The 71,852-nt window shown below is 38.2% G+C and overlaps 4 protein-coding genes, 3 long non-coding RNA genes and 1 pseudogene across 13 annotated transcripts; 7 read left to right on the forward strand and 1 right to left on the reverse strand.

Moving 5' to 3' along the window:
- The first annotated feature begins 2,245 nt into the window (after positions 1-2,245).
- Positions 2,246-5,536, forward strand: LOC130990327 (uncharacterized). The gene is made up of 4 exons (XR_009090932.1): positions 2,246-2,621; positions 2,703-2,766; positions 4,899-4,958; positions 5,464-5,536. It is a non-coding gene; the product is annotated as an uncharacterized LOC130990327 (long non-coding RNA).
- A 2,666-nt stretch (positions 5,537-8,202) lies between these two features.
- On the forward strand, positions 8,203-11,078 carry LOC130990328 (uncharacterized). Its single transcript, XR_009090933.1, has 3 exons — positions 8,203-8,327; positions 10,183-10,249; positions 10,853-11,078. It is a non-coding gene; the product is annotated as an uncharacterized LOC130990328 (long non-coding RNA).
- Positions 11,079-17,678: 6,600 nt separating this feature from the next.
- LOC130990329 (uncharacterized) lies at positions 17,679-20,464 on the forward strand. The gene is made up of 3 exons (XR_009090934.1): positions 17,679-17,803; positions 19,650-19,716; positions 20,320-20,464. It is a non-coding gene; the product is annotated as an uncharacterized LOC130990329 (long non-coding RNA).
- A 12,802-nt stretch (positions 20,465-33,266) lies between these two features.
- LOC130990330 (zinc finger BED domain-containing protein DAYSLEEPER-like) lies at positions 33,267-35,164 on the reverse strand. Its single transcript, XM_057914540.1, has 2 exons — positions 33,566-35,164; positions 33,267-33,483 (listed from the first exon to the last, which is right to left on the reverse strand). The coding sequence occupies exons 1-2, from the start codon at positions 34,494-34,496 to the stop codon at positions 33,425-33,427; spliced, it is 990 nt and encodes a 329-aa protein (XP_057770523.1). The 5' UTR covers positions 34,497-35,164; the 3' UTR covers positions 33,267-33,424.
- A 3,233-nt stretch (positions 35,165-38,397) lies between these two features.
- Positions 38,398-45,993, forward strand: LOC130990332 (uncharacterized). 7 transcript variants are annotated; one of them, XM_057914542.1, is made up of 12 exons: positions 38,398-38,792; positions 39,958-40,091; positions 40,237-40,381; positions 40,447-40,574; positions 41,006-41,077; positions 41,565-41,798; positions 41,890-41,931; positions 42,004-42,216; positions 42,292-42,440; positions 42,869-44,160; positions 44,263-44,376; positions 44,782-45,993. In XM_057914542.1, exons 1-9 carry the CDS (start codon positions 38,774-38,776, stop codon positions 42,358-42,360), a joined length of 1,056 nt encoding a protein of 351 aa, XP_057770525.1. In that variant the 5' UTR covers positions 38,398-38,773; the 3' UTR covers positions 42,361-42,440; positions 42,869-44,160; positions 44,263-44,376; positions 44,782-45,993. The 7 variants fall into 7 exon arrangements, with proteins under 7 accessions (XP_057770525.1, XP_057770527.1, XP_057770524.1 ...); XM_057914544.1 differs by having other exon boundaries at positions 38,407-39,081; positions 39,953-40,091; XM_057914541.1 differs by having other exon boundaries at positions 38,407-38,797.
- On the forward strand, positions 44,788-45,993 carry LOC130990333 (uncharacterized). The gene is made up of 2 exons (XM_057914549.1): positions 44,788-44,890; positions 45,471-45,993. Exons 1-2 carry the CDS (start codon positions 44,797-44,799, stop codon positions 45,695-45,697), a joined length of 321 nt encoding a protein of 106 aa, XP_057770532.1. The 5' UTR covers positions 44,788-44,796; the 3' UTR covers positions 45,698-45,993.
- Positions 45,994-46,926: 933 nt separating this feature from the next.
- LOC130990608 (protein disulfide isomerase-like 5-2) lies at positions 46,927-59,578 on the forward strand (annotated as a pseudogene).
- Positions 59,579-65,918: 6,340 nt separating this feature from the next.
- LOC130990334 (E3 ubiquitin-protein ligase RDUF2-like) lies at positions 65,919-70,590 on the forward strand. The gene is made up of 5 exons (XM_057914550.1): positions 65,919-66,827; positions 67,594-67,746; positions 69,593-69,691; positions 69,779-69,934; positions 70,225-70,590. The coding sequence occupies exons 1-5, from the start codon at positions 66,297-66,299 to the stop codon at positions 70,369-70,371; spliced, it is 1,086 nt and encodes a 361-aa protein (XP_057770533.1). The 5' UTR covers positions 65,919-66,296; the 3' UTR covers positions 70,372-70,590.
- The last annotated feature ends 1,262 nt before the right edge of the window (positions 70,591-71,852 follow it).

A 71,852-nucleotide genomic window follows, 5' to 3' on the forward strand; every position in this document is an offset into this window, starting at 1 on the left:
CGTCCAAAAATGGACTTGGTTGCGTGCTGATGCAAGAAGGAAGAGTGATAGCATATGCGTCACGACAGCTTAGGCCACATGAACTGAATTACCCGACTCATGATCTGGAGTTAGCTGCAGTGGTGCATGCGCTGAAGATTTGGAGGCACCACCTATATGGAGTTAGGTGTGAAATATTCACAGATCATAAAAGCCTGAAATACTTTTTCGAGCAAAAGGACCTCAACATGAGACAGAGGAGATGGCTCGAACTAGTGAAAGACTATGACTGCGGTATTAACTACCACCCAGGCAAGGCCAACGTAGTGGCTGATGCATTGAGTCGTAAGACCCAATCTAAATTGGGAGCTCTCATCACTCGAGAGACGGTGCTCATAAGGGAATTTAGCAAAATGAGCATAGAAGTGGTTAAACCACCAGGGACGATAGCAAGCGTTGTGGCAACAGTACCTAACTTGAGGAAGATGATCGTAGAAGCACAAAGAAAAGACGGGAAGATGGAAAAACTACGGGAAGCAGTAAGGAAAGGAGGCGTCAAGAATTATCAAGAAGCATCAGATAATGTTATCCTTTTTGAAGGAAGAATATGCATCCCCCACGATGATGAGCTTAAGGATAAAATCATGAGTGAGGCTCACGATACCCCTTATACTGCCCACCCAGGCAGTACTAAGATGTATCAGGACCTAAAGAAACACTTTTGGTGGGAAGGAATGAAGAGAGACATAGCGTCATTTGTGGAGAAATGCCTAGCATGCCAACAGGTGAAGGCCTTACATCAAAGGCCATATGGAAAACTACAACCGTTGGAAATTCCAGAATGGAAGTGGGAGCACATCGCAATGGATTTTGTGACCAGTTTGCCCAAAACGAAGAGAGGAAACACTGCCATTTGGGTAATAGTGGATCGACTCACAAAATGTGCTCATTTTATACCAATACCGATCACACATGGGTCAGACAAGCTAGCTCAGTTGTATGTTCGAGAGATTGTACGCTTACACGGTGTACCCGTGTCGATCACTTCAGACCGAGACTCAAAATTTACTTCTAGATTTTGGATAAGCTTACAGAAGGAGTTAGGCACGAGGTTAAATTTCAGCACCGCCTTCCACCCGCAGACAGATGGGCAGTCTGAAAGAACAATTCAGACCCTCGAAGATATGTTGAGAACAGTGGTCCTAGACAGGGGTGGAAGTTGGGAAGCAGTGCTGCCGTTGATTGAATTTGCCTATAATAACAGTTATCAGGCGACTATTGATATGGCACCATATGAGGCATTATATGGAAGAAAATGTAGATCACCGCTTTATTGGGATGAAGTGGGTGAGAGAAAAGTTTTAGGACCAGACATGGTAAACGAGATGGTTGAGATAGTCCGCCAGATCAGAGGGCGAATAAAAGAGGCACAAGATAGACAGAAATCTTACGCTGATGCACGTCGAACTGAGTTATGTTTTGAAATAGGAGACAAGGTCTTCCTAAAGGTATCTCCTACCAAGGGGATAACTAGGTTTGGTGTCAAGGGAAAACTTAGGCCCCGATTCGTAGGACCTTATGAGATTTTGGAGAGAATAGGCCCAGTAGCCTATAGGTTGGCGTTACCGCCAAGCTTTGGAAACGTTCACAATGTTTTCCACGTATCACAACTCAGAAAATACGTTTTCGATCCAAAGCACATAATCCACCAAGAAGAGATGATCCTTTGCCCAGACTTAAGTTATGAAGAGAGACCAGAAGCCATTCTAGATCGAAAAGTACAACAACTCAGGAATAAGGCAATCACATCAGTGAAAGTCTTATGGAGACACCACGGACAAGAGGAAGCCACGTGGGAGCTTGAAGACAAAATGAAGGATAAATACCCCGAACTGTTTTAGAAGAAATATGCAAATTTCGGGACGAAATTTTTGTTAAGAGGGGTAGTATGTAATGACCCACTCTTTTATATATTTTGAATCCAGTTATGAGTGTTTATTTTTATTCATCAGTGAATGAAAACGGTTATTATCCTGATATGAATTCAGCTTATGATCCTGAATTTATATTGTTAAAACAATCAATGATATTATTTCAGAGTTATAACTGACTTAGCAAAGTCACGTTATTTATTTAAGTGAGATGGAATTAGAATTTATTTTTACTCAAGTCGTGGATTATTTCCGACTCGTGAGTTAATTAAATCTGCGGATTTAATTTAAATATCAAGACAACGAACAAATTAAATCTACGGATTTAATTTAGATTCATTTTATAACTTATCGATTTTAGCGAGATATCACATGTCGAAATCGAGATTTATTTAAATAAACAGTACAAGCAAATATGAGCACGTGATTCACTTTACAGTTACAGAATCACCGAGTCAGAGAAAATACATCAATAATTCTCCTCTACAATTTTTTTTCCTTTCTTTTTCTTCTCTTTTTCTTTCCATTAAACTTTGTTCCCACACCACTATCATTATGTTTTTCTTTCTTTTTCCCCCACCACTACACTCAATTCTTCACCAATGAATTATTAGTATCAACCCCAGCCAACAAACAGCTCTCAATCTCACTTCATTTCACCGAAAAAAAATATTGAAGAGCAGCCCCAATTCATTCTGCTAAGATCTCAAGGTAAGGCTGAGCTTCAATGATTTCATTCCATTTGATTAGCACCTGCATTAAAACAAGAATCATTCATTTCCTCTTTGCCAGGAACCTTAAGTTCAGTTACTCCAGTTCAACAAACAACAATATTTAACCAACAACACATTTCAAGGTATTGCTTAGCCCATATATTGTTTTCCATCACACATTACTGCATTCAAGCATGATAGGCGACATAACCAAAGCATGATCAGCTTATGCATATGAAATCAGACTCCACAGACAAAAAGAAAGAGAATACCTTAGCTCATGAATCGAATATAGGCTTGCTACAGTATGCTTACACATAGAATGCTAAGTACTAGATTCTTACTCGAGGAAATTTATGTTCGTATCGAAACTCAATCACGCAACGAAAAGAAAGAAACGGAGATTTGGAACTTAGCTTTAGGAAGTGAGGATGGCTGCCTGTTCGGTCGAGCCAAGACGATGGCGACGACGGCGACAGCTCTTACTGCCTCGGCGAGAATCGTGTTACAGCAACTGCAGCATCGCGAATGGAGCAACGACGCTGAACCGCCGATTGAAATGGACGGGGGAGATGGCGGCAGAACCACAGACGGCAGCGGCGGCGGCACCCGCTTCGGCTGAGGCCGGATCGAGAGGGAGAGATAGGAAGAAGGCTGGCCAACAGCAGCGGCAGGCGGCGGCGCTCCTCCAGCAAGCCGCGACTCCGGTGAAACAGCAGCAGCTCCAGACAACGGCGATAGCTCAAGGCGGTGGCGGATCGAAGCAGCGACACGGCGAATCTCCCGACCTTCCAGTTGCAGCGACGACGGGCTGCTTTGCCGGAGTTGAGTCGGAGGGCCGAAAGAGAGGACAGCGCCGGGGCTTTGACGCGTCGACAGTCGACGCCGCTCGGAGCAGGCGGCAGCGGTGTAACCGGAGAAGGAAGACAGATCGGATTTGAGGGAGAAAACCGATCTGAAATTTCAGGGGATATTTAGAGCTTTCGATCCCCTTCACGTTAGAGACGGGGAGAAAGAGAGGCAGGTGCAACCGGCGCCGACTGAGTCGCCGGTTCCGCGGCGGCGGCGGTGGACCTTGGAGACGGAAAAGAGTTTCAAACGGCGACCTTGGCAGTTTGGCGGCTGCTTCGATCGAAGTCTCGGTTGGCGGCAGCTTAGCTGCTGCAGTCGCCGGAGCAATTCGCAGCGAAGCTCGCGAAGAGAAAGGACGGGCGAGAGAGAGGGAGAAGTCTTGTGCGGCGAGGGAGAGTATCGGCTCCAACCGAGAGAGAGAGAGATGAGTGTATTATTGCTGAGAGAGAGAACCGAGTCAATTTGGAGTTGGGCTCTTCAATTTGTTTTGGGCTTTAATTTAATTAAGTTGGGCCTAATTCAATTATTTCCTTGGGCTTTAGTTTAATGGGCTTGTTATTTAATTGATTTGGGCCGAAAATTTGGGCCTTTATTTTCTTTGGGCTTCATAATTATCTATTTTTGGGCCTTGTTGTATTTATTGTAATTGGGCCGATTTTAATTATGAATTGGGCCTCTGATTTTATTTATATGGGCCGATTATAATTACTGATTGGGCCTCTTAATTTATTTATATGGGCCTTTAATTATTCACATATTTGGGCTGCTGTATCATTTCAGTTGGGCCTTATTTATTTTACTCAGATGGGCCTTTATTATTTCTCTTTGGGCCGAATTTATTTAAATTGAAGCCCATTTATTTTATTTTATTGGGCTGTTATATTATCTTCGTTGGACCTCGTTTGATTTATTTAATTGAGCCCAGCTAATCAAATTATTTATTTATTGAGACAAGATTTATTTAATTACTTGAGCCGATGAATTATTTCAATTGGGCCTCTCATGTTAATTATTCAAGCCAATTCTATTTAATTAATTATTAGGCTGCCTTATGTTGAGCCTTTTAATTATTTAATTTTATAACATTACTTGTTCCTATTTTTTTTTAGCCCGATTAATTATGAGGTTATAAAGCGAATAAGTCGAAGTTTTTATTTATATCTTTTCTATCGATTACCTCGAGTAAGATTATTTAATCAGTGGAGTATAACATCCTGAAGAGAATAGATTAATTTTAGTTAATTATCCGGTTCCATGAGACGAGACTTAGTTTTATCCGATAGCCTGGATTTATAATAGAACCTTCCAGATTATTATCTCAGAATAATAATTCATGCATATAGATCATGCATAGTTAATTCTGTATTCTCATTATTTGAGGATTTTACTTGAGCAGTATCTTATTTATATTCTCGTAATAAAGGTCAAGCACGAGATTAATAATCAGTCAAGGAACTACTGTACCACAGAAAGTTTATATCAGGTGGGCATTACTTTCATATATATCAAATGAGTTTAAATGTTACGTTCAAGCAAGTTATCTCATGATTAAATTAATTGAAGTTATTTCAAATATTGTCTTGCCATAAAATATTTAAATTTCAGTATGATATCTATCTGATGTGACTTTTATTATGCAATCGAATTCGGGTCCTGAGCAGTTGATAGCTATCCTGCCAGGACTAGTGTACACCAGTGACCGTGAGTCATCTAGCGGGTTGGCCGGTCAAGTGACCGTGAGAGGTGGCCACCTCTCCGGCACAAAGTTCCAGATATGATAGATTACAAGAGAACTTAGACTGCAGTCGAACTTTAAGAATCACAAATGAATTTAGTAAGCTTGGGCCTTTTAGCGAAAAACTCCCTTGCTGTACTGTTTAATTATGGCATGACAATTTACAGTTTTGAAGCATGTATTTTATACTTAGGCATACGTGCCCACTGAGTACTTTTGTACTCAAGCCCTGCATATATTTCTAAATGTGCAGGTTGAGCAGCTGCCGATGGTGATGAAGTGACGAGCGGGATTCTTTTGTCTTATTATGTATTAATGAACTCTAGGGTTACATGTCTTCATACATGTAATCAGAATCATATTCCGCTGCGCACTCAGAAGTTTTATGTTTATTTGGCTAAGTCAGAGATATCTGAACTTACTAGTTATTTGAGTCTATACGACTAAACTTCTGTTATATTATAAATATTCCTTTTGTTAAATTATGAAATGTGATTCTTCTTTGTTTAATTATTCCCTTTCTACCCCGTTTCTAATCTCCCTCCATTAGTCACGGTTTCCCCGGCTTAATTATCCTTAATTAGGACCGGTCGTGACATATATATATATATATATATATATATATATATATATATATATATAGGGAGTGGATCATGTAGATCCACCCCTTCTTTTTTATCACAATATACATCTAAGAGAAAGCTTTAAGATCAAGAGAGGAAGATTCAAGAGAGATTGAAAAATAAGAGTTCTTGGAGAGATTTTTCAGTTTTGATTTCTTGAGTGACTCTTGTATCTTAGTGTTGTTTTCGTAATCAATAAACGATCGATTGACCCTCCATGGACGTAGATTCGATAGAATCGAACCACGTAATTCTCCGGTGTTCATTTCATATTTCTTTGTTGTTTGTTTGCTCGATTTGTTCTTGTTCGATAGCTGCCGAAGTCAATTTAATTATCACAGTGTATAATTGGCATTTATATAGTGTGGGTAATTTGATGTGGGAGCTTTTTTTGCTATTGAAATAGGCTCATTTGGAATTATGTTTTGGTACATAACTTTTCTTGCTTTCTTTTTTGGGTTATTTGCGTGTAAATACATGAACTTTCAATATTTTTTAATTTTTCCTACGAATTTTATTTTTCGAATCTAAATATAAGAATTTAGTATTTTTCTGATTTTTTTCATAATTTTTATTTTCCCTAAATTGATGCTAACGTGGTTGTCGGAACTGCTGACGTGAAATGATCGTCATAGTTATAAGTGGTGATTAACGACCTACCTGTTCGCCATTACTCCAGCCGAGCTTGACGCCCTCGGACCACGAACAATACTGTAGGGGAGGGTTTATCGAAGACTAACCCCCAATTAGAGACATAAATTAGAGAGTTGAGAGAATTGACATAGATTAGCAGAGAATGTCAACGAGAATTGATAGAATAATGCGTTTACCCTTTTTTTTGAAGAATTTGTGTTGTTTACGTAAAGAATGTGATGAATTCAATGACTTTATTCTTTTTTAAGGGTTTTTGTTGTTTTACGCAATGGGTGGGGAAGGGTACTTCTTTTAATTTTATTTAATCTTTTGTCAAAAATTTTTTATAGAAATTAAAATATTGATATGTATATAACACTTAAATAATAGGCATATAGACACCTACTGAAATGGAAATTTTATTGAAAAAAGAAGTTTGGAAAAAACCCTGAAAGCACAGGCGCAAACAAGGAGAAGAGCCTCCAAAAAGAAAGCCCAAGAAAAAGGAAAAAAAACATCAAAACCCTCGCAAAAAGGGAGCAAACAACGAAGCAACAACCAAACAACGTAGGGAAGAGAGCAGAACCAACTCTGGAGAGCAGAGCATCAGAGCCAGAGCAGACTACACCAGAGCAAAAAAGCCAGAGCATCCAAACCTTAGAGCTGCAGAGCCAGAGCAAACATCACCAGAGCAGACATCGCCAAAGCAGCAGAGCCAGAGCACATCGCCAGAGCAGACATCGCCAGAGCAACAAACACCATAGCAGCCAACAGCATAGCAGCCAACACCAGATCGCCAGAGCCAGAGCAGACCAGCAGCAGCTCGGCAGATCCAGAGCAGACCAGCATCAGCTTGGAAAATTCAGAGCAAACCAGATCGGCAGAGCAGAGTAGCGAGCTCAGTTTCTTAAGCCGATGCAAGGCTAAGAAAATATTTGATCGTCCATCATATCTCCCCATCTTTTAGAAACCACAACTGACATAGCTCGACCTGCGTGTAATACCCGGGCTTTTGATGACGTGTTAATTGCTTGAGTTTGAGTAATTAGGGTTTAGATCCCTTGTTTGATATACTTTGTAAAGAGATGAGGAGTTATATGAAGTTTTCTTGTTATTTTTTTTAAGATGTTGAGATGTTCTTTCGATGATGTGAGAATGATGTGGGATTTTATATCCGTATTTGAGTTTGAGTATTTGAATAATTCGAGATAATTATTTGAATGAGAACGATGAACTCGGAAGTGAGATCTGAGTCCGTTAAGACGTTTTTCAAAATTTTGATTTTTTGACGATGAATAGTAAAATACTGCTATTTCGTCTTTTTGTCGACTTTCAAAATCTTACGTGCACGTCGTCGAGAAATATTCTTAGTTTTTCGATACGAGTCCAATAATGAAAGTTTTTATTTTTGGACGACGAGTGAATAGTAAATCGGGATTTCTCGATAAACGAAATGAGCTCGTTTATCAGAATTTCGAGAACGAGCTTGTGTTTTCTATATTTATATAGAATTACGAGTGCAATGAAAGTGAGTAGAGGTTGAGAGGGCGAGTAACAAAGAGTATGGGTTGTTAGTTGTTAAAATGAGACGAGACGAGATATTTAACGACTAACGGGTTAATATCTTAAATATCTAACCTACCCTACCCCTAACCACCCCCAAACCTCCCAAAGCCCCTTTCCCTATTAAAGTGTTGGCTGCTACAACCAAACACTCTAAACTCACGCACAACACTCAAACTCACACACACAACACCCAAAACACACACTATATTCAACGTTAATACCATTTAAGCTTTTGACCTCCGATTTGAGCACCGAGACGAGCGCCGATCATCTTTTCGATCACGTATCTAAGTAGGTAAGATCTCTACCTACGTTTTGATGGTTTTCTTTTCGATTTTCGTCGACGTCGAAAAACGTCGATTCTCGACTTTATTTTGAAACGACGTCGGATCGTCGTGAAATTTTAGTATGTTGTTCTTGGGTAGATGTTGAGCATGTTTAATGAAGGGAGTAAGAACGGAACGAACCGTAGCTATGAAACCCATGAGGGCAGCCCCGTTTTTCACATATTAGCTTGTCTTTCGATTTTTGTTTGATCGTTTTGACTTGATATTTGTGCTTAAGGGTATGCTAGAATCGATATATATTAAATTCGTATTTTTTTTCAAGCACGAAAATTGTATAAGTTTTTAGAGTATGATTATTTAAATTCGTGAAGTTTGGGACGTTGCATAATGAATATTATTGCGTATATGTGTTCTACGATATCACATGAGCATGCTAATTGATTTACAATTTATGGATGATAATTGTTGAACGAAATTAAAACTGGAATTCTGTCAAAATTTTACAGCAGTTTCAAGCTTATGTTTCGATGAGTTTTCATTGCTTGATGGCTCTGAAATTTTAGTATGTTTATCTATGATATGTGTATTTCGTCTCTGCAAAATTTCATGTCTTTTGGATGATGTTTGGTATTTTAAAGATATTTTGAAAAAATCCTTGACAGAATCTGTCAACTGTTGGTAGACTTCACAAAAACGTTTATATCTATTAATCCATGAAGGATTTTGCATCACCGTTTTTTTTAAACGAAACTAGACTTCAATACTTTTCTAAAAACATAAGATTTCGATTTTTATGACCTCTGAAACAGAGCAGTTTATTATTTCAAAAATGCCCTGTTCTGCTGTCATATTTTTCCAACAGTAAAAGTGTATGAGTTTCATTGTTTATTTGGCAGATCATATGAACGTTTTCTCTTGTGAAATTTTAACCAAATCTTCAAGGATACCTTTAGTTTTGGCTGATTAAATTTGATGGAATTTTATTAAGGTTTGCCTTGGTTTCTAATGGCCTAAACAAAATTGGCAGAAACTGTCAATCTTTGACAGCCTGCACTAAAAGAGCAATATCTCCAAAAACCTTTAACCTTTTTGGTTAACTACCATTTTTAGAGTGAACTACACTTCATGGAGTTTTTGAGATCAATTGGTATGAGAGTTTATGATGATTGAGTTGGTTGTTATGAATTTTTAAAGATGACACAAAAACAGCAAAACTTTCTAGAAAACAACTTGATTATATTTGTTTTGATGGATGATACGATATGACTAAATGGTGTGAGTTGTGAGAGTTATGATTAACGCACATAAATGTTGGTATCTGACACTCGAACAATTGGTGTCGAGTATAAATGATAGTTTACTGATAAAGAGTTTTGATGATTTGAATTGTTTGGTTTGCGTTGAAAAGATGTCAAGATGTTAAGTTTTGAGTCGAGAGACGAGTTCACGTAGTGAGATTCACGCGTTGAAATCTCGTGGCTGACATTATATATGAATAGGTCATGTCGAAATTTTTAGTGAAATTAGAATTTGAGCATAGTCAATTCTTGTTGACCTGTGACTCAAATACATACCTAATGGAAAGTTTAACTTTCTAATTGGTTAATTAGACGAGATGAGAGCGAATAGATCTGCTAAGAAAGTGGACTTTTCGATGTGTTAAATATTTCTTTTAATTGAAGCGCTGCTAATTATAACATAAGGATGTTATAATTAATGAGTAATGACGAGAGATAATAATTGTTATATTGATTAACAATCAAGAGAGATGAACATTAGAGATACTAATGTTTCATAAAAGAGATTAGATTATTAATCGAGGTTTCTTTTATAACTTCTCACCAATTCTTCATAACGATGAAGGTCCTTTTGGGAAGTAACGACTTGAGGGAGAGAGTGACGTTACTCATTGATACAGAGACACAACGAGGTGGGCATTACTTTTACTATACGTATATAGAGATCCCCTGCGTGTCGTAGGCCTCTTATACGAATGAATGCATGAGATGATTTAACTGTTAATTTCAGTTTTATATATCTATCAAACGAGTTTAATGCTACCTTTGAACAAGTTATTTCGTTACAAATCTTTGAACTGGAAAATATTACAACTGTTGTCTTGCCATAAAATGTTTAAATTTTAGTATGATATCTATCTGCTTTGGCTTTGCCAATGATGCAATCGAATTCGGGTCCTGAGCAGTTGATAGCTATCCTGCCAGGGCTAGTGTACACCAGTGACCGTGAGTCATCTAGCGGGTTGGCCGGTCAAGTGACCGTGAGAGGTGGCCACCTCTCCGGCACACAGTTTCAGATATGATAGATTACAAAAGAACTTAGTCTGATCAGACGAACTTTAAGAATCACAAATGAACTTAGTAAGCTTGGGCCTTTTTAGCGAAAAACTCCCTTGCTGTACTGTTTATGATGGCATGACAATTTACAGTTTTGAAGCATGTATTTTTATACCTAGGCATACGTGCCCACTGAGTGCTTTTGTACTCAGCCCTGCATATGTTTTCTAAATGTGCAGGTTGAGCTGATGTGATGATGGTGCTGCAATGAGCGGAGTCTCCAGGGTTGTTAATAAATAGTTAACCTGTCTAGAATATGTCTTCATACATATGTCTAGCTACTTTCCGCTGCAAGATGTTGTTGATGTTATAGTATGTTATGTCATACTTTGAGTCTTAAGAGAATGGTTTCATACGATGTATAACTTGATTAATGATATTAATTAAGTTTTATGCTGTCTTTCATAGACTGTTTTCAATTGAGTATTAATGAATAAAAATGACGAGTTTTATTAAGATGAGTAAGTTTTACGGCTATAAATGACGCCCCTTTTCTTCCCCTTCTTCTTTAACCCCATCCCTAGTCGTGGATCACTCGGCCTAACTATCCATAGTTAGGGCGGGCTGTGACAGAGTGGTATCAGAGCGAAGGTTAAGCTCTGAATTAGAAGTCTTGAGTTTAGTCTAGAATGAGTCACTAGACTAATAGTTATTAACAACCGTGAGCTCAGCGCACCATCACACCAGGCTCAACGAGGTATGTAAAATTTCAAAGTTTATTTGACGTTAAATTTTGAAGAGCACGATGTTGAGGTTATATGATGAGTTATGATGTTATGCTTTGAAGATGCATAGTTTGAGTTTGAGGATGACAACATGATTAATAATGAGTTATTATGTTGTAAGAGCATATGTTGACGTTACATGATGAATCATGAGAGCGTTTATATCATATGATGTTATATGATTGAAGATGCATAATTATGAGTTATGATGTGATGTATTTGAGATGTTTTGTGATGAGAATTGTTTGAGCAGTTGTGATAAGTCACGATGATTTAGATGAAGGAATCTAATGTCATTGTTAAGAGAGATTTTCTACTAAGTAGAAGGATGAAATGAGAACTTAGAGCTAAAGCTTGAGAGAATTAGCAATTGCTTTAAGTACTTGTTGGTTTGAGTTATGAGTTTGAGTTATGAGCTTGAGTATAATAGCATGATTAATGATGAGTTATTAGCATGCTGCAATGAGATATTGTACGATATGTTGAGTTGTTTGGTGACGCGAGTTTTGCTCACGCAACCTTAATGGTACTTGAGGAGGTATCATGAGCCATAGTCTTTGGAGATGGCTTTGAGAGAGAATTGTTGAGTTGTCTTACTGAGTCACGATGATTTAGATTAAGGGATCTAATATCATTGTTTAGAGAGATTCCCTACTAAGTAAAGATGGGACGAGATGAGAATTTAGATATTTTGAGCTTGAGTTTTAAGATAACAGTACTACTTAGTAGGAGTTTTGCTAAGTTATGTTTTGTTTATTTCTGTTGCTGGAGCCAAGTAGAGTTAGTTCCTAGAGTCACCTTTAAGTTCTCCTTATAGGTTGGCCAGGACTGTTGTGAGATCGAACTCAGGGAAGATCAGATACGAGGACGAGGCGTACAGTATGTGGTACAGAGATACCCTAGCAGATTTTCAAACACATGTTCATAAACTATGAAAGGATGAGAAAGAGCCAAGGAAGGCTAGGGTTGAAAGGATGAGAAGTAGCCGAGGAGGGCTAGAGTTGATGAGGATGAGAAGAGAATCCGATGTAGGCTAGAGCTAAGGATGATCTTGAGAGTATGAGCAGTACACCTTTGTTTTTGATTAGTTTCAATTACATTGCGATGTATATAACTTACTTAGGAGATACTGATACTTGAGCTTTTGACATGCTGATAGATAAGCATGCGAATATAGTACCCTACTGATGTTAAATAGATGGATGTTCCTAGTGTGCTAAAGTAGCAACTAGATGAGTTAACTGGTAGCAATTACTGTAAGAGGTCCAGACCGAGACATAGTACTATTAATGGTGTCGGTTTAGAAGGGACATTACGATAGATACTATGGTTTTTGTAGGGTTTATATAACCCCTTTATGTAAGTCCTCTAAAAAGAGGCATTCTACTGATGGATATATTAGGTTGACCAGAGTGGTCTTTTTGTTAGCATTTCGTGAGTGCTTATTGCCTTACAGATGAATGTTAAAGTGACCGTGAGGGTTTCCTTAAAGTTGAGTTAGTAAATTGAACTTGAGTTTCGAGGATGCTTAGAGCGTTGGTCGAGTTGAGTTTTCCTTTTGTGATTTCAAAAATGCCTCAAAGATGTCATCAAGAGTGTGATGTGAAGGATAGGCGGGATAATACTCCGCCACCACCACCGCAACATGAGAGGAGAGTCGAAAAATATTGAACTTTCGAAACAAGAGTCTAGAACATAGGACCCTGAGTTTAAGCTTTTAGCTTGCTGGTGTGAACTTAAGTTTTGTTATGTATAGTATGTTGAGGGTTTAGAAGACACAGAATTTCCAAGTTCGGGATAGTATATCCCGTGTGACTGGGGAGTGATTATGTTGGACCTGGCCAGTCCGCATGATCCAAATCTCAGTAGACGTGTTTTGGGTTTATAAACCCATGTGTTTCAACTTTCGGTTGAAAAGCCAGATGGGTTCTTACTCTAGGTCATTTTTGTTCGACCTGGTAGTTACTTCATTCCACCCTCTGGTCATTCATTTGAGTCTCTTGAACAATTTGTTTTGATGTCATTCTAGGGTTGAACCCTTACAACTTTTGAGTTATCCTAGTAGATTCTTTTGATGTATAAGACCAGTGAGAGGCACGTCAGAGGACTTTAACACCCGAGCAACTGGTAAACTACACCTGAGAACAATTGAAGACTACTCTTGAGAAGTATGTACCGAGGAGTACAGTAAGCAGCGAGAGGCTGATTATCGAAGTTTGATGCAAGGAAAGAAATCGATTGTAGAGTATAATTGAGAATTCTGTGAGCTATCACGTTCGCTCATCAGAAGATGGATAATGATGAAGAGATGTCTGAGTTTTAAGTGCTGGTTTAAGGCAGGACTTTAAGGTAGTATGGGCAAGTTATTGGATGCACCAGTTAGAATCCTGTTTAATACAGGAGCTTCGCATTCTTTAATTGGTTGAAGCATGTTACCTTCAAACTCGAACCAAAACAAGCTAGTCCCGAGTTGAGAGTAATCACTCCTGTAGGAAGAGCTACTACAGTTTCTCACATGATTTCTAACTTAGAGCTTGAGTTATGATCACTAAAGATGAAAACAAGAACCTTGCACTTAATGCCTATGTGGAACGTAGACATTATTCTAAGGATGGACTGGTTAGAAGAGAACTTTGCCCCGATTGATTGTAAGAAGAGACAGATAACTTTCCAACCACCTGGGAAGGAACAGACATGTTTTCACGGCATTGATAGAAAGAAGAGAGTTCCAATCGTTTCGGCACTTCAGGCGTCGAAATTGGTAAAGAAGAAAGGAGCACAAGCTTACCTAGTTTACTTGAATGATGAAGGAGAATCAAGTAAAAAAAAAAAAAACTTTGAGGATGTAGCAGTGGTAAGGGAACATAGAGATGTATTTCCCGAGGTCTTACCAGGATTGCCACCAACAAGATAGTTGGAGTTCACTATCGACCTAGAACCTGGATCAGCACCAGTGTCGAAGGCACCCTATAGAATGGCGCCTAAGGAGCTACAAGAGCTGAAGATTCAGCTACAAGAATTGCTCGAGTTAGGTTTTATTAGACATAGTGTATCCCTGTGGGGAGCACCAGTCCTTTTTGTCAAAAAGAAGGATGGCACGTTGAGAATGTGCATAGATTATCGAGAGCTGAATAAATTGACACTCAAGAACAAATATCCTTTGCCGAGGATAGATGACTTGTTTGATCAATTACGAGGAGCGCATTTTTCTTGAAAGTTGACTTGAGATCATATTACCACCAGTTCAAATTTTGACAGAATGATATACCTAAGACAGCTTTTCAAATGAGGTATGAGCACTATGAGTTCATAGTTATGCCATTCGGTTTGACGAAGGCACCAGTAGTTTTCATGGATCACATGAATTGAGTTTTCATCAATAACTGGATAAATTTGTCCTAGTTTTCATAGATGATATTCTCATCTATTCGAAGAATGAGCAGGAGCTCCAAAACATTTGAAAACGATGTTGGAAACACTAAGAGTTGAGAAGCTTTTTGCCAAATTCACCAAGTGCGAGTTTTGGTTGAACAAAGTAACTTTACTAGGACATGTTATATCATCTGAAGGAATTAAAGTTGACCCCGTCAAGGTACAAGCTGTACATGAGTGGAGATCACCAACTACGCCTAACAAGATTCTCAACTTTTTAGGCTTAGCAGGATACTATCAGAGGTTTATTGAAGGATTTTCCACGATAGCAAGACCGATGACACAATTACTTAGAAAATAAGCTAAATACAATTGGAAAGAGGAGTGTGAAAAGAGTTTTTAAGAGCTTAAAGGAAATTGACTACAGCACCAGTGCTGATAGTCCTAGAAATGGATAAAGAGTATACCATCTACGCAGATGCGTTAGAGAGTGGGCTAGGATGTGTTTTGATGCAAGAAGAAAGAGTTATAGTCTATGCATCACGATAACTTAGACCCCACGAGATAAATTATCCAACGCATGATTTAGAGCTTGCAGCCGTTGTGCATGCCCTGAAAATTTGGAGACATCATCTCTACGGAGTTAGATGTGAGATTTTCACGAACCACAAAACTTTGAAATACTTTTTCGAGCATAAGGATATTAACATGAGGCAAAGGAGATGGCTCGAATTAGTAAAGGATGTTAACTGCGACATTAATTATCACCCTGGCAAGGCCAATGTAGTAGCCGATGCATTGAGCCGAAAGGTCTCGTCAAAGTTAGGATGTCTTCTCACGAGAGAGGATGAGCTTATAAAGGACTTTGACAAGATGAGGATAGAGATGATAAAACCACCAGAGACGATAGCGAGTATTGTTGCGACGATGCCTAGTTTGAGGAAAATGGTGATTGAAGCACAAGGAAAGATGAGACAATGAACAAGTTACGAGAAAGGATAAGAGCAGGAGATCTCAAGAGTTACAAAAAAAAAAAACATCAGACAATGCTATCTTATTTGAGGGGAGAAGATGCATTCCCCGCGATGATGAACTTAAGAATACGATCATGAGTGAGACTCATGACACGCCTTACACCGCCCACCCAGGAGGCACAAAGATGTATCAGGTTGTGAAAAATAGATTTTTGTGGGACGGAATGAAATGAGACATAGCTTCGTTTGTAGAGCGATGCTTAGCTTGTCAGCAAGTGAAAGCATTACACCAACGACCCTATGGGAAGTTAAAACCGTTGGAGATTCCCAAGTGGAAATGGGATCACATAGAGATGGATTTTGTGACAGCTTTACCCAAAAGTCAAAGAGGAAATACAACAATTTGGGTGATTGTAGATCGACTAACAAAATCTGCCCATTTCATACCGATCCTAATCGTGTATGGACCAGATAAGTTAGCACAATTGTACGTTCGTGAGATTATAAGATTGCATTGAGTACCGGTGTAGATCACCTGAGAGAATAATTTTTTTTTATTACATCACGTTTTTGGATGAGTTACAGAAAGAGTTGGGTACAAGGATGAATTTTAGCATAGCAGACGATAGAAGATATGATAAGAACTACTATCCTTGATAGAGGAGTACATCGGGAGAATGTGTTGCCACTACTTGAGTTTGCCTATAAGATGTGAGACAAAGTTTCGAGATAGGAGACAAAGTTTTCTTAAAGGTTTTACCCTCAAAGGGGATGAATAGATTTGGAGTTAAAGGACAGGTTAGACCCAGAGTTATAAGTCCTTACGAGATATTGCAAAAGATAGGTTCAATAGCGTATAGGTTGGCTTTGCCACTTAGCTTTGGAAATGTGCATAACGTGTTTCACGTGTCACAATTGAGAGGATATATATTTTCGACCCAAACCATGTGGTTTACTAAGAAGAAATGATCTTAGAACCAGACTTGAGTTATGAAGAGAGACCTCAGATGATGCTAGATCATAAAATTCGGCAATTGAGTAATAAGTCGATTGCATTGGATAAGGTCCAATGGAGATATGATAGTTAGAAAGAAGTGGAAAGAGAGCTTGAGGATAAGATGTGAGAGAAGTACCTTGAAACATTTACAAGAGGTACAAATTTCGGGACGAAATTTATTTTTAAGGGGGAGGGTATGTAATACCCGGGCTTTTGATGACGTGTTAATTGCTTGAGTTTGAGTAATTAGGGTTTAGATCCCTTGTTTGATTTACTTTGTAAAGAGATGAGGAGTTATATGAAGTTTTCTTGTTATTTTTTTTAAGATGTTGAGATGTTCTTTCGATGATGTGAGAATGATGTGGGATTTTATATCCGTATTTGAGTTTGAGTATTTGAATAATTCGAGATAATTATTTGAATGAGAACGATGAACTCGGAAGTGAGATCTGAGTCCGTTAAGACGTTTTTCAAAATTTTGACTTTTTGACGATGAATAGTAAAATACTGCTATTTCGTCTTTTTGTCGACTTTCAAAATCTTACGTGCACGTCGTCGAGAAATATTCTTAGTTTTTCGATACGAGTCCAATAATGAAAGTTTTTATTTTTGGACGACGAGTGAATAGTAAATCGGGATTTCTCGATAAACGAAATGAGCTCGTTTATCAGAATTTCGAGAACGAGCTTGTGTTTTCTATATTTATATAGAATTACGAGTGCAATGAAAGTGAGTAGAGGTTGAGAGGGCGAGTAACAAAGAGTATGGGTTGTTAGTTGTTAAAATGAGACGAGACGAGATATTTAACGACTAACGGGTTAATATCTTAAATATCTAACCTACCCTACCCCTAACCACCCCCAAACCTCCCAAAGCCCCTTTCCCTATTAAAGTGTTGGCTGCTACAACCAAACACTCTAAACTCACGCACAACACTCAAACTCACACACACAACACCCAAAACACACACTATATTCAACGTTAATACCATTTAAGCTTTTGACCTCCGATTTGAGCACCGAGACGAGCGCCGATCATCTTTTCGATCACGTATCTAAGTAGGTAAGATCTCTACCTACGTTTTGATGGTTTTCTTTTCGATTTTCGTCGACGTCGAAAAACGTCGATTCTCGACTTTATTTTGAAACGACGTCGGATCGTCGTGAAATTTTAGTATGTTGTTCTTGGGTAGATGTTGAGCATGTTTAATGAAGGGAGTAAGAACGGAACGAACCGTAGATATGAAACCCATGAGGGCAGCCCCGTTTTTCACATATTAGCTTGTCTTTCGATTTTTGTTTGATCGTTTTGACTTGATATTTGTGCTTAAGGGTATGCTAGAATCGATATATATTAAATTCGTATTTTTTCCAAGCACGAAAATTGTATAAGTTTTTAGAGTATGATTATTTAAATTCGTGAAGTTTGGGACGTTGCATAATGAATATTATTGCGTATATGTGTTCTACGATATCACATGAGCATGCTAATTGATTTACAATTTATGGATGATAATTGTTGAACGAAATTAAAACTGGAATTCTGTCAAAATTTTACAGCAGTTTCAAGCTTATGTTTCGATGAGTTTTCATTGCTTGATGGCTCTGAAATTTTAGTATGTTTATCTATGATATGTGTATTTCGTCGCTGCAAAATTTCATGTCTTTTGGATGATGTTTGGTATTTTAAAGATATTTTGAAAAAATCCTTGACAGAATCTGTCAACTGTTGGTAGACTTCACAAAAACGTTTATATCTATTAATCCATGAAGGATTTTGCATCACCGTTTTTTTTAAACGAAACTAGACTTCAATACTTTTCTAAAAACATAAGATTTCGATTTTTATGACCTCTGAAACAGAGCAGTTTATTATTTCAAAAATGCCCTGTTCTGCTGTCATATTTTTCCAACAGTAAAAGTGTATGAGTTTCATTGTTTATTTGGCAGATCATATGAACGTTTTCTCTTGTGAAATTTTAACCAAATCTTCAAGGATACCTTTAGTTTTGGCTGATTAAATTTGATGGAATTTTATTAAGGTTTGCCTTGGTTTCTAATGGCCTAAACAAAATTGGCAGAAACTGTCAATCTTTGACAGCCTGCACTAAAAGAGCAATATCTCCAAAAACCTTTAACCTTTTTGGTTAACTACCATTTTTAGAGTGAACTACACTTCATGGAGTTTTTGAGATCAATTGGTATGAGAGTTTATGATGATTGAGTTGGTTGTTATGAATTTTTAAAGATGACACAAAAACAGCAAAACTTTCTAGAAAACAACTTGATTATATTTGTTTTGATGGATGATACGATATGACTAAATGGTGTGAGTTGTGAGAGTTATGATTAACGCACATAAATGTTGGTATCTGACACTCGAACAATTGGTGTCGAGTATAAATGATAGTTTACTGATAAAGAGTTTTGATGATTTTGGTTTGCGTTGAAAAGATGTCAAGATGTTAAGTTTTGAGTCGAGAGACGAGTTCACGTAGTGAGATTCACGCGTTGAAATCTCGTGGCTGACATTATATATGAATAGGTCATGTCGAAATTTTTAGTGAAATTAGAATTTGAGCATAGTCAATTCTTGTTGACCTGTGACTCAAATACATACCTAATGGAAAGTTTAACTTTCTAATTGGTTAATTAGACGAGATGAGAGCGAATAGATCTGCTAAGAAAGTGGACTTTTCGATGTGTTAAATATTTCTTTTAATTGAAGCGCTGCTAATTATAACATAAGGATGTTATAATTAATGAGTAATGACGAGAGATAATAATTGTTATATTGATTAACAATCAAGAGAGATGAACATTAGAGATACTAATGTTTCATAAAAGAGATTAGATTATTAATCGAGGTTTCTTTTATAACTTCTCACCAATTCTTCATAACGATGAAGGTCCTTTTGGGAAGTAACGACTTGAGGGAGAGAGTGACGTTACTCATTGATACAGAGACACAACGAGGTGGGCATTACTTTTACTATACGTATATAGAGATCCCCTGCGTGTCGTAGGCCTCTTATACGAATGAATGCATGAGATGATTTAACTGTTAATTTCAGTTTTATATATCTATCAAACGAGTTTAATGCTACCTTTGAACAAGTTATTTCGTTACAAATCTTTGAACTGGAAAATATTACAACTGTTGTCTTGCCATAAAATGTTTAAATTTTAGTATGATATCTATCTGCTTTGGCTTTGCCAATGATGCAATCGAATTCGGGTCCTGAGCAGTTGATAGCTATCCTGCCAGGGCTAGTGTACACCAGTGACCGTGAGTCATCTAGCGGGTTGGCCGGTCAAGTGACCGTGAGAGGTGGCCACCTCTCCGGCACACAGTTTCAGATATGATAGATTACAAAAGAACTTAGTCTGATCAGACGAACTTTAAGAATCACAAATGAACTTAGTAAGCTTGGGCCTTTTTAGCGAAAAACTCCCTTGCTGTACTGTTTATAATGGCATGACAATTTACAGTTTTGAAGCATGTATTTTTATACCTAGGCATACGTGCCCACTGAGTGCTTTTGTACTCAGCCCTGCATATGTTTTCTAAATGTGCAGGTTGAGCTGATGTGATGATGGTGCTGCAATGAGCGGAGTCTCCAGGGTTGTTAATAAATAGTTAACCTGTCTAGAATATGTCTTCATACATATGTCTAGCTACTTTCCGCTGCAAGATGTTGTTGATGTTATATTATGTTATGTCATACTTTGAGTCTTAAGAGAATGGTTTCATACGATGTATAACTTGATTAATGATATTAATTAAGTTTTATGCTGTCTTTCATAGACAGTTTTCAATTGAGTATTAATGAATAAAAATGACGAGTTTTATTAAGATGAGTAAGTTTTACGGCTATAAATGACGCCCCTTTTCTTCCCCTTCTTCTTTAACCCCATCCCTAGTCGTGGATCACTCGGCCTAACTATCCATAGTTAGGGCGGGCTGTGACACTGCGTCTGAAGAAAATGAGTGAACCACAAAATTTTGCAAAAGCGCTCCTCCAGACTGAGCATTGTGCACTTTATTCAAGAACTCCACCGGCGTCGGAGAGTCAAGAATGGTGCCTTTATTCATAACCCGCATGCTTGGACCCTCAGCATTCCTGAGCCGACTTTTTATACTGGCAATCGGATTCGGTGGAGCTTGTGGACGTTCCATACCCTTTTTAGGTCGACCCGATCGACGTTAGGATTGTCAACGAGCATTTGCATCCCCTGACTAACCTGCTAATACAACTAGCCAACTCCTCCGGAGCAGAATGTGTGGGCTCAAAGACCAACCGAGAAGCCGAATCATCTGCCATGTCCGTGGACGGAACCACAACAGGCTGTATTATGACCTCACCCTCAGACCCGGCCACTTCCTCCCGTGCTGCCGGGCTTGCGGCCTCGCGATCGTCTGCAGTGATCCCCTCATCCACGGAGCTGTCAGAATCCTCCATAACAGCCGTGTCCACCTTGCTATCTTGAGCATCCGAGCTAGCTTCAATGGGCCGATCTAGTACAGAATTCTGAACCGGTCTCATTAAGGACTCCAGTAAATCTGGTCCCGAAAGCGAGTCATCTCTACACGCTGTCATATTCTCTAACTCCATACCCTCCAGCACCTCAAACCGATTGCTTTTTTCCACAGAATTCTTTCCAACAGGAACATATTGAAGGAACCATATTTTGACATATGATTCACGTGCCCGTGATCCATTTCGGATATCAAACGAATACATACAAAAACCATGTACCTATAGCAAGAGGATTGAATCTTACTTGCAAATCCGACAATGATCGACTCCAGTGTTGATCTTCCAACTTGTTCCCACGGCAAGACTTGACGTTGGATGGCAATGATCTTCAAGTCCTCTCCTTTTCCTAGGGAAACGCACCGCCTCACTTTCTGTGTTCTCACATATTTCTCTCTATTTTATCTCACGTAATGTCACAAGTAATTAGAATTAGGGTTGTACCTATTATTTATACTGGGTATTAAAACCCTAAATAATAAGCCCAAAGGCTTAAGTGAGAAATAGATGGACGGACGCCCCATATGGAGTGAAGCCTTTATTGGGCCAAGCGAGGATCTACTAGCTTGAATAAAGTTTGGCCTCCCAGTGCTCGATTTTCCTATTCAGCCCAGAATAAAATCGAGACACAAGTATTAATTTATTCCACTAGAAAATTAATACTGAATTACCTCTTTATTCTTTAGGTGAGTCGGGGCTAGTATTAGACTTAATTAATCCTCGTGTTTAAGATATCCAATATCCATTAATTAATTAATTACTCTGACGGCCAATTAATTAATTAATTAGTCGTTTAATTATAAACGACATCTCGAGTGCTACCACTTAAACTTATTATCGTATCGGAACTAATTCCACCTGCAGGGTTTAATACGATAAACTTATTAAGTTCCTCGAGAGGATATTATCATCCTATTATTAGCAGGACACAGTTCCTTATTGCAATAAAATCGCATGTCAAATAATAATTGCTATCACCCAAAGTATCTAGTATATTGAGCTTCAAGAGAACTCTCACCCATGATAAATCAAAGCAATAGTCAATCTATTATTCACACCGATTAATCCAACTAAGGTTAAGACTATTTAAGTCGCCGAGATCTTGATTCTTAATTAGTCAGAATACAAGAATTCATCTCATTGTGATCCTGTTCAATACACGAAGGTACTAGCATAAATAAATAGCCAAGACAAACTATTTATCCATTTATGCTACAATCTAAACCAGCAACTCGTCCATAGTTGCCTCGATTGTGAACTCAATTTATATCTCAACTTTTTCCAATTATATGATCTTCTGTGATCTACAACACACCATATAATCTGTAGTATGAGATAAATTGGACTATAATAGGATTATGCAATAACAATATTTCAGATAGAAGAATCACAGTGAACAAAGGAATCAATGTATACAAGCATAAAGTCTTGCTTTCAGTATACAACCCTTCAATTCTCCCACTTATACTAAAACAAACTTTTAGTATACAATGTGACTAAAAACTGATAATATCCTCTAACTATTACAAAATCTCCCACTTATACTAAAGTTTAATTTAGTATAGGGAGGCCACGAACTCCAAGGCCTTCAACATGCTTGTTGAACACCGCACCAGGAAGACTCTTCGTGAAAGGATCAGCCAGATTATCAACTCCCGCAATATGCATCAAAGCTACATCACCATGCTTGACCACAGACCGAATGTAATGATACTTGCCATCAATGTGTTTCATGGATTGATGACATCTTGAATCCTTGCTATTCGCAATAGCAACCTCGTTATCACAATAAATTGTGATGCACTTCGGCAAACTAGGAATCACATCAATCTCAGTTAGAAAGTTCATGAGCCATACAGCCTCTTTAGCAGCTTCACAAGAAGCTACATAGTCGGCTTCCATGGTGGATAGTGAATTGCATTTCTGCTTTACACTTCTCCACACAATGGCTCTGCCCCCAAACTTAAACACATAGCCAGTAGTAGACCGCCTCTTGTCCTTATCACCTTGATAATCGGCGTCCACATACCCTACCAGTGTCAGATTATCAGACTGGTAAAAACTAGCGCATACTCCTTAGTCCGTTTAAGGTACTTGAGTATGTGCTTTACAGCAGTCCAATGAGCTTGACCTGGATTCGCCTGATATCTTGCTGCAATGCCAACGGCAAAACAAATATCAGGCCTGGTACACTGCATTGCATACATGAGACTTCCCACAGCCGAGGCATAGGGAATTATCTTCATGCTCGCTATCTCCTCAGGCGTTGTGGGACACATTGCCTTAGATAGCGGAACACCATGTCTGAAAGGTAGAAAACCTTTCTTGGCATTTTGCATGCTGAACCGCGCCAAAACAGTGTCAATGTAGGATGTTTGAGACAAACTCAACATTCTCTTAGATCGGTCACGACCAATCTTTATTCCGAGAATATATGTTGCCTCTCCCAAATCCTTCATTTGAAACTGTTGGGATAACCACTCCTTAATGCCAGACAATACATTCACATTATCGCTAATGAGAAGTATGTCGTCCACATAGAGTATAAGGAATACCAGACTCCCATCGATACAGACCCTATAAACGCAACTATCGTTGACACACTGCTCAAAACCATAAGTTTTGACCACGTCATCGAAACGTTTGTTCTAGGATCGTGAAGCTTGCTTAAGTCCATAAATGGACTTCTTGAGCTTCCACACTAGATGCTCCTCACCTTCCTTGATGAACCCCTCTGGTTGTAGCATATAGATGTCTCTATCTTCCTCAAGATACCCATTCAAGAATGCGGTCTTGACATCCATTTGCCACACCTCTAGGTTCATATGGGCAGCCATGGCCAAGAGAGCTCGAATAGACTTAAGCATGGCTACTGGCGAAACCGTAACCTTCCCGTCTGGTCCTCTCTTGCGTTTGTATACCCATTTGTAACCAATGGCCACACGACCAACAGGTAGCAAACATTTCTCGTATACATCCATGGCAGTTATGGATTCATATTCAGAAACCATACATGCTTCCCATTCAAGAGCATCTGGATCTGCTAGTGCTTCTGAGTAAGTCCAATGATCTTCTTCGACAAGCCCATCATCAACTGAATCCGTAGATTCATTGACAAACGCATATCGATTGGGCGGTTTGCCCTTTGATGCCCTCTCACTACGACGTGGCACTATTGCAGATTCAGTATCGACAGCTTGTACGTTTTCTGATGAGACTTGGGGTACTACATCTTGCACAATTGGCTGAGTTGGTTGACTTATCATGCCAATGTCTTTGACCTCACCGAGGATGATTTCGCTCCTACTTTTGTGGTTATTTACATAGTCCTCTTCCAAGAATCTTGCGTTAGTTCTAATAACGACTTTCTGATCCTTAGGACAATAAAAATAACCACCTTTCGTTCCTCTAGGATATCCTATGAACAGCTTTACTTCAGTTCTAGGGCTCAACTTATCGGCATCCTTGTTCAGCACGTGTGCTGGACTGCCCCAAACCCGGATGTGGTTAAGAGAAGGCTTGCGCCCTAACCATAGCTCGGACGGGGTCTTTGCAACCGACTTAGAAGGCACTAAGTTAAGAATGTAACCAGTTGTTTCTAAGGCATATCCCCAAAACGAAATAGGTAAAGTAGCGAAACTCATCATCGAACGAACCATTTCTAGAAGAGTCCTATTTCTTCTCTCTGCTACACCATTCTGTTGGGGTGTATCCGGTGTAGTCAACTGAGATGTAATCCCAGATTCTAACAAGTATGCTCTAAACTCGTTACTGAGGTATTCGCCACCGCGGTCAGATCGCAGTGACTTGATACTTTTACCATGTCGCTTCTCTACTTCCGCCTTGAATGTTTGAAACTTGTCAAAACATTCAGACTTGTAGCGCAACAAGTAAATGTATCCATGCCTTGAGTAATCGTCAATGAAAGTGATAAAATACTCGTACCCTCCACGAGCTTGAGTGGACATAGGTCCGCACAAGTCAGAATGAACCAGTTCCAACACTTCTTTGGCCCTATACCCCTTTGCCTTGAAAGGCCGAGTCGTCATCTTTCCCTCTATGCAGGATTCGCAGACTGGGATTGGTTCTACATGGAGAGACTCCAAGATACTATCGGAAACCAGTCTTTGGATCCTCCTTAGATTGATGTGACCCAATCTTAGGTGCCAAAGAAGAGTTTGGTTCTCCTGAGAATAAGCCTTTCTCTTCTTTTGGTTTGTAGTCAAAGTATAAGCAGATGAAGAATAATCGAATGGACATGAAAAAGTATAAAGAGAATCAGCTGCACTTCTAAATAAAACTTGACCATCTTTGATGAATACTGCACTGTCTTCTAAAATAATAGAATATCCATACTTTCGTAATTGAATAGTCGAAATCAAGTTTTTTCGAAAACCCGGAACATAGAGTACATCTCTCAAAACCAAAACATGTCCATCAATCAATAAATTCACATCTCCAATTGAAACAACATGTAAGCTTGCTTCATTTCCCATGGAGAGTGCCAGCTCGCCTCCACTAAGCTCCCTTGTCCGCAGGAACCCCTGCAAGGTGTAACAAACATGGTCAGTTGCACCCGAGTCAACAACCCATTGATGGGAAGATCTCGAAACTGAATATGTTTCTGTTACAAGAGTAGTAGAAATACCTTGAGCTTTCTTCATCATGGGACAGTCAGACTTCCAATGTCCTACTTATTGACACTTGAAGCATTTCTCTTTCCCTTTTGGCTTGCCAACGCCTCCGGTCGGGCCTAGCTTCTTCTTGCTCCCACCTTTTGCTTGGCTTTTCTTGCCATGGGCCCCTTTCTTCTTCCTACCTTTCGGTGGAAAACTGGGTCCTGTGGCAGTGGCCAAAGCCTGTGGACTCTTTCCCATGACCCCCTCGGCCGCTACCAACTCATTAAGCAGTTCATTTAGAGTGAACTTTTTCTTGCCCATTACGGCATTGAGTCGAAAGTTTTCGTAGGATTTGGGCAGAGTGTGGAGAACCATGTCTACCTTAATAGCATCCTCGATTCCTCCACCGAGCACGTCCAGCTCATTGAAATGATTAATCATATATTCCAAGCACGTGCTCGCGCACGAATGAACCTTCCGTCATCTTTGAAGACATGAGTTTCCTCATGAGTTCAAAACGGACTGATCGGTCCAATTCCCCAAAGAGCTCCTCGAGGTTCCTCATAATTGTAGCCGCAGTCTCCAACGACTGATGTTGCAGCTGCAATGCAGAAGACATAGTGGTCATAATATAAGTTTTCGCCATATTATTTGCCCTATGCCACCGCTTATGGGCCTCCCTTTGCTCTTCGGAAGACCGAGTATGAAGGTTCACGGGAGCAGGAGTAGTAAGCACAAACTTATACTCCTCCGCGTCTAGGACAAATCCCAGATTGCGCTTCCATTCTGAAAAATTCAGACCAGTAAGCGGCTTAGCAGATAAAACATTCAAAAGCGGGGTAACAGTCATATCTGAAACATAAACAAACAAGCGCACATTAGAAAACACGTCATTGCATAAAGATTCGTGGCAATAATATTGTAACCTTTTGATAAAATAATATTATTGAAACCTCCGTTAGTCCAATCGAATTACACGCAAGCCACGTTCGTGTGGACGTTTACGCGCTATTCATTTGACCAGACACCCAGTCTTTGGTCTCATTCCATTACCAACTTATCCTTATGACAAAATGGGACCAATAAACGGACCTTGACTAGACCACGCAATTTCAAGAAGGGACTCCGTTGGGGAGTTGTACTTGAAATAAACGCCTAAGCTATGACCACAGTTTAGTCATTTTTATGACTATCTTTTATTATAACCCCTCCTAGAATAATCCATGAAAAACTAACCCGTGCAAGCCATGTACGTGTGAACGTTTAAACGAGAAGCTCCCACTATTCTCAAGGTTAAAATAATTAATTTTAATCCTTTCCAGAATAACACGCAGAAATTAATACATGCAAGTCACGATAGTGTGAACGTTTACATGCAAAACTCCCACTTATTCACAAGATTAAAATATTTTTAATTTAGAAGTTTAACCGACAAAAGCTGCAAATTAATAACGAGTGCAAGCCACGTTCGTGTGGACGTTTACATCAATTATCAATTTACTTTGTCTTAAACCAACTGTGGAGGTCTATATCAATTTTATTTAAAAAATTGAATTATCCGCTTAGTCTTTTACTTCAAAAGGTTTACAGGTTAAATCACGTTGACACGGAAAACCTAAGCATGCATTTCTAGAACACATGTAATAAAACATGCTCGCTTGAAAATAAAACGTGCTTAGTGAAAATGTGATAGAACCTAGCATGATATTCTATGTGCATTTACATTCACATAAGCAAATAAAATCATGCTCAAAACACTTTAACGGTGATTAAATCTACGACATGCTAAGAACAATAAAAAAAAAGAAATTCTTCGCGGCTCATTCGTGGAATCCCATTTCTAATCTATTACACTGAATAATAGAAAAGAAATAAATTAACATAAAGAGCCCAAGACTGAGCAAAGGACGCCCAAGCTGAAGAGAGGCGTGGATTAGGAACCAAAACCGGCTGAAAAACCGCCCAGGCCCGGATCTGGCACAGCCCAAAGCAACAGATGAAGCACGGCCCAATAACTGTTGTGCGTGGCCCAAAACCGCAGGCCCAAATTCGTGAACCCTTCTCTGGCCCATCTTGAGACGCGCCGCTGTTAGGGTTTTAAAAAAAAACACAGCGCCACAGCGGCGCCACCTCTCCTCCTCGTCCAATCGGTCAACCCTCAGCCGCCGCCCAACCCCGCCTTCAACCACGACCTCTCCCTTCTCCGATGAACCTCCACCGATGGAAGGACGCCGCCGGCAGACGAGGACGCGAGCCTTCTGGTCGCACAGCCTCTGGACAACTTCTTTCCATCGAACTACTTTCTGTCGTCGCGACTCGGACCTCCATGTCGATTCAGAGCGGCGATAATCAATACCGCGGCACAAGCCTTCGGCAGGTAAGCTGGTAAGGGGCGTCGGAACGTCCCCAACTGCTTACGCCAAGAGCCATAGCGGCCACAGTATCAGCCGCAAATCGGACGGAGAGCAGCCATGAAAAGTAAGCTAGTGGATAACCAGAGCCCGCAGGTGGCTCGATTCGCACCAGGCACGGCGGCGCCCACCAAAATCCGGTGTCGTCTGGATCAGCATCAGTTCTTGTTCTTTGTTCTTCATGCACAGTACCGTCCGAATTGATTTTCCATATTTACAGATTACAACAGAAAAAAAAAAACAATTCGAAAAACTAATCTAATCACGGATTTTCTCGTGATTGAAAAACGATTACAACATCAAATCGACAAATCAACAAGCCACGAAGAACAACAGCAGGAAAAATGAAAAAAAACTTAATGGTTTTACTATTCATTTATCCGATAGAGCCGAAATTCTGGAACCACGGCTCTGATACCAATTGAAGGAACCATATTTTGACATATGATTCACGTGCCCGTGATCCATTTCGGATATCAAACGAATACATACAAAAACCATGTGCCTATAGCAAGAGGATTGAATCTTACTTGCAAATCCGGCAATGATCGACTCCAGTGTTGATCTTCCAACTTGTTCCCACGGCAAGACTTGACGTTGGATGGCAACGATCTTCAAGTCCCCTCCTTTTTCTAGGGAAACGTGCCGCCTCACTTTCTGTGTTCTCATAGATTTATCTCTATTTTATCTCACGTAATGTCACAAGTAATTAGAATTAGGGTTGTACCTATTATTTATACTGGGTATTAAAACCCTAAATAATAAGCCCATCATCTAATTAAACTAAAATAAAGCCCAAAGGCTTAAGTGAGAAATAGATGGACGGAAGCCCCATATGGAGTGAAGCCTTTATTGGGCCAAGCGGGGATCTACTAACTTGAATAAAGTTTGGCCTCCCAGTGCTCGATTTTCCTATTCAGCCCAGAATAAAATCGAGACACAAGTATTAATTTATTCCACTAAAAAATTAATACTGAATTACCTCTTTATTCTTTAGGTGAGTCGGGGCTAGTATTAGACTTAATTAATTCCCGTGTTTAAGATATCCAATAACCATTAATTAATTAATTCCTCTGACGGTCAATTAATTAATTAATTAGTCGCTTAATTATAAACGACATCTCGAGTGCTACCACTTAAACTTATTATCGTATCGGAACTAATTCCACCTGCAGGGTTTAATACGATAAACTTATTAAGTACCTCGAGAGGATATTATCATCCTATTTAGGGCTGGTAATTCGGTGTCGGTTTTTCGGTTAAAACCGTAACCGAACCGGAAAAACCGGTTATCGGTTAACCGATAATCGGTTTTTACCGGTTCGGTTCGGTTATCGGTTAGTTATATCTCTGTTAACCGGTTAATCGGTTTAACCGGTCGGTTAACCGGTTAAACCGATTAACCGGTTTACTTAAATTATTAAATTAATTGTTTTATATTTTATTTTATATCAAATTAGTTAGGGTTCTCGCGTCTCACTTCTCTTCTCAATTCACGCCTGTTCTGCACTTCACGCTTTGCGGGCGGCGCCTCACTTCTTCTTCCGACGTCCGACCGGCGTGTCTTCCCACCGGCACCGGCGCCGCTCTTTCCCCCCTTCCCCCGTGCTCAGCCTGTAGGCGGCAGGACGCAGCCACTCTCCCAGCCCTCTTCTGCTGTTCTGCACTTCACACTTTGCGGCGCCTCCTTTTCTCTTCCGACGTCCGGTGCATCTTCCCACCAGCACCGACGTGTCTTCCCACCGGCACCGGCACCGCTCCCCCCTGGTCAGCCAGTAGGCGGCAGGACGCAACCGCTCTCCCAGCCCCTTTCTCCCATCCGCCGCTGCATTTGCCATCGCCTACTTTCGCCCGCCATCCCGGCTGCCATCGCTTCCTTCACCATCCCGTCTGTCCAATTTGCCATAGACAGATACCAGTTTGGCAGTTTCGAGAGTGCCTTCAAAAGGTAGAATAAATGTTGCTCCTGCAAATTTTGACCATTATGTAAATCTATTCAATTTCGTATGCTAGTGTGTCTCAACTGCAGTGCAGAAATTCAGCATTCCACTGCTAATATGAATCTTCACTTTGTAGTTATACAGTTTAATATGCGGTTGTGTTGTGTGTGACAATAGGGAAAAGAACTGCAATACTTAATATATGAGATGAAATGAAAAGGAGTTGCTCGAAGGTTGATGCTATTGTGTATTAGTGTTATGACTTATGATAAATCTCAAAATTATGTCTCTGTCCAAAAGCATTGCATGGATTTATGCTTGCATGTGCAAAATTGTATTTGTAACAGAAAATGCCTCTCATTGGCTCATTGTTGAGTTGAGCTTTATTGTGTAACAGAATATAGTCACCACTTTATTACTTTAATTTTCATAAGTGAGATTGGATTACCATCCTTCAAACGAAAGAAAATATAAAACTATAAAAATGACTTTTTGCCACCTCTGTTTCACTGCATTTTGTGTCCACTCCAGTTCAGTATTTTATAGCATTGATTTGTGGTTAAATTGTTGGCTTAGGTTGGGAATTTATTTATTAGAATTAAAATTGTTCTTTTTTTTTACTATAACCTTATAAGTCTTTATAAAATGTTTTTGTGTTCTTAATAAGCATAAAACATTAGTTGGTGGAGTGGATAGGACATCATCCTTTCTTTGAAAGGCTAAGGTTCGAACCCCACTTTCTACAAATTCATTAATTTCAAATTTTTTGGGATTAATTTGGTTAACCGATTAACCGGTTAACCGGTTAATTCTGGCCGAAATCGAAATCACCTAATTAATCGATTTGTCCGGTTAACCGAATAACCGGTCGGTTTAACCGACCGGTTATTCGGTTAACCAGACCGTAAACCGGTTCGGTTTTCGGTTACTCCATAGGGCTTAATTCGGTTCCGGTTAACCGGTAAACCGGTTCGGACCGAACCTGACCGGTTTACCAGTCCTAATCCTATTATTAGCATGACACGGTTCCTTATTGCAATATAATCGCATGTCAAATAATAATTGCTATCACCCAAAGTATCGAGTATATTGAGCTTCAAGAGAACTCTCACCCATGATAAATCAAAGCAATAGTCAATCTATTATTCACACCGATTAATCCAACTAAGGTTAAGTCAATCTATTATTCACACCGATTAATCCAACTAAGGTTAAGACTATTTAAGTCGCCAATAGTCAATCTATTATTCACACCGATTAATCCAACTAAGGTTGATTCTTAATTAGTCAGAATATAAGAATTAATCTATTATTCACACCGATTAATCCAACTAAGGTTGATTCTTAATTAGTCAGAATATAAGAATTCATCTCACTTCTATTATTCACACCGATTAATCCAACTAAGGTTGATTCTTAATTAGTCAGAATATAAGAATTCATCTCACTGTGATCCTGTTCAATACACGAATCCTGTTCAATACACGAAGGTACTAGCATAAATAAATAGCCAAGACAAACTATTTATCCATTTATGCTACAATCTAAACCAGCAACTCGTCCATAGTTGCCTCGATTGTGAACTCAATTTATATCTCAACTTTTTTCAATTATATGATCTTCTGTGATCTACAACACACCATATAATCTGTAGTATGAGATAAATTGGACTATAATAGGATTATGCAATAACAATATTTCAGATAGAAGAATCACAGTGAACAAAGGAATCAATGTATACAAGCATAAAGTCTTGCTTTTAGTATACAACCCTTCACATATTCACGTCTGGGCGAAGACTTCTCATTATATCCAGCCAAGCAGAACCAGGCACCTCATTCGCGTCTTGTCGGTTCGCAACAGAACGGCTCATATTCTTCTTCCATTGTCGAGATCTATTGCGATGCTTCCTGCCTCGCAAACTATTAACATGTTCTGTCTGCTTAGTCGGAGAAGCAGGCTCTTTGCCCGAAGAAAGTTTCCTGCAGTCATCAGTGACATGGCCAATCGCAGAACAAAGACAACAGAAGTATGGCAAATTCTCATATCCAAACTCAATTTCATAAATATCATCATTACATTTAACATCAAGAAACTCAGGGATATCCAAGGCCACATTCATCTCAACTTACACCCTAGCAAAATAACCAACCGAAGCCCTAGCAGACATGCCATCAACGAGAATAGGAGTGCCAACATGCCTAGCTATACCAGAGAGAACTTTTGGATGCCAAAACTTATGCGGGGGATTAAAGATACGGACCCAAACCTGAGCAGTAGAAGAAACAATCTTGTTCAGATTGAAGTTGGGAGTCCATACCTTAAGGAAAAGAAACCCCACACGAAGACGCCAAGCAGATTTTGCGAAAGCCAAAGCATGATCCTCAGGTGACGAGAACTTCAAAGTGAAATATCCCTTGCTCAGAGGGATAGCCTGCCATGGAGACGGCATTTTTCAGAGGCTAGAGAGCTCAGTAAAAAGATCCGCTGCAAATCTCGGCGAATCGCCTTTGCAAAGAAAAACCGTCCCATGAATGGCATGTTGAAAGGATTTGATTTGCCATTGACGGAAAGTCGAGGAGATAGAAAGACACGGCCTGTCGTCCACCATTGCGGGTTTCAGCACCACAAAATCATGAGCCGGGATGTTTGCGGGGCATCCCAAAGATTGTCTAAGAGACTCGGCAAACGACTTCACGGGAGGAGTACCGGACGGATGTCGGACTTCTCCACCCCGACCTAACTCCAAAAGCAATCGCTGCTGCTCCGGTTGCTAGGGGTGAGCATCGGTCGGTTCGGCCCACCGACTGACCGATTTTTAGTCGGCCGACCGACCGACCGGTCCAGAAAAAATCTGGCCGACCGACCGAAACTCAACATTCAAACCGCCCGAAAACCGAACCGGGCAGTTGTCGGTTTTCGGCCGACCGAACCGAACCGGCCGACCCTGTGCAATTTTTTTTTCCACCTAAACAATTAATTTTCAGCTATTCAAAAAAATATTTAAACATAAAAACATGATCTAAAATTAAAAATCCAAATCCAACATTCCAAATCCAAGTTCCAAACTTCCAACATTCAAAATCCAACATATAAAGTTACAAAATAAAATAAAATGAAATCCAACATTCAAACTTCCAAGTTCCAACATTCATTTTTCCAATCTTCACTCTAGTCTACACGGCTTGATTTGATTCTTCATTTATGACAACTCCAACTCCAAGGATCTTCAAAGCTACAAAATAAAATGAAATAAGTTACAAGCTAATCATAATAAATAAAATATAAAGAAATTATTCATTTGATATATAACTAACCTTCTTCGTGCTTTCGAATAGACTCCAAATCTTCTTCAACTTTAATAGGATCCTTTCCCATCCTCAACCAATCTTGGGCACAAATGAGGCTCTCCACCATAGTAGGATTCAAAGAACTTCTAAAAGGATCGAGCACCCTTCCCCCGGTGCTAAAAGCGGACTCGGATGCAACCGTAGAAACGGGTACCGACAACACATCTCGGGCAAGCTTAGCAAGAATAGGCAACCTAGGTTCATTGACCTTCCACCAAGTCAACAAATCAAAGTTCTTCACATTAGGCACCTTTCTTTCTTTCTCATTCAAGTACACATCCAAATCATTGGCCACATCGTCTCCTTCAAGCATTATTTGCTTCTCATACTTGTCCACCAATAAATAAGGAGTGTCATGCTCTTGTTGTGAAGAAGATTCAACCTCAATAGAATGATCATTTGATGGTTGATACAACGCTTTATATTCATCATACAAAGCATACAACTCATCCTTCACACTAGCCGCTAAAGATGTGCCAATTTCATTGCCATATGATTCTTCAAGCATAAACTTCAAGAACTTGAACTTATACCTTGGATCAACAACCAAGGCAAAGAAAATGAACTTGTTCATTTTGGTTGGATCACCCCAATACTTGTCAAACTTTTCCTTCATCTTCAACCCCATTGGTCTTACATCTAAGGCGGACCCTCTTACCCATCCTTTCAACAACACCAACATTTGAGCAATCTCTAAGAAAAACGCATTTGAAGTTACATACAATGACCCCGAGATCTTCACCGTCAACTCATAGAATGTCTTCAACACTTGACACATTTTCTTTCCATTTTTCCAATCAACACAATCAGGCGTATTTCCAAGCTCTACCTTATAAAAAGGATCTCTCACTTCAAACAAATCAAAGGCTTTTTCAAATTTACAAGCATGCTCCAACATAGTATAAGTAGAATTCCACCTAGTAGGAACATCTAGGCATAATCCACTTTTACTTTCAATCTTCTCTTTTTTGACACACTCATTAAACCTTGCAATTCTTTGACAAGAATTGTTAATGTATTTAACTGCTTATCTAATCTTCACAATTGAAGGACCTACTTCTTTAAGTCCACTTTGCACCACAAGATTAAAAATATGAGCCACACACCTCATGTGAATATACTTGCCCCCACCCAAACAAGCATCCCTAGCAACCAACTTACTTTTCAAAGCAGAAAGCAATGTGTCATTTGAAGAAGCATTATCAACTGTCACACAAGAAACTCGAGAAATTCCCCATTCACGCAAGCATGCATCAACTTGTCTACCAAGTATCTCACCCCTATGACTCTCAATTGTGCAAAAGTTAATGATTTTCTTATGCAAAGTCCATTCATCATCAATGTAATGAGCTGTGATGCACATATAATTCAACTTTTGCAATGAAGTCCAAGTATCTGTAGTTAAGCATACACTTTGCTTAGTTGATCTAAAAAACTCCATCATCTTTTCCTTCTCACATGCATATATGTTTCCAACGTCACGTGATATGGTGAAACGTAAAGGAATTTTAAATTTTGCACACAAAGCTCTCACAAATTCCCTAAATCCTTCACCTTCAACAATTGAAAAGGGGAGCTCACCTTTAATTACCATCTCAACCAACTTCGATCTACAAAATTCCTGATCAAATACCCAAGTGTTTAAACTACCCACCACTGGCCCATTATCACTCACCCCCTCTTGAGGCACCGGATGCAAAGACAATTAAGTTTGTCTCGCATACGAAGTCACACACCCCTTCTTGCATCTTTTACTAGTCATATGAGCTTAAAGAGATGAAGTTCCATTCTTTTTAGAATCACAGAAATATTGCTTACCACAATATATGCAATTTGCTTTCTTGTTTCCCTCATCATCTTCAAATCGGGTGAATTGTTTCCATACATCTGACTCATTCCTATCGATTTTCCTTTTCTTTGAGGTTGTTTGTACCGACTCGGTTGGACTTGGACCACTTGTTGGTGGTGGGGGGGTGGAGGCATGTCACTCGGACTCGATCCATCAACTTGCGACATTATCAAATCTGCCAACAATAACACCAACAATTAACGCCAACAATCAGCCAACTAAACTAACTACAGTCTACCAACAATATCAAATATTTTGAAACTTCAAACTTGGCATCGTTTCATTTGAACTAACAACAATCTTCCAACTAAACTATCAAATTTGTTATCATTCTCATTTCTCAACATTCAACAAAAAACTGAACTAAACGGAAAGCAAACTGAATTGAACGGAATTACCGAAACTAACCTGTGCTGTGGACAACGACGGCTGCGGGCTGGGCGCGGCGACGACGACTGCGGGCTGGGGTGGTTCTTCGCGAATCGCGGTCGTGGCGACGGCTTCGAGTTCCAGGCTGCTGTTCGCGCTGCCTCGGACTGGGCTGGGGTTCTGGTTCGCCGGCGCCCGGCGGGTGGTTGTCTGTAAGGGTGAACCGGTTAGGGTTAGGAATGGGGGAGACTAGAGAGTGGCGCTGAGGGCAGAGGGCCTGCGGGTGGGGTGGGGTGCGGCGCAATGGAGAGGAATTAGGTTAGGGAGAATTAGTGGGGGAAAAAAAACCCTAGTAAACTAAATTATGGTCGGTCGGTTCGGTTTTCGACCGGCCAAAATCAAGAAAACCGAACCGGCCGACCAAACCAAAATTTCTAAAAAATTTGGGCTGAACCGACCACCCAGGCCGAAAAAACCGATCGAAAACCGATCGGTTCGACCATTTTTTGGTCAGTTTTTTCGGTCGGTTCGGTTTCTGCTCACCCCTACCGATTGCCCCGAACGAAGGACACCACCAGACTGATCGACATCGCAGCAAGAAGAGGATTGATCTCACGAAAACGAGGTAATGACGGAGTTCGCGAACGGCGACAGAGAATTGCCCGCTGACGAAGGAAGCATTGCCATGCTGCTGTTAATCTTGGCTGCGACAGACACAGAATGAGGAGGGAGTGCGTTTGGATCCCTAGTCCCCACCGAGGGCGCAGATGCCACAGGGACCGAGGACGAACTATCAGCGCACACGGACGAAACCCTAGTTGCCGCCATGATAATATCAGAGTAGGGAACTTCCGGGAACAGGGAGCAATCACGGGAGGAATTGAAGCTGATAGACAAAGCGTCGCCGAGAGAGGGATCCGCAAGAAACAGCGGCGGTTGGAGGGAAACCCTAGGTAGAAATTGTACGTTGGTGTGTAACGGAGGAAAATCGGAGGACGAGAGAGTCGTCATAACGCCGGCCGAAGAAGACCACAGCCGGCCGGCCAGAATCGCCCGCGGAAGGACCGCCTAGGCGGCGGCCAAGAGACTCCCTTGAGAGAGAGAGCGCCGCATCAATTGTTCATTCTTAGGCTGGATGAAATTCCAGGCAATATAGACACCAAATCAGTTTTAATTTGATTGGAATTGTTTGTCCTGAGAAAAATAAGAAAACACTAAATTCGTGTATTTAGATTCAAAAAATAAAGTTCGTGAAAAAAACTAAAAAATGCTGAAAATTTGTGTATTTACACGCTAATAACCCATATTTTTTGCCTTGTGAAAACTGATCAGTTCCTTTTTCTTCTTTACTAAATGGCATTAGCCATATCTACAAATGAATTTCAATGTTGCTAGGGAAATTTGGATTATGTTGTACATCTAGCCATATAGAGAGAAAGAGAGGTTTGACACTATAAAAATTCAGTTCATAGATAATAAGCTTCGAAAACTGTTGTCTATACGTTGATAGACAACAATTTATAGGATAAGCGTTGTCTATCAACGAGAATTCAGACGACAAGTCTTAAAATTTATTGTCTAATATGACTATAGACAACGGTTTTGCGATTAAGCCTGAAAGTCATTTGAAAAATTGAAATAATTTGGGTAATTTAGGGTACCCAAATACTAGAGTATCTGATTATCAAATTAGTAGGATACAAACAAATTGCTATTTTTCGGATTCGGGTAACCCATTTTTTGGGGAGGGAAGTAATCTATATATTATATAAAAGATCAGTCTAACGGTAAATTTTTACCGCCAAAATTTCTCTCTCCCACTATCTTCTCCATTTAACCACCCATTATTCTCTCCTAATTTAACTAACTAATTTCAAATTATCCGTCATCACATCTTCTCTCTCTCTCTCTCTCTCTCTCTCTCTCTCTCTCTCTATTTTAGTCATTTTTTCCTTTTCGATTTTTCAACTTTGTTTCTCTGTTTTCTTCAAAATTCTTTTTGCTTTTAATTTTTCATTTTTCAAAAATTCGTGCACTTTGATTAATAACAAAACTTCAATACACATATCAAATTAAAGATCATATCAATATCAAGATCATGACAATAACTTTAAGATAATAAAGACATTGAAATTTAAAGTTTCAAACTAAATTATTTGTTTTTCTCTCATCTCTCTATTTTACTTATTTTTCTTAAATGATCTATCAATATCAAGATCATGACAATAACTTTAAGATAATAAAGACATTGAAATTTAAAGTTTCAAACTAAATTATTTGTTTCTCTCTCATCTCTCTATTTTACTTATTTTTATTAAATGATCTATTTTCATTTGATAATAATAATATGTAACACTAAATTTATCAAATAATTTTTAATTATTTAATAATTATAATTATCATCACACTTGATATAAAATTGAAAATTTATTTTTTTCAAATTTGAGTTTTTATTGAGTAATTGATGTTGATTATTGTATTTTAATTTTAAAATATATTTAGCATTTGTTTATATTTTGGTAATCTTTAATATTAATATTTATTTATTTATTTATTTAAACATGTCGTTTTATTTCGTACTCGCCGTGCATCGCATGGACGGGCATACTAGTTGTTCTAAAGCCCTAATTCCACTGGATTTCTCATTTTCGTCCACTTTCAACTTTTCGCCCCATCCATCGCCCCACGCCACCCACCGGCATCCACTCCAGCCACCGTCGCCCCACGTCACCCACCGCCGTCCAGCCTCATCCTCCGTCGCCACGCTACCCACACGAAGAGATTGGCGTCCAGTGAGTGGCCGAATCTCTCGCCACCCACCGGAATCTATTCCCGCCGCCGATTCCTTCTCCTCGCCGTCGATACTGTTGATGAATGAGTGAGGCAAAATAAGAAGAAGCCACTGAATTGAATGGTGCCAAGACAAAGCCGTTTCTATACCAGCCGAACAACAGTGGATGTTTGGCGATCTTACTGGTCCCGTGGGTTATTTTTCGATGTTTAATTGTTTGAATGTCGCTCGCTGAAGATTACTCCCCCTATTTTTTGTTTTAATTAGGGTTTTATTGATACTATTTCGCTCTCCTGATCGTGTTCGTCTGACAAAAATGGGGGCTAATTTTCTTTTTTCTTTGCTTGCATTATCTTGTTGCGTGCAATCTTCTATTCTATAAAACAGAGTGATAATATTTCAAGTCTCAGAAAAAGGATGCTCATTTTCAGTTGTAGGCCCTGATCTACATTTGCATCAACGTGGTATCACTAGGTTCACAAATAGATCTCTGTGCATCTCCAAAAGTATTTTACCGAATATTCTGTTTCATTTGTTTAATCTTAATCATTTTGCTTGGGTTTTAGTAATTCCATGTAATTTAGTTGTTGGTGTAATTTTATATTTCAACATTTTATAGTGTCATTTTTTTATCTTTATAATAGTGTTTTAAGTTTCCTAGAACTGTTATGATCGAAAAAAATAATCCTAGAACTGTTGGTGTATTAGTATTAAATTGGGACCTTTTTCGGAGAAGAAATTGTGTCAAGTGTTAAAGTGTTGGCTGCTTATTGTATACTTTTAACATTAAAGATGGATGGATAAGTAAAAGCAGAGGAATGATATTATAATACAAAAACAGCTAATCTTCTTCACAAAAGCACCTAATCTTCTTCAAATTAATCAAAATGCGTATTTGTGCTTGTAGATACATTCTTGATGGTGGGAATTTTTCGTTTTACTAGACTTGTCAAAACAAAATAAACGAAGCTGGTAAGTTTGGATTCTAATGTCCGAGAAGTGTGGAGTCTTAACAGTGTTTAAGGAAAAGGTTATGCGCTTGTGGATGAATATGTTTGCTGATTTTTTCCTTGATCTAATTGTTTCAGTGTATCATCATGAAAGGGCTTTTGCCACTTTCAATAGTTCTCTAGTGGTCATGATATTTTGGCATATATATTATAATTAATGGACTGCGTTAAATCTTAAATTAATGTGTTATTACGTCTCATAGTTTTCTTATTTCTGCTGCAAAATTGTATTTTTATGAGCCAGTAATTATCTCGATATTTTTCTTTGTTTGCGGAATTATTAACCTCAGTTATGTTGCTTTTTATGTGATTTCTTGATGCCATTCCTCCCTCAGTGCAGGTTTATTGAGACAATCCCGGGGAATGAGTGGTGAGAGTAGCAAGCCGATTACTCATGTTCTTTTCTGTGGGCCTCATTTTCCTGCTTCCCATAACTATACAATGGAGTATCTGCGAAGCTATCCATTCATAAAGGTGCTTCATGTTCTCAAACATGGTTACTTGCTTATAGCGTTCTTGTGCTTGTCTGTGTATCTCTAGTTACAGTTTGGGGTTTCTTTTGCTTTGCTTCTAGTTTCATTGATGAGTTATTCTCTTTTTTGGGGGGGCATTTTGATAGGTTGATGCCGTTCCCATTAAAGAGATCCCAGGTGTTATTGGGAATTATGATATTTGTGTTGTAAAAAGTATGAGGCTAAACTTGGACATCATTGCTAGAGCAAACAAAATGAAGCTTATTATGCAGTTTGGAGTTGGGTTGGAAGGTATATGTTCTTCTTCGTTCCTATATCCTATTGCCTAAGCTTATCACATGTTTTCTTGCATGTAGGTGTGGACATAGATGCTGCTACAAAACATGGAATTAAGGTTGCAAGGATCCCAAGTGATAACACTGGAAACGCCTCTTCATGTGCTGAAATGGCAATTTATCTGATGTTGGGCCTCCTTCGTAAGCAAGTTGGTTATTTCAATCTTGAACTCTTGATTGATTTATATCTATTCATTATTAAGTTGGCAATACATACGTAGAAATTGTCCGGCCACCCGTATGAAACAAGAAAGAAGAAAAGAATCAATATTCTGTCCAGAATTTGGTACTTTAGGGGGGGCGTTTACTTTGAGGATTAACCTCGATAGATAAAAATAGTAAGGCACTAAGGCTATTCCCTTGTTTACTTAGATGTATTGGAACTTTGGGATATCACAAGACCTTTCATACTTTCTATCATTTTAGCTAGTTTAGCTTGATTCATATCCCATTGAAAGGGTGGGATTGGAGAAATCCTAGTCTTGTGGATAAATATACTCAATCATGCATCTTATCTGTCATGCAAACTAAACGCCTGCTAGATGTACCTAACTATTTTCTATTGTTTTCAATGTGGCAGCATGAAATGCAGGTTTCCATTAAGGAGAAAAGGCTTGGAGATCCAGCTGGTGACACGTTGATAGGGAAAACGGTGCGTTTTGCTTCCAGAATTGTCAAATAGTTTTACGTTAATGGAAAAATCGAACTCTGGATTCTTGATTTTTATATCTGCCTAGCTCATAGTCTCACCGTTTATCAATATGCACAGTTTTGTATTTACAAGTGCTTCCATGGTTTATAATATGAGTGTGAATCCTCACATCTTCATTTTAACTGTCTTTTACAAATCAAGGTGTATGTATAAAGAATGTGGGTGTGAATAGCTTAATCCTTAATATTTGTTGACAGTTTCTGAAAATGCTTGTTTCCTATATCTGTACAGAATTTCAACTTAAAAGTAGAGGCTTGCTGTGTCTCATTAACTCCATTTAAATCATTATTTATTCATCTATTTTCCTCATATCGTTTGAAGTGTTTCAACGATTAGATAAATTTATATAGGCAGCATTTTAAATCTTATCATGTGTTTCAACAATTAGATAAATTTACATTTTTGTTGTTTACTCTGTGATGCATAGGTATTCATTTTGGGATACGGAAACATTGGGATCCACTTAGCAAAGCGGTTGAGACCCTTTGGCGTGAAGATAATTGCAACGAAAAGGAGTTGGAAGTCTCTTTCCGAGAAGTCGTGCAATGAAAATGGTGTCCACGATGAAGTTGTGGATGAGAAGGGCACCCATCAAGACATCCTTAAGTTTGCAAGCCTCGCTGATATAGTAGTATGTTGCTTGGCGATGAATAAGGAAACGGTATCCAACCCCTTCTCCTCGTCTCGCCCACTTTTTCTCGTCTCATTAAAAATGTTTACTCGTAATTAATGCAGGATATATCCCTTTTCAGGCTGGCATTGTAGACGATACTTTCATATCTTCGATGAGAAAGGTTTGTGATATTCTTTATATCATTTTTGTGGCTTCAAAAGTAAGTTTGTCTGAGAGATCGATATCATGTTAGGGTGCACTCATGATTAATATAGCGCGTGGAGGGCTGTTGGATTATGAGGCTGTGCTTCATCATCTCAAATCTGGTCACTTGGGAGGGCTAGGGACGGATGTTGCTTGGGTCGAGCCGTTTGATCCTGATGATGCCATTCTAAAGTTTCCGAATGTGATCATGACGCCTCATGTTGCTGGAGTCACTGAATACTCTTACAGATCCATGGCCAAGGTATTCATTCACTAACCTAAACCATTTCTCCCATAATGTGCTCGATTCCCATGCCATCTTTGTGTCGAATCCTAGGTTGTCGGAGATGTTGCCCTTCAATTACACTCGGGCGCATCAATGACTGGGCTGGAATTTGTCAACTGACCAGCAACATGTAGTTAGGAGCTTCACTCGTGTTGCAAGTGAGGAAGCAATAAGGATACGCCGCACATGCGATTCCCGAGGTATCGATTGCCCTTTGTCTCCACAACTTCATTCTAGCTTGAAGAACATTAGGTTTTGCCTGATTTCTTGGATTCATTCTGAGCTGATTCAAGAACATCCAACCTACTCAAAATAATTTGCAAAAGGTTCTCAACGAGCCTATATGAAATTAGAGCAATTTTCTGCAGAAAATATAAATGTTTGTAACTTTGTAAGCGGGTCATGGGAAAAACATAGCATGTTTTTTTTTTTTTTGAGACGGAACTTGCGGAATATATTATTCAAAATCATTCCGTACAATATCCCTAAGCCAACTAGGGAAATCTTGAGTCCACCTCATAGGGTGCTCAATATGCCGTGCAAATTGCATCAAACTATGTGCAACTTTATTTGGTGTTCTATACATATGATAAACGCTAATAACCAAAGTCCCGCTTGCTGCTTCCAGAATCTCGCGGACGTCAGTTGGCAGAAAATCACGATCATCTTCAGGTCCTGCCATAGCTCGAGCCGCCAACATAGAAACGGTAAAAATAGCAATCGGAGCTAGCTCACACTCCTTACTCATAATAATTCCATGAACAACCGCCATAATTTTTGCCACCATAGAAGTCGACTTTGTTTGCATAGAAATTGGCGATGGATTAGCAATGTAGTGTGCAAGTTGTGATTTTTGTGAAGTGTTTGAACGAAATATTGTCAACTCATCACAACAATATGTTTAAAGACATGATTTTGAAGAATTGTGATCTTGAAAAATGCCACTCAATAAAATTCTAGTACTAGCATCTTGTAGTGTGTAATTATTATTCATCTGATAAAAATAAAAGCACATAAATTTAGTGATATTTAAGGATGTATTAATTTTTGTAAGTAACAAAATTTACTTATACTTTAATATGTTACAAAAGTATGAAAAGAATGCTTGTATGGATGTAATTAAATTTTGTTAAACCTAACAAATTTTGTGTATCCGTCCGGATATATATTTTGTTTTTGCCATTTTGATATTTCACAAAAAATTACTTCATTTTCATTAATAGATACTACCCTGCAATTTATTATCCACAATATATTAATTTATTTACCTAATCCTTTCTTCAGTTACAATATATTCAATCATTTTTATTAAAATTGATATTAGTCCCTTTTACGATTATTTTCCAGAGATAAATAGAGTATGTCTCCATTAAATAATTTTATTGTATTGTCGATTGTACTCTTTTTTTATTCAGACAATTAAATATACTTTTGACATCGCAATTTTTGATAAGAAGAAAAATAATAAATATTCTTGGACTTGGATAATAAAATCATAAAAGCCACAAGATTGATGCAAAAGTCGCCAATTTATTTATTAAAAAAATAGAAAATATAAGAGTTTTATTTGTTTGTGTGTGTGAAATAGGAAATTTATTAATTTAATACAACAAGTAAAATAAATAATTGAAGAAAAGGTTTTAGCTTCTTCTGTTCGGAAGGCAGAACTCTAATTAAACAAGATTTCAACTTTTTCACTTCTCAAATTTCTCAAGAATTTACGGCCCGATACTGTTTGTTGCCTCTTTGTATCGATTCAATTATTTGCGATCAATTGCTCCAAATTCAACCAATTCCATCTAAATAGTGAATTTGAGCTGAGATTCAAGGAGTTTGCAGACGAATAAAGGAGTAGATTTGAAGTGAAAGAGTACACCGAGTTGAATTCCGTTGAAGTGAGCCTCTCCTTGTTGCTCAATTGTAAGTCTGGTTAACTCTAATGCACTAATAATCTGTTGTGTTTTTGAATTATATGTGTTGGGTGCTCCAAGTTAACGTGTTTGTGTTTTTGCCTCTTCGAAGGTTGCGTTTTGGGAATTTCTTTATTTTTTCTCGCTGAAGACTCGAAGTGAAGGTGTTTGTGTTTTTGCCGCTGAGAAAGTGATTTTTACCTCTCAACTGCTGTCGAAGTTCAAAGTGAGATTTTGAATGCCTCCCTTCATTGATTAATAGGTTTGATTTTGTCGCGATCTTTATAAAGTTGGCAACTTCAGTAGAATATCTACATTAGATGAAGATCTGGAATAGCAACAACGAGCTTTTGTATCTCAAATATATATCTAGAAATACGAAAGTTATAATGAATGATGCTCTTATTGATGACAAGTTCATTACGTCGTGAAGACTTTGCTGTTTTACTTTGATCGACTCAAATTCTTGGTTGTTGCATAAAAGGCTGTTCAAATATTGCAATCTATATCCAGAGTTTGCTGAAAGCTTAGCTTTCTTGGTTTTGCCTCTTGCTAGTCCTGCACTTCATTTTGTTCGTTGCAAAGCAGTGGTACTGTTTATTTGATACCTTGTGATCTAACATGTCTACAGATTGGAGGAGCTGTAATGGAAGTCATGAGCAAGTTCTTAATTGCATCGATACTTATGTGGACCGTGCCTATTGCAGTATTATACGGGTTTAACCATAATTTATTCCCTGGTAATCTTCCTCTGACAACTTAATCTCATTGATTTTCTTCACATTCTTGATTTGTAGCTTCTTTTTAGCTTTGCGATTCTGTAAATGTACCTTCTATTTGACATAGGATAGCTTCATTGCTGGTGGTGGTCAGTAATAGATGCATCTACATGATTACATGCAACAGCATTTCTGTATAGATCAACATAAATCTTGTTTCGAGCGAGAAGAATTTTTGCTGATTATTTAGTGATCCGAAAGTGTCGAAAACAGTTTTTATTAGGGGTGAGAAGAAAACTGAAAAAATGAAAATTGAATCGAACCAAACACCCAGTACTCTTATCAGACAAGTGAAAGATATCTCCATAGAGAGATCCCAGACTTCAAATCTGTTAGACCACTTCAATGGTTTCTCCATCCTGTTCTTATATGTTGATTCCTGTTCAAGATTTTGTGGCTGAAAATCACATTTATCAATCTCCACTACCTCAAAAGTTCACAATTTACCAATTCAATGCCAAAAAGGGTTAATTGCAATTAAATGTGTCATGCGTGTAACAAATGATGTTGCTGCCACTCATTTCTCATGTATTTGGAGCAGGTTCAGCTAGCTTGTCTGCGGAGTCCCTGACACTGTGGAGTGGAATCCTTGCAGTGGTCTCCGTAAATGTGGTTATTGTGCTCTACATCATCTCAGCCATGAAAGAGCCCTCCTCGGACAAACACGAGCCGGATCCTAGATTCCTAGCAGACGCGAAGGCTAGCATAAAGCAGCAGCCGGGACCAACTGAAGTCGACTCATCATCAGACCGTGCAAAACAAGAATAGCCGATGTTAACTGAGTACGAGGTAATTTCAGCTCTGGTTTCTGAAAGAACCCTAGACAAACGAGCAGCGAGATTATCAATAGTTTCAACCTGCTTCACTTTCATGATCAGAGTTTGTGTATGAGCCAAGAAGTCTGAGGTTTTGCTCTTAATTTACCTTTGCCCTTGTTTTTTTTTTTTTTTTTCCAGATTTTTCTTGATTATTACTACATTTGGATATAGAATTCAGTTACCACTCAACATTTTTGTAGTTGATATTTATAAAAATTGATGACTTATTGGACTTTCATTCCTTAATTCTAAGTTTTTCTCAGTGGCATCTTGTTCTCTCCCTCTCTCTCCAGTTTCAGTGTTCAACCAAATAATAATAGGAAGAAAAAAAATACTTCAATTCTTGACTTTCCAGAAAAAAGGACTATCAAATTTGTTGGCATTATGTGTTCTTTTATTACTTTAATAGATGAAATACCTTCCAAGAGAAAATAAAAATAAAAATAAACTAGCCTTCTGTTCAAGTTTGGTCGATGATGCATCCATAATTATCTTTTGGGTTTGTTGTCAAAAATAATACAATGTTTGTAGTGACTCTTAAAATATTGCAATTTTAATACTCCTGTATTTTTTAACCTTTTGCAATTATAATATAGTATTTAATTATTTTACTAATAAAACGAAGTAAGTTTAATGTTGAAATTTTTGGAAATGATGTGATTTGTTACATTTTTAAAAATGGTGTGTAAATGTAAAATTCGAGTGATCATTGTGTTATTCCAGCAAATGAAGCATTAGTTAATAGTATTCACGTCACTATAATGCAAGTTCTTATGTATTTTATTTTTAAACTAAAACCACAATGCTTTGTGTTTTTGTTGGCTTTTCCTGATTTCAGTTTGAAAAATAGTGTTTCCTACAGGGGAGTCGGTATCAAATAATTGTGAGGTTGTTTGCTTAACCCTTTTATATGTTCTGCTTTTTAACAAAACCATATTCTATTTCATAAAGTTTCCATTATCACATATATTTAACTCAAACTAATTACTGTATCAAACTTATACGATAATTCTGTTCTCATAGAATTGCACGTGAACTAAACTACTTTACGAGACACGATATTATTATTTTTTTTCGCTCTAAAAATCAAGTAAATTCACCACATAGTATTATATATCCACGAATTAATGGATCGAATTATGCATAAACTGAACAAAATTTAGACGCTAATTATAATTCAAATTTATAAATCATAATAATGCCTTTTTCTTCTTCCCCAACGATCCACTCCCCCTTCTCAATTTTCTCACTCCAATCACTTCTTCTATTCTCCTTTTCTCTCTCTCTCTATCCATCAGCGTGCATGGAAACCATTTCAAATTGGATGGCAGTGTGTTGGAGCTCGACGATTCCAATTTCGACGCCGCAGTTTCCAAATTTGATTATGTTTTCGTCGATTTCTACGCTCCATGGTGTGGTCACTGCAATCGCCTCGCGCCGGAGGTTGGATTTTTTTTTTCTAACTTCTCAATTTTGTGAGTGAATCGTTGATGTATTTCATATTATACGTGCATTATTGGCTATTGATTTCTGCACATGCTATGTTCGAGCAGTCCGGTTTCTTTGTGTTCCAACTCCTATACATCGTTTTGATAGACGCGGTTCATGTAGATGATACGAGAGTTGGAGATGAAACTTAGTTTGAGAGTTATTTAGTTTGTGTCGTTTAGCCATTTTGCCTAGGCTGATTATTGTGGGATGTCGAATTGCAGTTGGAGAGAGCAGCTCCCGTTCTAGCTGGATTGAGGCAGCCTATAGTTGTGGCAAAAGTAGATGCTGACAAACACAAAAAGCTTGCCTCTAAGCATGGTGTGGAGTACGTCGCAATGGTTTATTGTTTCTTTTGATCATATATATAGGTGTGTGTGTCTGTGTCTGTGTTTGTGTGTTTATGGGGGTAGTATAGATATCATTATGGGAGAAGTTGATCATTGACATAATAATTGATATAATCCTTAACAGAAGTTTATGGGATCACATGGATGCTGGAGGGGGAAGATTAGATTGAATGTGAGATATGAGCGTCAAGAATTTGCCAATTTGGGATAATTGGAAGAATGATAGTATTTTGTTCTGTTTAATGCAGTGGATATCCAACTCTAAAGATGTTTATGCATGGAGTTCCCACAGAATACTATGGACCGAGGAAAGCTGATTTACTCGTTCAATCTTTGGTAAAAAATTTTGCACCGGATGTTTCTGTACTCAGTTCTGACTCTAATGTCAGACTTTGCTAAAGCAGCGGGTTCCGATTTCCCTATATTCATTGGCTTTGGCTTGAATGAGTCGGTGATATTGGATTCAGCTGTCAAGTATAAGAAGAAAGCATGGTTTTCTGTTGCTAATGGTTTCTCTGATGAAATCATGACCACATATGGTTTGAATAAGGTTCCTGCTTTGCTTGCAATTTATCCGGCCTATGATGAACAGAGCATCTTTTATGGGCCATTTGAAGGTTAGGCAGATCAGTTGCTTCCACTTAATATTGTGGTTTCTGTTTTACACACTGACTGGCATGCATCATTACATTTATATTTTTCTGTTGTGCAAATGTCATAGGACCACAGCGATCTCAATATCTCATGAACTGCTGTGATCATCTAACTGTTTAAGTCAAGCTGAGATAGTGGCCAAAAAATATGTTTTACAGGTGTGAAATATTTGAATCGAACATGCTTCAGGTATGGTTGTAGCCCTTTTCGGAGTGACCACTTCACGATCCTAGTGGGAAGTTGCTCAACTGAAGGTTATTGGAACTTTGGTGAAAGTTGACTCGTTCAATTAAACTGAGCTCTTTTTGTAGAATCTCGGATATGCTAGTTCAGTAGCTCCTAGTTGTTTGATCTATCATGCTTAGAACAGTCCTTATAGATCCAAGTTAGATCTTTATTTACAGTTATAATAATCTGCAGAAAATGTCAACCTTTCGACCAGTGTCATTTCACCTAAAAATGTAAGGATGACTTCAGACATCATGGTGAAATTAGTTTTTATTGATCTGAATGCAGAAAATTCCATTGAAGATTACATAAAAAAGAGTTTGCTCCCACTTGTTTTTCCCATAAGTCAAGGTTCACTGAAGTTGCTGCAAGATGACCGAAGGAAAGTTCTTGTAACTATCATCAAGGACGAGACAGAGGAGAAATTGAAGGGACTATTAGAAGTTCTCAAGGCTGCTGCATCTGCAAATCCTGATTTGGCGTTTGGTTATGTTGGCTTGCAACAGTGGGAGGATTTTGCTCTATCATTTGAAGTGGACATGAAAACTGAGTTTCCGAGGATGGTTGTATGGGATGGTAATGAGAATTATTATCTGGTAGGTAATTCTTTGTTTCCAGTAAGCTACCTTCACTAAAACAACTTTGGCAATATGATAATCTTAATATTCTACAATCTAAATAGTTCTATCATACAGGTAAAAAGATGGTGTTCTCCAACATCAAGAATTTTTTTAACTGAATATTTATGCATGTAGTATGTAAACAACATGCTACATTATATCCCACAAAACTGTTGCTTTTGTACGATGGTTTTGATATTTCCAGTTCAATGTTGGATAAGGCTTCTCCAACATTTGACTATGTTAACATTGTAGACAATTAAATTTGTCGTCGAATTAAATCATGCCACGTGTAAATTCATGAATTAAATATTCAATTATATTTTCTATTTTATTAAATGGGATTTTATTCCTAAATTAAATAGATATATGATTAATATTTAATAAAATGAATTAATGGGCTTATTGGCCACTTAAGGCCCTAAGGCCCATGCATGAAGGCCCAAAGCCCATAAAGCCCACGAAGCCCATCTCTAAAATCTATAAATAGAGGTGTTGGGAGCTTATAAATGACAACGTGAAGGAGTGGAAGATCGAAGAGCACAAAGAATTCTCTCTAGTATCGCAAGTTGAAAGAGGCGAAGAATTGGAGAGTTCAAGTATTCTTCCAAGTATTCAAGTATCTTGAAGAATTCTATCTAGCGTTCAAGTCTTCTTCGAATCTTCAAGTATTTGAGCATTCAAATCTTCAAGTATCCTTCGAAATCTTCAAGCGTTCAAGTCTTCTTCGAATCTTCAAGTATTTGAGCATTCAAATCTTCAAGTATTCTTCAAGTATCTTCAAGTGATCAAACCTTCAAATCTTCAAGTGATCAAGGCGTTCTTACAAATTCCAAGAACGATCTTCCTCAAATCAAATCAACCAAGTCCCAAAGCTTCAAGGCGTTCTTACAAATTCTAAGGACGTTCTTCAAATCAAATCAAATCAAGTTCGAAAGCTTCAAGGCGTTCTTACAAAATTCTAAGGACGTTCTTCTCAAATCAAATCAAGTTCAACGTTCAATCCAAAATCACGACTTAAGTCCCTTGGATTGGCGTCATCAAATCAAGTATTTCAATAACCTTCGAGCTTGTTCAAGAATCAAATGGAAGAGAAGAATCAGAGGATTAACTAGAGATTGCAACCCGCATAAATCTATCTTCAAATCTATCAAATTATCTTTGTAACGCTTTTTTGTATTTTATCAAATTGAAATACAAAAAATTTGTGTTTACAAATTTTGGCACGCCCGGTGGGACATCTCTACCTCTCATCTCTACTCTTCACCAAAAATCTTGAACTATGTCTACTCAATCAAATGCAGCTGCTCCAGCTTCATCCAAAGCTTCTTCGGCAAACGTTGGTATGATCACGCGAAGCAAATCGAAATCATTGCAAGGAGTGTCCAAGCCGATCTTTCATCTTCCATCTATCCATGAAGAAGATGACAACTTTGAGAGAAGCTTCACATTCCCCACTGAAAATTATCAACTCCATGCAAGTGTCATGATGACAAACACTTCCACCATGGAGGAACAACTCTTGAACTTGACAAAGATGGTTGAATCTCTAACCAAGCACATCCAAGAGCAAGATGCCCAGATTGCAAAGCTCAAAGGAGAAAAAGGAGATTCAAGCCACGCCAACAACGATAGGGAAGGCGAAGAAAGCGAAGAAGATGGAGAGAATAACGATGAAGAAATCTCCAAAGACAAATCAAAGAGTGATGGAAAAAGGCCTTCAGGAAAAGACATTCTCTTCTCGTCTGGTGGCCTCATTCCCATTGACCAACTCAAAGAGTTCATCGAAGCAACAATGAAGAATAACTCCGATGGAAGCTCCAAGTCATCGTTAACTTACTCCAAGCCATATACTCGGCGAATTGACAGTATGAGGATGCCTCTTGGTTATCAGCCCCCCAAATTCCAACAATTTGATGGCCAAGGAAATCCGAGACAACATGTGGCTCATTTCATTGAAACATGCAACAACGCTGGTACTTATGGAGATCATTTGGTCAAACAGTTTGTTCGCTCATTGAAAGGTAATGCCTTTGATTGGTACACCGACTTAGAATCAAACTCAATTGATAGTTGGGAACAACTGGAGCATGAGTTCCTCAACCGCTTCTATAGCACTAGAAGAACTGTCAGCATGGTGGAGCTCACAAGTTCGCGTCAATTCAAAGAAGAGCCAGTCATTGATTACATCAACCGATGGAGAAACCTTTGTCTCAACTGCAAGGACCGATTGTCTGAATCATCTGCCATCGAAATGTGTATTCAAGGGATGCATTGGGGCTTGCAATACATCTTGCGAGGAATCCAGCCAAGAACATTCGAGGAACTAGCCACTAGAGCTCATGATATGGAGTTGAGCATGATGGCAAGCGGGATCGAAGGACCACCAATCCAGGAGTCTAGCAAATTCAAGCCAGAATTCAAGAAAGGAGGAAAACCATATGACAAAGCACCAAAGAAGGAATCTATGGCGATTAAGGCAACTTCGGTGAAATTTCTAAAGAAAGAAGCTAATCAAGAAAGCAACCAGAACACTTCACGAGACAATCAGAACTCTTCCCGAGACATGGGGCAAAGAAGATCTACCTTGAAAGAAATGCAACAAAAGCAATACCCTTTCTTAGACTCTGATGTTTCAGGAATTTTTGATGACCTGCTCAAAGAAAAGCTTATCGAGTTGCCAGAAATGAAGCGACCAAATGAAGCAGGGAGGACAGATGATCCAAGTTACTGCAAATACCATCGTCTGGTTGGGCACCCCATACATGATTGCTTCATCTTTAAAGACAGGGTCATGCGTTTAGCTCGAGAAGGGAAAATATCTCTTGAAGAAGACGCTACTGCTGTAAATATGGTCTCCACTGACTTGAATGACATAATAGAAGGCATTGGAACTCTGTATGATACATCCAACCAAGTAGATGAAGAACCTGAGCTAAATATGGATGAAGACGATGATGCATTGGCAATCACATTCTCCAATGAAGACTTGCAGCTTGGATCTGAACCTCATAACAGGCCATTGTTCGTAAGTTGTTATGCACAGGAGCAGAAGGTCAATCGAATTCTCATTGATGGAGGCTCGACGGTCAATATTTTGCCACTAAGGACTTTGAAGCAATTGGGAATCCAAGTAGATGAGCTGTCAAACAGTCGATTGATGATCCAAGGTTTCAATCATGAAGGGCAAAGAGCTCTTGGAACTATAAAGTTGCGATTGCTGATGCAGGACATGGACTCCACGGTGTTGCTTCATGTGATTGATGCAAGGACATCCTACAACATGCTTCTAGGGCGACCGTGGCTTCATGAAAACGGTGTCATTCCTTCTACATTGCATCAATGCTTCAAGTATTATCAAAATGGCGTCGTGAGAAAAGTGGTTGGTGATCAAAAGCCGTTTACGGAAGCAGAGTCACATTTTGCTGATGCTAAGTTCTATTCGGAAAGAACCAAAGTCTCAATGGTGAAAGATGATACATCACATGACGAGTCGGGATCTTGCCAGGAGAAAAAGAAAAAAGAATCTTTTCTTAATATGGAAGGATTCACCATGCCTTTAACGAAGATTGATGCCAAGAAGCCAATTCTCCAACCATTTGAAGGGTTTGTCCGACCAAAGCAAAGTTGCACCACAGAACATGGAGATCTCTCAGACAAAGAACTCTCAAAACACTTTGGTCCGAAGGCATACAAACTCCTTGTGAATGCTGGATACAATCCCCAAGAAAGCTCCACGTCAAAGTCTCATGTGAGAAAAACTGCTAATACAAGCCAAAATCCCAAGGCAGGTTTGGGATACATGGTGCAAAGCCCCATTCGTATTGCCATCAAGAGAGCCACTGCTAACTATACTAGCACCAAGCAAACCCTGGAATCTTCAAGCAATCGGAGAACCCAAAGGGTTTCTATTTTCAATAGGATGGGTAGAAGAGAAGCTCAACAAGTATCTGTCTTTAAAAGACTTGGCAAAGGCAAATCATGGAAACGAAGCAAGACAAAAGGGAGTGATGAACTACACATAACAGAGAACTGGAGAAGTTTGATCCCTCCTCGAATGAAAAGATACACCACTTTGCTTATGTCACGTGGGAAAGAAATGAGAGCTCAAATGAAGACCACCATCTTCACACGAGATGCCATTGATGAAGAAGATAGAGAAAGTGTGGCTTCCTCTTACTACACTACTAATAGTGCTAGTAATCCAGTTCCTCATACTGCTCAAAGTCAAGTGCGTCGTGAAATTGCAAGTCTCGTTAGAAGTGGCGTTATCACAACAAGCGTTGCAGAGAATATAGCCTTCATACGCCAGAGAAATGAAAGCATAAAGACGTGTTTTGATTGCAAAGATCCTCGCCGAAAAGATGAAGACGTTGTCACAGCAAACCATATCACCTCCTGCGAGAAAATGGTCGTTGGAGAAGAGAATTCGCACTTAAGCCCCAAAGAACTGGAAACTCTGGATGAAGAGAGACTAGAAGTCCAACAAAAATTGGAATACTATCAAACTCTTCCTTCAAGATCCTTCAACAAAGCAGTGCGAGCGCCCTCTTTTCAAATTGGAGACATGACCCTCGCTGCAAGGAGGCCAATTGTTATCACTCTCAACGGAAAGTTCTTGAAGTACTACAATCCTTGAAGGGTGGTAGAAGTTGAAGCATGTGCATATGTATATAGTTCAAAAAAAAAAAAAAAAGCCAAAAAAAAAAAATAGAAAAGCAGAAAAGCCAAAAAGATAAGTCAGATGAAAAAAAAAAAACAGAAATGGAGAAAAGCAACAAAATGGAGTGAATGAAGACAGCTCCTTGACGCACGAGCCTAAACTGCATGTTACTCCTGGCCCGCATGAGTATAAACTGTGCACGGCACCCAATCTCAAACACCTGTTGATCCTATGAACTACGTTTTGACTTGATCCCTTTCAAAAGGGTACGTAGGCAACTTAGATAATTTCTAGGTTCAGTCATAAGTTGTGTTTGACTCTTTTCAATTTATATCATCAAAGTTATGATTTAAGTTGATTATGTGAAGCCGAATATGTCTCAAATTGGGAAGAAAATCAAGCCATCAAAAGAAGCACAAGCATTTGGAGAAGATGTCAAAATATCCATCACAAACCAAATAAGAATCATCAAGAGAGAAATGATAGAAACTGCGGTTTGCACCAATACTAAGCAAATGGGTCTTGATCCTCCAAAGTTCTCTGAGCAGAGATCAAAAGTGACGCTGAAGTCTTCAAAATTCCGCAGCATTTCCTCATCAACATGTGCAACTTTATGTTTGTCAAAATCTCTTTTGAATTCTGGGATTGCACCTCGGACAATATGAAAGGAGGCACTATCTTGCTTGAAAGACAACGTCATCTCTGTCTTCCACCTCTCTATCATAGCAAGCACTTCCTTGATCAAAGCAATTCGGACGATGGCTTCATTCTCCTTGGCTTAAGCATCAAAAAGAAAATACTCAATCTTCTCGAGCCGTTGTGCAGAATTCTCCCAACTTCGTGAGATGCCAAACATAACAACAACCTCACTCAAACCAGATTCAAACAATCCCAGGTCTGAGCGCACCCAAGACCTGTCAAAGAATTGAGTCATCTGGCATTGAGGTCGGCTATGCATCAACAACTTCACTTCTCTCCAAGCTAAAGTTGAATCCGCTCGTGGAGTTGAAACACATGTTCACCAGACATAATAGAATACCATTGAGTCATCGAGCCTGCTCAGATGCACGCAGATAGAATATGTAACCAGCAATCTTCAAAGGGTGGACTCACAATGGCCCAGATCCGAGCGCACCCGAAATCTGATTAAAAGCCAATTGAGCCACCTGAAGTGCAAAGTAAACATCACTCAAATAAGGTCTTAGATGTGTTGCTGCCAGATTTTTTAGATGAACTCTCTGAGGATATTGGTCTTTAGACGGGCTGATGGAGATGTCAAGACTGGAAAAAAAAAAAAAAAATGACAGTAGATTCCGAACTTTGCCAATACTCAAAGCATCTTGTTTGGGGCAAAATCTTCCATGAAGTTGGTTAAAGAGACTACGCCAGTCTTGAACATGACCCCCCAAGATTGTTATCGCCAAACTCTCATCGCTATTAACTGCAAGGAAAACATAAGCAATATTCAAAAACTTGGGAATTTAGTTGAAAAAAAAAAAAAAAAAAAAAAAAAAAAAACGAAAATTGGGCTTGACTTATGTTGGACCTAATTATAAGGAAAGTGGGCCAAATAATAAAGGCCCATCAGTCATCTCTCTCTCTAAAACTACTCTTCTCTCTCTCACCAAAGTCTTCGTGGGCGGCCTCGCTTGGGAGACCCCCAAGGAAGCCATGAAAGACCACTTCGAAAAATACGGCGACATTCTCGAAGCCATCATCTCCGACAAGCTCACCGGCCGATCCAAGGGCTAACGCCGATGCGGCCAAGAAAGCGTGCGAGGACCCCACTCCGATCATCAACGGCCGCCGCGCCAACTGCAACCTCGCCGGCCACGGCGGCTGCCGCTGCACCTTCCCACCACCGTCGCCACCGCCGCTGCAACCATGGGCTCAGCAGCAGCATTGATACGCCTTCACCTGGAAGCAAGAACTCAGCATGTCTAGATGATATGCCTCCTAAACAGGACCACACTGTCATTGACGTACCTATCATTGGGAGATCATCTGTGACAAAGAACTCACCTGATGGAAAGTATGCATCAGTGTTTATGACAGAGCTCGGTATAGCTGTGAAAAAAACATGCACCCTTACAAGTTAAGGGTTGGAAGAAAGTAACAGAGGAGCAAAAAAACGACGTGGAATCCCAAAACGGCGACGGAGATTACGGTCATGACCCATATCTTGCTCTGCGCCTGCAGAAACTTCTGCACCGGAAAATTGACGGCGTAGGCGAAGAGCTGAGGGATGACCCACTGCGCGTATTTTCCGGCGAGGTCGGCAATTTCGTGTTTCTGGCGGAGGAGCTTCAAGATCGGCGACGTGAAGATGTAGAGAGGCGTGAGGAACAAGGCGGTGACGAGAGTTATGATGCATGATCTCTGCATATAGATTCCCAGCATCTCGTATCGCCCGCCGCCCACCGCCTGCCCGCACAGCGTCTCCAGCGCACAGCCCATCCACCACCTCTTGTTGGAGTTACCATGAACTGCTGCTGCTTCTCTCAGTTTTTTTCTGAAGTTGCCGCCGCCATGGATATCCGGCGAGTTCAACCTCAACTTCTACCATACTTCCGTCTCCTGGCATGAGCAGCAGCGATCTCCACTCCCGCCACCGAGGCTCACTGTCGGTGCTGGAGCATTCATGACGCTGCACCGTCGACTCGAGCCAAGCGGACCGCCGCCGAGGAGAGGGTCTCATCTGTCAAAAAACCAAAGCGATGCCTAAAGTTGTCGCAGGGAAGCTGAAAACAGCTGTCAAGGATAAGCCTGCTACCTTCAGATGCTGCTACCTTCAAAGATAAAATCGAGGCAAATTTAGATGCACAGCTAGAAGCAGAGGAATAACCCAAGTAGCTAGGCGGTGCTCTTAAAGAACGCATGAGGAAGGCTGAGTCAAAGAGCTATATCTTGAGGCATTTCTCAAGCAAAGTAGCAGCAAAACTAATGAAAAGATGCAGATAAAATAATAAAAGAAACACACCATACACAATTCAAAGGCTTAAAATAATAAAAGAGGTGGTGTAAGGAAGCTTACTTCATGGAAGCACAAGCTCTTTGTTGCCGACGTTGCCTCCTCGCGTCCTGAAGCCTGCTGTTTGGCCACCAGCCGGAGATTCTCGGCGAGCTCCGCGCAGGCGAGGCCTAGAAGGAAGCCCTCGTCGTTTGAGACAATTTTACGAAAATTACAAGTGTGGTATAAGCAGCTGTATCATTCCTTTTGTAGACCCATGTTGGAAAAGAGGCTAGAAAGATGAATGAAATGAAGTAATGGTTGGTAGTGGCTAGCTCAAGAAAGACGCTACTAAGAACTATGAAAAAGAGAAAATATGGCTGCAATGTGTAGAATTTGTGAATGAAAAAGACTGCAGAATGGCCCCTCTATTTATAACCAAAAACTCACACCCTAAACTCTAGTTGTCAGTGTGTACGAAGAAAAGGTGGAGTTCCAGCTGTTCTTTGCAACTTTCAACAGGCTGCAAAGGCTCTCAAGCAAATGCTATGCACATGCCTCCTCTCACTACAGCTGTCGCAGACTAAAAAAAACAAAAAAAAAAAAAAAAATCAAATGAAGAACTCCTAAATACGAGTATAAACTATTTATAAATCCAAAGAAATTCAAGCACTCCTAAATACGAGTATAAACTATTTAAAATTCCAAAATTCAATTCAAGTACTCCTAAATACGAGTATAAACTATTTAAAATTCCAAAATCAAATGAAGCACTCCTAAATACGAGTATAAACTATTTAAAATTTCAAAATCAAATAAAGAACTCCTAAATACGAGTATAAACTATTTAAAATTCCAAAATCAAATGAAGCACTCCTAAATACGAGTATAAACTATTTAAAATTTCAAAATCAAATAAAGAACTCCTAAATACGAGTATAAACTATTTATAAATCCAAAGAAATTGAAGAACTCCTAAATACGAGTATAAACTATTTATAAATTCAAAAGAAATTCAAGAACTCCTAAATACGAGTATAAACTATTTATAAATTCAAAGAAAATTGAAGAACTCCTAAATACGAGTATAAACTATTTAAAATTCAAGTTCAAAATGAAGCACTCCTAAATACGAGTATAAACTATTTAAAATTCCAAAGTTCAATTCAAGAACTCCTAAATACGAGTATAAACTATTTAAAATTTCAAAATCAAAGAAAATGAAGAACTCCTAAATACGAGTATAAACTATTTACAAAATTCAAAATCAAGAACTCCGCGATAAGAGTTTAAACTATCAAAATAAATTTCGAGACTCGTCTATTACCAAAGGCATTTCGTCCATAAACAAGTCTCGATGGGGCAATTTGTAGACAATTAAATTTGTCGTCGAATTAAATCATGCCACGTGTAAATTCATGAATTAAATATTCAATTATATTTTCTATTTTATTAAATGGGATTTTATTCCTAAATTAAATAGATATATGATTAATATTTAATAAAATGAATTAATGGGCTTATTGGCCACTTAAGGCCCTAAGGCCCATGCATGAAGGCCCAAAGCCCATAAAGCCCACGAAGCCCATCTCTAAAATCTATAAATAGAGGTGTTGGGAGCTTATAAATGACAACGTGAAGGAGTGGAAGATCGAAGAGCACAAAGAATTCTCTCTAGTATCGCAAGTTGAAAGAGGCGAAGAATTGGAGAGTTCAAGTATTCTTCCAAGTATTCAAGTATCTTGAAGAATTCTATCTAGCGTTCAAGTCTTCTTCGAATCTTCAAGTATTTGAGCATTCAAATCTTCAAGTATCCTTCGAAATCTTCAAGCGTTCAAGTCTTCTTCGAATCTTCAAGTATTTGAGCATTCAAATCTTCAAGTATTCTTCAAGTATCTTCAAGTGATCAAACCTTCAAATCTTCAAGTGATCAAGGCGTTCTTACAAATTCCAAGAACGATCTTCCTCAAATCAAATCAACCAAGTCCCAAAGCTTCAAGGCGTTCTTACAAATTCTAAGGATGTTCTTCAAATCAAATCAAATCAAATTCGAAAGCTTCAAGGCGTTCTTACAAAATTCTAAGGACGTTCTTCTCAAATCAAATCAAGTTCAACGTTCAATCCAAAATCACGACTTAAGTCCCTTGGATTGGCGTCATCAAATCAAGTATTTCAATAACCTTCGAGCTTGTTCAAGAATCAAATGGAAGAGAAGAATCAGAAGATTAACTAGAGATTGCAACCCGCATAAATCTATCTTCAAATCTATCAAATTATCTTTGTAACGCTTTTTTGTATTTTATCAAATTGAAATACAAAAAATTTGTGTTTACAAACATTATCTTGTTCATGCTATTAATCCCCTACCAATCTCAAGACCTGAATTATATACTTCTTTCTGGAACAACAGGTTACTGGTTCAGGAAACGGAGACGAAGCAGACATGGCCTCTCAAGTTTCAAGATTCCTCGAGGGCTACAGAGAAGGAAGAGTAATACACAAAAGAATCACCGGTCCATCACTGATGAGTCTCATGAATTCAAAAGTGGCAGCCATACTTGTTCTCCTTCTTATATGTGTTGTGCTGGCTATGGTGCTGATTGTTTCAATGCTGCAAGACGAACCTTTAACTGTTGGCACTGGGGAGAAGGTTGTCGAAGGAAGGAACTCCGCCCTTCAGCAAGAATCTGGAGAATTACTTGGACCTTACAAGGAGGATTGATTTTTTTGCTCCAACAAAAACTTGAAATGGCTATAGTATTCTTTTTGTTTGGGGGTCAGAAGGGTTTATTTCTGAGGAACAATGGCTCATTGATATTCAACCTCGGTAGGATACTTGAAAATTTGTTAGAAGTCAAATATAATTCTATTATTAAAATGCGATTATATATATAAAAGAAAAGAAAAAACCTAAAACCTTTGAGAGCACAGAAAAGTAGACTAAGTGCCGGAATCTTTTAAGGAAAACTCAGAGTGAAAATCCTTAAAAGAAAAAATAGTACCCGTCTAAAAAAAAACAAAAAGAAAGCAGGAACTCTCGGCAAACGACAACCCCGAAGGGAGCTCCGGACTAGACATTGATGTAGAGTTCCTAATGCTCTCAATATTTTGAGTATCCTGTTATAAATTTGAGTCCAAATTGAGTATGCCGGGATAGATTTTCTTGCAAAATATTCGGATCAATGGGAGTATTTTCTAGAGAGCTCATTTTTCTCCACTCATCTAATACATAATTAACTTTTATTAAAACCCGTGTCACCCTCCCTTAGGATGATGTTTGGGGGGACGGAGGGAGTACAATAAAATAATTGAATTAAAGTGAAATAAAATTATAATATTGTAATCAATTATTTAATGATGCGAATTTATTGCTTCAATAATTCTAGATCTGATCGATGAGTTCCGATTTTCAGTATTCATAACTCAAATATATAACAAAGAAGTCATGTAGTAATATGTTTAGAAATCATTAATTACATGGAACATGATTGATATGAACCTCGCCGGTAAGGAACTGAATCTTGCCGGTCCGTTCAAACAACACGCTATGCGGAAGAATTGATAAACGAAAGGTAAATAAAAGGAACGATAAAGATGGAATATCCCAAAATCTCTTAATCTAATGCACGAAATGATCTAGGATAACAGATCCCTAAACCCCAACGTGTGATTGACGCAGCAACTCGGGGACGATGAATGACACCCGACGAGGGTTGGTTGAACTCGCCGTTACGCCGATAAATTGAATTTGCCTTTGGCAAAATCAAGAAGAACTCGAAGTTCTCAAGAGAGATTAAAACTCACAAATTTGATTGATAAAAGATAGGTTAAAAGATATCATATATTCGTTCAACATGCAGCCATATATATAGGCAAAACTAACCCTAATCTAATGAAGGAAACAACGTAAAAACAAGGAAACAAAAGAAAAACTTGTTCAGCAAGTTTTGACAACTCTAGCGAGAATGCCAGCTCTGGAAAACGCCATTCTGAAAAGCCAGCTTTGGAAAACACCCGCTCTGGAAAACGCCACTCTGGAAATTAGCATACTCTGCTCTGGACTTCGGCCAGCTCTGGAACTTAGCTCTGCTTTGGAAGCTTGCTCTGCTCTGGCTCTGGAAGCCTGCTCTGCTCTGGCTATCTGTTCTGCTCTGATATTCTTCTCTGCTCTGGCATTCCGCTCTGCTCTGTCATGTTTGCTTTGCTCTGAGTTTTACTCTGGTCTGGCACTCTGCTTTGCTCTGTTGTCCAACTCTGGTCTGGCATTCTGCTCTGCTCTGAAGTCCTCCTCTGCTCTGGCATAACGACTTCAGCTCTGTCGAGCTTGGCTCTGTTCTGGTGCGTTCAGCTCTGGTGAGTTTAGCTCTGTTCGGGCTGCATCAATGATCTAATGTATAAAGCAAAAGGAAGATGAAATATGTTGTGCAAAACCTCAAACTCAAAAGATGAAAGCGAGTCAAAGAATGTGCAGTTGAGTGGCAACAGCTGCCATTCAGTCGGATACATTACTGCCTCTTCTGGTTTTTCCCCAGACTCAAACTAGCATCACCAGTTTCAGAGCTTCGCCCATTTCTTGTAATATTCTGCGAGGTTTATTTCACTGTCTTTGATTAGTAGCAAAAATCAGTCAAAGTGTCGGAGGAATATAGCAAAAATTATATCCTAAACACCAGCTTAATAGTAGAGGAAGATCCATTTAGAAATAGCATAACAATGTATACTTTTGGTCTCCCCGGGCTGTGGAGAGTGTTTTAGCCTCCCTTTCTCTTCAAATCAATGAAAATCACAAAGCAAAGTTGAGTTTCAATTCAAGAGTTGGCTAATGCAGATTTCCCCACATTAACTAGCATTCAAGTTATTGCATGCGCACCATCATCCTTCATTTCATTATTCACATCACACAGCTCTGCCTTTCAACATTGAACATTAACTTTTAGTATTATGTCATCAACAAATACAGCTTCTATTCAAACTTACTATCATCTAAAACTCCCATAATTTACTACAACCTCCGCAAGTTCCCATTGCATAAATATTGTATTATCCCTGTTATGTGAATTTACTACATTTTTGTTTCTCAAAAAACCTCAACCATTCCTGCAAAAGAGATTCGAAAACGAAAAGAAAACAAATCACCAAATATTCCATTATATTTTCAAAGTTGTGTGAAGTCCAGATCAATAACATACTTTACCTATGCATAAATTTGAACTTCTTCACCATATATACTAAAACAACATAGTTTAGGCTAATTTCAAATAAATGTTACAGCTTTTTATTTTAAAACAATTTCATTAAATGCTTTATTTTAGTGAACTGAAATTCGACGGGTTACTTACATGTTTTATAAACTAGTATGTCCATCCGTGCTATGCCCGGCGAACATCAAAATTAAACGACATATTTAAATAAACAAGTATAAATATTAAATATAAATAAATACAAAATATATTTTAAAAATAGAATAAACACACCAATTCCTCAATAAAATTTTGAATTTGAAAATGTAAATTTTCAAATTTGTATAAAATATAATGATAATTATAGTTATTAAATAATATTAAATTATTTGATAATGAAAATTAAAAGTATTACACGGTATAATAAATAAATAAATATTTTTATACATAAATATAAATAAAAAATTGTAAAATTTTAACGGAAAGAAAATAAAATATTTTAAGATTTTCATAACTTATTTTAAAATATACCAAAGAGGGAAGACACAAAGGTAGAGACCACCTTATAGCGTCTTCCACTAAAAATGCAAAATGCTCTTAACACTCTTAAAATTCGTGTCGAAAGAAATACGTAATTAAATTAGGTGGAACAAATGGAGTAATTTAATTTGTCAAAATTCATTTTCTTTGGGGGTAATTGCCCCTAAATACATTATCTTTCTCCATTTTCTGGAATTGCACACCACCTTTAAAATTCGCCTCATAATACATAACCATTCTTTTTCTTCTGGAATTGCACATGGTCAGCCAACCACCAACCGAAAAAATGACGTGGATGCCGGAAACGCCACATATACACGCCGAAAAAAAAATTAATTGATGTGGCAACCATGTAGGGTTTATTTATTTATTTTTTTTGCTATTAAATTCGAATTTCCAGAATATAGAATTAAAACATTAATTTCTCAAATATCCAATTTTCTCCTAAATTCCCTAGTTTTACAATTTCGCACTTTTTACAATTGCCCTAGCGTCCAGCGATCTGGCCCACATTGCCCTAGCTGCAGCGATTACACCAACACCAAGAAAGGTTTCAGCTCCGGCGATTACACTTGCTCTAGCAATTACACCAACACGAACCAGCGGCGAAGGCTTCGGCGCACGCGACGAACCGGCGACCAAGGCTCTGGTGCACGGGATGAACCAGGCAGGGAGACGAACGTGTCGCCGTTGATTTAACTTAGATTGTGATCTTTCCCCTAACATCAACTGCTAATTTGCATAGATTCCACAAACTCAATTAAAGTGAACAAGTCGACAACTTAAATTATTCATTATGCATTTGGCGTGGGTTGCTTTCTTTATCCAGGGCCTACTGTGCTGAAAACTTAGTTGATATCATCCTTTTTTGGCTGGTTTAAATGCATTTATTGTTGTCATATTTTTTATTATGGTAGAACTGCAGGAGTGATGGGAAATTGTTGTTTTCATGGAATCTAGTGAGGGAAGGTTGCGATCAACGATGTCAGGAGGCCAACCATCGGGTTCGGCGCAAGCCGATAAAGATCCGTCCTTTCGACAATTTGTTGCAAATGGGGAAATTGTAAAACTAGGGGAAAATTGGGAATTTAATGCCTTAATTCTATATTCTGGAAATTCGAATTTAATAGCCAAAAAAAAAAAAAATCCTACATGACTACCACATCAATTAATTTTTTTTACAGCGTGTATATGTGGCGTTTCCGACATTCACATCATTATTTTGGTTGGTGATTGGCTGACCATGTGCAATTTCAGAAGAAAAAAAAATTATGTATTATGAGGCGAATTTTAAAAGTGATGTGCAATTTCAAAAAATAATAAAAGGTAATATATTTAAAGGCAATTACCTCTTTTCTTTACTATGAATAATAAATACATCTCCCGGTCCACTAAACTCTGCATGCAACATAAGATTTTGGCATGAATTAGTTACATATTGAGAGTAGTTGAATGACACATTGAGAGTCGTTGGAACTGTAAAGATCATTCGTCATTCTAAGTTTGTCCTATCAATAATAACAAAAGTAGTACTAATAATTAGTGGAAGGTGCTCTCCTTTAATGGTAAGGGGAAACTATTTCATACTTTATTAGAATATTGATACTCATCATATTTTAAGAACACAAATGAGAAAACTAAAATTTATTTTATGTAAATTGTTCTTTGTAAGGGGGGAGGCCCACCTAACCATTCCAGAAAAGTAAGCAATTCTGGTCAAGCCTATCACAATGTCCAAAAACTACTCAATTAAAGATGGGGAGCCTCTAATATTTATTACAACCTTTATCCTCCCCACTCCCCACCAATTAAGCAAAACTTTTGTTCTTTTCTCAGCCAATATTTATATTATGTGCAGTGTACTTCCTCTATCCCAATAAATTTGTTCTATTTTTTTTAATAAAGAAAATTAAATTAATGTAATAAAAATATATAAAAATATGAGTTATATTATTTATAATATAAAATTATTATCAAAAATAAAAACAGGACAATATTATTAGGACAATTCAAAAAAGAAAACATGACAAAATTAATGAGATGAAGAGAGTATAAAATATTTTGGCATCGCTCACTCTTTCTTTTTGTCCTCGCATAATCCTCCTAACAAAAATTATTGAGTTCGAATATATTATGAGTGAAAATAAGAGTTTCACTTTATTATGAATAAAAATATACGAAAAATGAAATGAGTAAAAAATTGATGAATGGACTAAAATGGCAAACCAGAGTCAAGAATAAGTGGACGAAGGGAGCATGATTTATCTATTATATATGATTAATAAGTTATTACATGGAAAATATAAGCTTATGACGTGTGCATCGAAATAATTGTTACAAGTTCTTATAAAAAAAAAAGTCACTCCATCGCATCAAATTATCCTCATTTAATTTTACACAAATAAAAGAGGAGAAAGCTGAGGCACCTAAAGACTCTCGTTTGTGAGAGCTTGAGTTCAATTTCGCCTACGTGCGGTGGTATTTTTCCACTTTAAGTGGTGTTGTATTTTCGCCTACGTGACGATGTTTTCCCACTTTAGGTGGTGTTGTATTCCCGTCTGTATGCGGTGTTGTATTGTTTGGTGTTGAGGTCCCACACGCAGGGCGTTTCTCACCTGCGTACAGTGATGTTTTCCCACCATTTGGGTGGTGGTGAGGTCTTGCTTGCGTGCGGGTTGCATAATTGATTATATTCAGATACCTCTTGTAATTTCAAAAAAAAAAAAAAACACTTAATATTCTTTGACAATCATAATTTATAGGTAATTGTTCTATTTTATCTTTATTATTGCTCGACATTTCATATTCATAAATATTTATTAAAGTTATTTTATTAAAAAAATGCTTTAATGTGATTTTAATTATAAAAAATAGATTAAATTTTAAAGCATTTAAGAAATAAAAGAGTAATTTTATGTAATGGAAGTAACATACATTTAGGATAGCCTTTATTTAGAACAAAAAATTTAAAATGATTCAAATTCTTAAACAATTGTTTGATAACCATGTTTAAAAACAATAAAATGAGATAATAATTCTATCTATTTTTATTTAAATTAAAAATAAATATTAAAATATAAAACGATCTAAAAAAAATATGAATACTAAAAATTGAGACTGCGCGAGACTAAAAGAAAGCCTCTGCCAATACCAATAGAGGTTGTTATATATTTGGACAGACTTCTCTCAATAAGCTTTCACTTTCCACAATTATTTTCCTTATGTTCCTAATTTTATTTCCACCCTACCAAATCATATAGCAGCATTAATTATTAGGGCTCGTTTGCTACGTGGTATGGGATAAAACGTGATATTTTTTTACTGTGATATCTATTAAATATATTAGATATCAATATCATATTTGGTAAGATATATAAAAAAAGATTTTACGTTATCACACCTCTCAAGTGTGATACAGAATTCAAAAGATATGGATAATAGATAACGTGCCACTAATTTATAAATGGCTTTAAATTTTGAAGCAAACAAGTCCTTAAGCTATAAAGTAGGAATCCATGGACTTTGCTTGTTTCGCTTTCTCCTTCTTAGCTCTTAGCTCTTAGCTCTTAGCTCCTCTCTCTCTCTCTCTCTCTCTTCTCACCTCCTTTTCTGATTCACAAAATTCCATTCCTGAATTTCCACAAACACCCCCCACCTCCCTCTCTCTCTCTCTCTTACGCACACACGCAAATCCTCTCTCCTCTCTCTCTCACACACGCAGAGACAGACAGAGAGCTTCTTTTCTACTTCAGAAAAATCCTTTCTTCAAATTCCATCAACACCCCACTTGCCCACCTTTCCCCCATTCTCCTTCCACCCGTTCCTTCACACGCAATTCCATCTCTCTCTCTCTCACACACACACACACGATAAACCATGCCTACAGCGGCGGCGGAAAACTTATCCACGGCCGAACAAATCCGCCACAGAAAGCCCAGAATTCCGGACACAGATCCGAATTCCAACCGCCCCAAAACCACCATTTCGTCAATCCTCCTCTCCTCCAGCCCCACCTCCGACGCCGCCTACAAGAAGAAGAACTTCTCGTCGGCCACATTCCGCGGGCTCGGCTGCGCCGCCTCGTCGCAGGTGTCGGTACCCGCGGTCATAAGGACTTCGGCCAATTGGGAGGCCAAGAAGCTAAAGAAGAAGAGGCTCAAGACCAAGAAAAGCGGCAATGACCAGCAGCCACTCATTCACGGAAGCTCCGCCGCCAATCCGCCGCTGCAATCGCCGTCGCTCTCCCTGGCGCTGTCGTCCAGCTGCGTGGGCGCGCCTGATGTCTGGTGTGGCGCCGGAATGGGGCTGAGCACCGACGCTGCCTCCGTCGATTGCGTCGTTTCGAGGAGGCCCTCGAGAGGCAAAGTTGATGTTAATGACAGAATCAATTCTGTTGCTCCGAGGGAGGTAATTTGTTTCCTTCGTATCTCTATACATTTAGAGAGATAGAGAAGAGAGCTTAACTGAACTTTGTCTGTTACAATTGATGCAGCTCATTGCTAAAGATGATTACTTTATTCTATTATTAAAGGGTTAATTGTGCTTAAATACACCAACTTTCCCTCAATTCTGGTTTTACACATGACCTAAAATTTTGCCTCCTAATGCATTAACTTTCAATTGTTATGATTTTCACACAGTTGTCTATTTTGGGAGGATTAATGTTAAAGTGGATTAGACATCTAATTACATCATTTAGTATATCTGCCATTTTAAGCCATGTAGACATTTCAGGTGTCCGTCTCAGTATTAATTTGGAACAGTTGATAATTGTGTGAAAAATCAAAACAATTAAAATTTTGTGTAATTGGAGGCAGAATTTCAAGTTCATGTAATTGGGTGAAAGTTCATGTATTTTAGGTGCAATTACCCAGTTATTATATCTGTATATCCAGTGAATATGTTACATGTATCTGTTTGTATTTCTATAATCTCGAGTTGTGTGTATGTGTATTTAGTTTCTTGTTCATACTGTTTTGGTTTTGCTTACAATTTCTAACCACATTGCTATTTTTTAATTTTTGTGGTCTTATTTACTGCTTATACTTTCAAGTTTGTGTTCATCACTTCACTTCTAATGCTCTCGTTGTTCCGTGTTGCATTCGATTTTGTTACACAGTTACACTACGGTTATGTTATACAATACCCTCAACTTTCTGTTGTTGATTGTCAGCGTTCTTACAATGTGAGGAGAATGGTTACCCCCGAAGACAACCCTTTCCTTGAATCCGATTCGTCTGTTGGAATAGCTCGTATACGTTCTGATGTTTCTGGATCCAGACATCATCGTCATGTCAGACATGGTTTCCGTGATGGACTTGCTGAGGTTAGCTTTGTTCTTCCTGATCTTAACGATGTTTTGAGCTCCGATTACTTTCCAATACTCTTGAATCTGCATGATGATTAATTTTCTGATATGGAGCTGTTATTGGAGAGAAAGATTTCATGGACAAGTGATTACATGAACATACTTGAAATAATTAGTTTGCAAAGTAGTTTTTTTCCCCCTATAACGAGTTCTTGTGAAATCTTATTTTAGTTTAAGTGTTGTAATTTGGCACTTGAGATATAGGGTCCTATCATTTACCACGGATATCATTCTACAGAGAGATTAGTAATGATGAGTAGATTAAAGGTAACGTCTTAAAATATTTTACTATAAACACAGATGACAAACTATAAGGGTGTTTCTTGTCTTGCCAGCCTCGACTTATAATTCATTCTTGTCGGGTTTAGAACTTCAAGGTTCAATTAGAGCATGATCTGTGACTAGCCTTGACAGAATAAAAATTTGAACTTGCTGCTTGTCTTTTCTCATTTGAGTATGATGCAGGCTCTTGCCACTTCTTTCGTCCTCAAATATGTTATTGAACTTCTAAATTGTTTATCAGCAACTATTACCTGAAGATTGAATGGATTGATTAATCAGATATGCTTGTTAGTTGCCGTTGAGTTTCAGATGTTAACTGAATAAGATAAGGTATGTTTTAGTGAAATTAGATGGAAATGCTCATGTTTCTTGCAAAGACGGTTTTGCATATGAACTTACCCTGTATTTTGTGAAGTACATAACCTCGTTATTAGCTTTCACATGATTTAGAAACTCTCAAATGTTTAGTTTCAGAGGAGAAAGTTACCTGAGCTTGAACATTCTTAATGTAACAAGACGTTGAGATTAAACGTACTATTGAGTACAATTTTAATCTGATTTAGAATATTAACTTGATGTGCACATAGTCAGCTTCTCAACATCTGGTTGTTGTTTGGCTGAAGAGCATGGTTTTACATGAGGCTCTTGAAAAATCGACATGATGTATGTATGAAAGAAAAATCAGAGCTGTTCGTTTCGTCAATCCGTGGAACTCACCGAACCTTACCCACCTCTCATGCATGAAATTATCATATATTTGGTCAACATCTAGTATTGCATTAATAGACGATGTCATCCGATTTGTATCATTTGGCATCCTCTATCCCAACTTTGGTGTCCAACAATTGATTGATTGATTGATTTATTCATTTTTTTTCTCTTCAATTCAATTATGGTTTATGATTAAAATATTTATAATTAATTTGCATTTCTTCAGTTTTTTTTTTAAACTGCATTTTTTTGTCAAATGTTGATTTTTTGGGTTGATTATTCCCAAAGTAGCTTTTTAAAAAAATCCAATTTTTTGCAATAAAGTTTATAAATTAAAGTTCATTATGTAATTATTATATACTACTACATATTATTAAAATAGTAAAATTGATAATGGGACATGGATGATAGGACATACAGGTGGGGTAGATGGTCCCCAAGAGTTTTGGACCATAACCTTAGAACTGGGCTTAAATGTATGAATATATACTGTTTTAGTTCTATAATTGTTAACGCCTCACGTAGTCCTTAAGAAGATCTACCAAATATTAGATAAGGTGAGAGAATCCCATTTGAACTGTAAAAGGTTTATATTCTCAACTCAAGAAAAGGTTAGAATTCTTATTTGAAGTCTACATGAAAATGGAACTGCCTTCTTCTCCTGTGAGTAAGTTTTAAACGCTAGAAAAAGAAGTAGAAAACAAGGGTTATCTTTTACCGAAATGCTCAGAAAAGCTACTGTATAATTATATATCATTTCATAATTTTGCAAGTGTTTTAATAGTCTTGTTTTTTGTGTTGCAATCTGCAGATTGTAATGCTCCAAAGTAGTCTGTTGATGGGTGGGAGATCAGATGGGCTCGACCGGTACAGGGATCTCAGGCTTGATACGGATAACATGTCGTACGAGGTATGTTGTAACATAATAGTGTTGAATGGGGCTTGCTATTGATATTTGTGGTTCTTGAAATGAAATTCTGTTGTATCACGCAAATAGGAATTGCTGGAGCTCAGTGACAGGATTGGGTATGTGAGCACCGGATTGAGAGATGACGAGATAACTCGTTGTTTGGGGACGACTAAAGTTGCACCCTCGACTGATTTGTCGTTGCATTTTACCTCAGAGATGGAGAGGAAATGCAGTATATGCCAGGTTAAGTTTCTCTCCGCTGCTGGTGTATATTCTTGTATATTCTTAAATTATAGTTCGAACTTTGAACCCATGTTACTATTTAGTTGTCTGAAAATCGCGACTCAGGCTATTAAGTAAAAAAAATGGAGATAAATACATGTTATATTTGTACTATTTTTAAGTTCGGACATAAAAATCACCTCGAGGTTAAAGTTCGGATTATAATTTAAGAATAACCCTATGTTTTTATGCCGTCGTGTTTTTTTGACGGTCTATTTCGGCTTGCTTCGTACTTGAACGATGCATTGCAGGAGGAATATGAAGCAGATGACGAGACGGGCAAGCTATACTGCGGGCACTTCTACCACATCTACTGCATAAAGCAGTGGCTTCGGCAGAAAAGCAGCTGCCCAATTTGCAAAACATCTGTCATGTCCCAAACTGAAGAAGCTAAATAGGTTTGGTTTGGGCTGTAAAATCTTACTGCTGCTTTCGTATTTTCTGTATAGGTTTCTGAAATCTTTGAAAACTGAGGGCATTCTTTTTTTCATGTGGCAAAATTTGGTTTTTTCTACTTTTTAGGATGCTGAAAATTGCCAATTTTGTTTGTTGGCAAATTTGGTGTTGATTGAACTGTAAACTTCAAATCATCATATAATCTAATCTTTACTTGTTCATTCGGAGTATGGGTTGGTGGCTGAAGGTTGACGAAAGTATGTTTCTTTTTATGATTGATTAGATACATAATTAAGCATACTTATATACTTAATATTAGAATATCTTCAATCTCATCCTTTGAATGAGATATGAATTAAATAAAATTAATTTAAATGATAGAGATTATCAAGAAATTGAAATATCCGAAAATTTCAATTCATTTTAGTGAACAAGGATTTTACTATTTTTATCTATTAAGATTAATTTTTAAAAGTAACGTCCTTTTATAGTGTGTTTCGTCGCTATTTTTTCACTCTATGATAATATTATCACTATTTGAAGTGAAAAGAATGAATGAGAAACGATAGAATTCTCTTTTATACAAAATGAGAAAAAAAAATAATTGAATTTTAGAATATTTAATTTTTAAGAATTAATTTTAAAAAATGAAATAAAAAGTAAGCAAAGTCGCTCGATGTGATACCCTAGCTTTCAAGTACGATTTTTAAATTAAGAAATTGCATGAATTATTATTTTTGTATATTTAATTATTAGTTTTGTTTTTCTGATTATCATATAATATTATTTCAGCCTCTTAAATTCAAAAACATGTATGAGAGGTACAAAACTTATGATTTAATATTCAGACCTAAGTTGACCAAATAATAAAATTTTATTAGTTAGCTACGTATTTAAAACTTCATTTTACAAATCGATTGATTAAATCAATATTCTCAAATTTTCAGATCAATAACCGATTTTCATAAATCGTGTTATTTATCAATTCAATGGAGTTATAACTTGAGTTCCTAGTGAATAATATTTTTTTTATTTTTTATTTTTTACTTTATATGTGTTTACTTTATTTTTTATGTAATCTACTTTATTTTTTATGTAATCTTAAATTAATTCTGACTTTCACAAAAATTAATGAGTAAATCCTACATCAACGTTGATGATTTAATTTTATAGAATTTTAATATTATTTAAATAAGGATGTTGATACTTGTTTCATCAAAAATTAAATTCAAAGTTCGAGAATTTAATAAATAGAAATACGAAGAGCAATTTAATTAGCAAAAATCAAGGAAATTATTACAGAAATAAGAATGAGTCGGAACAAATTAAATCACAATAAATGATCACATCGTAAATCTACAACACTATACACGTACTATGCCCTCAAATTTCTACAAGACTATATACTACTATGCACTCCTCCAACTTCATACTCTTTTTACAAAAATCACACAAATTTCAAACTTCTTCCAGCTTGAGTATA

This window comes from Salvia miltiorrhiza, chromosome 6 (assembly GCF_028751815.1).
Source record: "Salvia miltiorrhiza cultivar Shanhuang (shh) chromosome 6, IMPLAD_Smil_shh, whole genome shotgun sequence".
In the NCBI taxonomy this organism is placed as follows: domain Eukaryota; kingdom Viridiplantae; phylum Streptophyta; class Magnoliopsida; order Lamiales; family Lamiaceae; genus Salvia; species Salvia miltiorrhiza.

Excerpts from the sequence above, each read along its gene's own strand:
- LOC130990330 (XM_057914540.1), bottom strand. The coding sequence starts at position 34,496 with ATGTTGGAGCATGCTTGTAAATTTGAAAAAGCCTTTGATTTGTTTGAA. Across the intron at positions 33,484-33,565 it reads TATTCGAAAGCACGAAGAAG|CTTTGAAGATCCTTGGAGTT; the intron begins GTTAGTTATATA and ends TTTATTTTGTAG.
- LOC130990332 (XM_057914541.1), top strand. The coding sequence starts at position 38,728 with ATGGTGCCAAGACAAAGCCGTTTCTATACCAGCCGAACAACAGTGGAT. Across the intron at positions 38,798-39,957 it reads TTGGCGATCTTACTGGTCCC|GTTTATTGAGACAATCCCGG; the intron begins GTGGGTTATTTT and ends CCCTCAGTGCAG. Across the intron at positions 40,575-41,005 it reads TGGGCCTCCTTCGTAAGCAA|CATGAAATGCAGGTTTCCAT; the intron begins GTTGGTTATTTC and ends TCAATGTGGCAG.
- LOC130990333 (XM_057914549.1), top strand. The coding sequence starts at position 44,797 with ATGGAAGTCATGAGCAAGTTCTTAATTGCATCGATACTTATGTGGACC. Across the intron at positions 44,891-45,470 it reads TAACCATAATTTATTCCCTG|GTTCAGCTAGCTTGTCTGCG; the intron begins GTAATCTTCCTC and ends TATTTGGAGCAG.
- LOC130990334 (XM_057914550.1), top strand. The coding sequence starts at position 66,297 with ATGCCTACAGCGGCGGCGGAAAACTTATCCACGGCCGAACAAATCCGC. Across the intron at positions 66,828-67,593 it reads ATTCTGTTGCTCCGAGGGAG|CGTTCTTACAATGTGAGGAG; the intron begins GTAATTTGTTTC and ends GTTGATTGTCAG. Across the intron at positions 69,692-69,778 it reads CGGATAACATGTCGTACGAG|GAATTGCTGGAGCTCAGTGA; the intron begins GTATGTTGTAAC and ends TCACGCAAATAG.